At 37.9% G+C, this 72,089-nt stretch overlaps 4 protein-coding genes across 5 annotated transcripts; 2 read left to right on the top strand and 2 right to left on the bottom strand.

Annotated features, from left to right (window-relative positions):
• Positions 1-23,963: 23,963 nt before the first annotated feature.
• Positions 23,964-25,172, top strand: LOC133822387 (arabinogalactan O-methyltransferase 1-like). Its single transcript, XM_062254698.1, has one exon. The coding sequence runs from the start codon at positions 24,050-24,052 to the stop codon at positions 24,932-24,934; it is 885 nt and encodes a 294-aa protein (XP_062110682.1). The 5' UTR covers positions 23,964-24,049; the 3' UTR covers positions 24,935-25,172.
• A 2,441-nt stretch (positions 25,173-27,613) lies between these two features.
• Positions 27,614-29,200, bottom strand: LOC133821023 (uncharacterized). Its single transcript, XM_062253557.1, has 3 exons — positions 28,896-29,200; positions 28,709-28,807; positions 27,614-28,616 (listed from the first exon to the last, which is right to left on the bottom strand). The coding sequence occupies exons 1-3, from the start codon at positions 28,941-28,943 to the stop codon at positions 27,690-27,692; spliced, it is 1,074 nt and encodes a 357-aa protein (XP_062109541.1). The 5' UTR covers positions 28,944-29,200; the 3' UTR covers positions 27,614-27,689.
• Positions 29,201-30,680: 1,480 nt separating this feature from the next.
• Positions 30,681-36,204, bottom strand: LOC133822386 (uncharacterized). Its single transcript, XM_062254697.1, has 5 exons — positions 35,853-36,204; positions 35,616-35,719; positions 35,412-35,525; positions 31,115-31,198; positions 30,681-30,959 (listed from the first exon to the last, which is right to left on the bottom strand). Exons 1-5 carry the CDS (start codon positions 36,103-36,105, stop codon positions 30,903-30,905), a joined length of 612 nt encoding a protein of 203 aa, XP_062110681.1. The 5' UTR covers positions 36,106-36,204; the 3' UTR covers positions 30,681-30,902.
• A 160-nt stretch (positions 36,205-36,364) lies between these two features.
• LOC133822385 (uncharacterized) lies at positions 36,365-66,726 on the top strand. 2 transcript variants are annotated; one of them, XM_062254696.1, is made up of 6 exons: positions 36,365-36,459; positions 36,609-36,785; positions 36,887-36,929; positions 38,001-38,048; positions 46,629-46,676; positions 66,071-66,726. In XM_062254696.1, exons 2-6 carry the CDS (start codon positions 36,660-36,662, stop codon positions 66,079-66,081), a joined length of 276 nt encoding a protein of 91 aa, XP_062110680.1. In that variant the 5' UTR covers positions 36,365-36,459; positions 36,609-36,659; the 3' UTR covers positions 66,082-66,726. The 2 variants fall into 2 exon arrangements, with proteins under 2 accessions (XP_062110680.1, XP_062110679.1); XM_062254695.1 differs by lacking the exons at positions 46,629-46,676; positions 66,071-66,726 and adding an exon at positions 41,836-42,521.
• The last annotated feature ends 5,363 nt before the right edge of the window (positions 66,727-72,089 follow it).

The following is a 72,089-nucleotide window of genomic DNA, read 5'->3' as shown; positions in this document are numbered from 1 at the left end:
AAAAAGCCTTTTTGTAGTAGTGTCAGGTGGCCTATCGATTGGCCTTACCTCCAGCATTGTCGACTGTACACAATGTATTTCATATTTCGGCTCTTTGGAACTATATGTGTCAGACGTGACTCATGTATTGAGTTACGAGGATCTGAAGCTTGAGGCAAATCTCTCCTATGAGGAACAGCTAGTCCAGATACTTGACAGGAAGGACAAGGTCCTGAGAAACAAAACTATACCTTTGGTTAAGGTATTATGGAGGAACAATAAGGTTGAGGAAGAGACCTTGGAGCTAGAATCAGATATGCAAAGTCAGTATCCCGAGTAGTTCAGGTAAAATTTTGAGGACAAAATTTCTGTAAAGAGGGGATAGTTGTAACATCCCAAATTACCTAATAAGGCTTAGGGCCTTAATAGGGGGGCAGGATGGAAAATTATGGAAATTATTTGTTTATGTGTTTTATATGCGTGTAATTATGTGATTATGTGAGTTATATTATTATATGACTTGATATGCATGTTAAGGTGTATTAAATAAGCATGTGGGCCCGTTTCTTATTAGAAGGGCAATTTTTGTAATTTGGCCCGTTATGGGTATATTTGGCATATATGTGATATATGTGTGGGACCACATTATTATGTGGATATATTTGGGTTACTCGGCACGAGGCAATCCTAGGGAGCAAGTTAGCGGGAAAGTCACAATGGGACCAATACTTGACTTGGGGTGAGTCAAGGGGTATTTTGGGTATTTAGTACATTACCAGGATATTAGGTAATGGGAATGATTATTTGATGATTTATTGGGAGTTAGTGAGATCAGGAGGAAATTATGGGAATTTTGACTATTTGGTCCCCGGGGACGTTTTTGGGACCCCAAGCCTTGGGTCTTACTTAAGGTTACTTAAGCTCGAAGTAACCTAACATAAATAGATGTACGCTCAGAACCCTGTTATCCCCTTTTACCGTTCGTTGCATTTTCGAAGGAAACTCGAGTATTAAGACTCGGATTCAAGCAAAGATCGAGTCATAAAGATTCTAGGAAAGATTAGAAGCTTATTATCCAAAGGATTTAGCGAGAAATGACATAATCAGAGGTAATTTAAGCTTTGAATTTTTGAGTTTCTGTTTCCTAAAATTTCTTAAGTTTTGAATTTGGATTTTACGTTTTGAGGAGTTTTTGAATGATTTTAAGCTTGGGTTTTGAGGATTTTGTGCAATTGAGATGACTGGGAACTTTTTTGTTGTTGTTGAGATTTGGGTATGTTTGGATAGGTTTTTGGAAGGATTTAAAACGGGGAAAAACAGAGTTTTTGGATGTGTTCGTGGTTGGGCCTTGACCTTTTTCTTGTGTGTCGTGGCCCAGGCTTGAAGAAGGAGGAGGATTTGGTTGTTGGGGGCACCCTGGGTTATGACACCTTTTAGGCATGCCGCGGCCCACAGTGCAAACAGAGAAGGGGTTAGCCCATGTTCTTGAGTAGGCCATGACTCCGGTTTTTGGGGGTGCGGCCCAAAAAGGGGAAAATGGCCAAAATGGGTTTTTAGTGATGGGAACTTAAACCTAAGGGCTCAGGATCGATCCTACTACCCGGTTTGGTAGGATTCGACGTCCTGGAGGCTAGGACTCGGTCCGGAAGCCTTTATTTACTCATTATTGACGGGATTCTATAATTGGTTGTGACTAGGTTATCGTTAGGGGCTCAGGATCAGGATAATGCTTGAGGGTCGTTCTTATTTTTCATTACACTTGGTCTTGAGGTAAGAAAACTGCACCTATCATGTGACATACATGATTAGGGCTTGGCTCGAATAATGAATATGGTTTTGATTGGGCATTGGCCCTGTAAATGCGCATGATTATGATTATGCCAGTGATTATTGATGAAGAATATTGAGTGCTCTATATATGGATATTTGTTATATGATGAATGCTTGTTTGCATTATATACTTGAGTAAAGCATTGACTTATCAGTCAAGAACGACAATAACGCTGAGTGCTGGTCGTAAATCATTGACTTTTGAGTCAAGGGCGGTAATAGCACATCGAGCGCTGGTCGATATGATTAGATCTAATTAGGAGAGCATTACATGCTCGTTCGACCCAATGGTCGTAGAAAACTAAAGCGCTTGGCTAGCTCTATGGCTAGTTACTCATAACTAGAGGAAAGAACCCATGTTGACCCTATGTTCACATAGCTAGGGAAAAGGGCCCTAGGTTGACTCTATGGTCATCTATTTAAGGAAAATGGCCCCAGGTTGACTCTATGGTCATCTATTCAGGGCAAAGGACCCTATGTTGACTTTATGCTCATCTGATTAGGGCTGCGAGCTCCAGAATGATTCCATAATCATTTATTTGTACCTCTATTCATGCATGAGTAGGTTATCACTGCTGGGCACGCTAGATATACATCTGAATCTGTATATATTATTCATGCACTTGTATTAAGTTTTCTTGCTGGGCCTTGGCTCACGGGTGCTATGTGGTGCAGTTAAAGGGAAAGGAAAGCTGGACCAGCTATGAGTTGGAGAGCTTAGGTGGTGATGTGTGTTGGGTTTTATGCCCTTATAAAACCATGTTGGACATGTAACATGATTTTATATTGTCGATAAAAGTATTTGAAATCATTTAGTTTAACAATTGTGTTGCTCGCTTGTTTTATTACATGATTATTGAAATAATACAAACATTTATAAAATCCTGAACATATGGATAGTTATAAAAAAATGACTAGGTCACAGTGGATTATAGTTGTAATTATATGTTCAAAAGAACGAGTCCTAAGATTAGATCAATGCATTGGATTTTCACTTATTGGGAAATCTACGATATGATCTACTTACACATTCGGGGTGTGATGTCTTGTCCAAGGCATTGACCAAGTAGATAAGATCAGATGTATTTCGTTACATTGGACTAGGAGCGATATTGGTTGATAAATAAGTATCGTTGCTATCGACTCTAATCAATGTCACAACGTTGACCATAGGTTAAGTCGATCTTAATTATGAGTGATAATATTCTGCTAATTATATTATTCAAATCTTTTGACTTGTTCGTTACCAGCTTACCCTACGGTCTAGCCCATACTTACATCTTGGAGATTTAGTAGTGTAATTGAGTGGGAGTATTACTCATAGATATGAAATCTATAACCTCTGTATGAGAAGTGAAAAGATGATTTCCTTAATTGCTTTGTTCAAAAAATGATTGAGATCTCATTTCTATTATTAAGTTCACGGAAATATCATTTATAAGGAACTTCGTGGGAGTTAATGATAAAATACTGATGAGGGGTGAAATGATAATTTGCACCCAGCTCGTTAGTAATTCATCGATAGAGGATTGACTGATTGTAATGGTTATAACAATGAATAACGTATTTATGGTTTGGAAAATACGTTCTATGAATTCAAGAGTTCAATTTTGAGTCTATAGTGGGGTCACGAGGAATTAATAAGGTTGTGAAATTATTCGTAAATAAATTCACAGTAACTTTTTGGAACTTGATTTCATAAATCCATGGTCCCCGCATCACATTTGAGTAAATCATCTAGAATGTCTCAATTAATTGATTTAATTATCAATTAGGATTTTTAAAGTTGACTAGGTCAATTTTGGAAAATTTACAGAGATATGAGATTTGGAGAATAAAAGAGAATCTTTGGGTAAATTTATTAATATTGATAAATTGGTGTCAACATAAATAAATAATATTAAATCAAGTTTCAAATTATAAGTAGTTAATTTAAATAAGGATTAATTAATTAATTGAAAAATAAATAAATAAAGAGATTGGCCCAATGCATACCATTGTTTAGGAATACAAACACTTGTCTCCATTGTTATGCCTAAAGCCATTAGACATGATGACTTGATCAAATTTCTCATATCAAGCTTAGGACCTTGTTTCAATGCATACAAGGATTTTACAAGTCTACATACATTATGTTCATATCTTGGTAGGACAAACCCTTTGGGTAGTTCCATATAGACCTCCTCATTGAGGTCACCATTAAGGAATGTCGTTTTGACATTCATTTGATGAACATACAAGTTATGTATAGAAGCCAAAACAAACAAAATTCTTATAGAAGTTGTTCTTACAACAGGCGCATATGTATTGAAATAATCGATACCCTCTTTTTGCCTAAACACTTTAGCTACTAATCTAGCTTTAAAGGTTTGGATAGTGCCGTCAGTGTGGTATTTTCTCCTAAATACCCACTTACACTCAATTGGCTTAGACCCCATGGGAGGTCTACCAATTCTCAAGTGTTTTTGGAAAGAATGGAATCCATCTCATCATTGATGGCATCTTTCCAAAATGCACTATCTCTTGATTGCATCCTTCTCTATAAGTCTTAGGATCATCCTCAACAAGAAGTACCAATCCTAGACTTTTGGCCTTTCTAACCCTTTGACTTTTTATAAGTTTAATGGGTTGCTCTACATCCCTTTGAGATTTCTCCTCTTGAGAATCATTTTTGGATGTAGATGCTTGAGAATTGTTCTCATATAACAAATTATCCTTTGGAGATGTTGAAGCTTGAGAATTGTTGTCACATAACATGTTCTCAAAGAATTCAACTTCTCTAGATTCAATCACAACATTACATTCTAAGTCTAATAGCCTATAAGTTTTACTATTATTGGCATAACCAACAAAAGCACACTTTATAGCTCTTGAACCTAACTTTATTCTATTAGGTTCATTTTTCTTGCAATATGCAAGACACCCCCACACTTTGAAGTACCCTATGTTGGGTTTTCTTCCTTTCCAAAACTCATATGGAGATTTCTCATTTTTCTTCATCAGTATTTGATTAAGAATGTGACAAGCGGTTAACAATGCTTCACCCCATAAGTTGAAGTTAAACTTAGAAAATACTAACATAGAATTTATCATCTATAGATAAGTCCTATTTTTCCTTTCGGCAACACCGTTGTGTTGTGGTGTATAAGGTGCAGTGCACTCATGAATTATGTCATTTTCTTCACAAAATGTATTGCATTCATTAGAGAAGTACTCTCCTCCTCTATCACTTCTTAGCACCTTAATATTTTTATTTAGTTGATTTTCAACTTCTAATTTATATACTTGAAAAGCATCAAAAGTTTCATCTTTATGCTTTAAAAGAAACACATAGGTTTATCTACTACAATCATCTATAAATGTAAGAAAATACATTTTACCACCTCTAGTTAAAACATCATTTAATTCACAAAGATCACTATGGATTAAATCTAGTAAATTAGATGATCTTTCTACACTAGGAAATGGTTTCTTAATCATTTTTGCCTTAACACATGTTTCACAATTACCATAGTTTTTAATATTGTATGCAATCATACCAAATTTTACTACTCTTTTCATGGTTGAAAAACCTATGTGAGATAGTCTAAGATGCCATAAAAATAAAGAATCATACTCAACAATATATGCAGAATTAGCATTTTTATTGATAGCATTGAAAGTTATATCATTGGTGCACAACTTAACCATACCCTCACAAGAGTACCAATTTCCCAAAAATACATTGGATTTGGTAAGAATAAGATTAACGGACTCAAAAACGGCTTTAATGTCGGACTTGACAAGAAAATCACCACTTACCAAGTTTCTACTCATTTCGGGAACATAAAGTACATTCACTAATGTTACTTTCTTGTTGGAGGTGAAAAATACTTCAATGATACATTTGCCAAGTACCTTGGATTTTCCCTCATTGCCCATTTGAATCTCATGGTTGCCCTTTAACTCTTCTAAGGTTTTGAACAATGATTTGTCATAGGTGACATGGACGGTGGCACATGTATCATACCACCACCCCTTCACCTTGCCTCGGACCACATTCACCTCACTAAGGGTAGCAACTATATTCTCTTATTCACCACATTCGCCTCCGACGTCCTTGTCAGCCACACTTCCGGCTGGGTCAAGGCTTTGATACCATTTGTAACGCCCCACATCACTATGGTTGCTTCCTGGAATGACGATTGTCCCTACAAACCAACTCGAGTCTTTCCAGCGTGCTTTGTCCTCACTCGCACGACCTGAGTGGTATTCACCACACGGGCCAGGAATCTAATGCAACCTCTTTGCAATAGGTCTTTATCCCTCAATGTCGAAAGCATAGGTACTCGAGGTCCATGCACAGTGCCAACAAATACAAAGGGTTCCTCACCCTCGGGCTAAAAGGTTACCATCCTTTTCTTACAATCTATGGTTTCCCTATACCTCTCTTAACCAATCCATACCCATAAATCATGTAAAAGTCGGTCATAACCAACTTTACCAGGTCAATTAACAACTCTCCATCATCTATTATCACTAACAGGATCTAACACGTCTCCTGGATACTACCAACTCCCTCAAACGACGTCACTCTAGATATGTCCTCCAGTTCTCGTTGCTGCTCTAGCGGCCAATCTGTACACCCCGTGGCCTCCTATCAAGATCGAAAGCTAACAAAATATCCGGGGTCTTCCTTTCCAGGTCATTAGGGCCTTCGCACCTTGCCAGATCTTGTAAAAGGAGGTTTCATTCTCCTGGTAACCCCTTTGGCCGCACATTCATGCTAGATATTGTCCTCAGTGACCTCTACAGTTTAGGGCACTTTTTACTACCTGAGTGTATATCGACACTCCAAGTACTGTTGTAATTCTAACATCCCGGGCTATCCTAAACCATAGCCCCTGAAGGAATCTTTCCTTCCTTGTCCTACCGGTAGGCACCAAGACTACAGCGAACTTGGCTAATCTATCAAACCTCAGCACATACTCTGTCACTGTTATATTGCCTTGTAACCATTTACTGAACTCTTTAGCTTTTGCAGTTCTAACTGCCTTATTATGATACTTTTCATTGAAATGTGTTCTAAGCTCTTTCTAATCCAAGGTATTAATGTTCCTAGTCGAGGATACTACCTCCAACCAAATTCGGGCATCCTCCTGAAACATATACGTGGCCCAGGCCACTCTCTTGCTGCTCATCATCCTCATAAAGTCCAGGATGGATGTAACCATACTCATTCACTACTCTCCCTTGAGTGGTTCTGCGCTACCCTCAAAACTGAAGGGTGCTTCTTCCCGAATCGTTCATATAATAAATCCCAACGGTTCTCTATCTCATACCACTGCTATACGACCAGTATTGTAGCAACAGGTGGTGCCACTGACGTAACGTTCCTTGCCAGAACCTGCTGTTGTGCCAACTGGAAAATGCCTCTGCAGCCTAGCTTGCATATCAGCAAGCACCTATTGCTAGTTTTTAGGAGCTGGCAGAGGGGTCTGACCCTAATTATCATTTTTGGCCTATATTCTCTGGCCGACTTGCAGATTTGATTGCCCTGGAAACATACTTCTAAACATGTACCTTGCTACAAAAATCACCTCGACCAATTAGATAGTAATAACTACACCTCTTGCCGCCTTACGGCCCGAGACCGAACAAACAGACGATCACATTTAACAATCATGCTAATAAGCATGTCAATTCATATTCACATCCAAACATGGTGCTAATAAACACTTCCTAACATTTTTAAACAAGTAACGGTGCTAATAAGCATTTTCTAGCACTCATAGACAATTAACAATGCTAATAAGCATATTTGACATTTACAGACAAATAATGACACTAATAGGCCTTTCTTTAACATTTAACATTGCTAATAACCATTTTGTAGCATACATGTATCTATAACAGCGCTAATGAGTGTGTCCTGACCTACATTTCTATATAACAATTCTTATTAGCACCGTTAAATGTTAGAAGGAATGCTTATTAGCATCGTTATTGCTCTTGAGTCTTAGAGATGCTTAATAACATTATGCTATGTATATGCATGCCAAGAACGTGCTTATCAGCGTTGTTAATGCTTGTGAATGTTAAGAATATGCTTATTAGCACTTTGTTTGAACATGATTATGAATCACCATGCTTACTAGCATGATTTGGTACTTTTTAGGGTTTTTGCTCAGGGGCTTGGGGGATGATTTCATCACCCTATTTGGGGGAATTGGAAGTCCCAGGAGCATGAGATTGGGGGTTCGTTTATGGAATCAAATGTTGATAAGCCATTATCTATGGGTTGTGACTAGGTTGTCGATAAGGCTCAGGATGGGATCATACTCGAGGGTTGCTTACATCCAGTGCCTGGACCAAAGGTAAGAAAACTGCACCCAGTATGTGACATGCATAGTTATTGATGAGGCATGTTGAGTGCTCTATATATGGACATTGGTAGCATTGTAAATGCCTGGTAGTATTGCTTACTTGTGAATGGCACTGACTTATTAGTCAGAAACGGCAATGGTATTGATACTGGTCGTGAAGCTCTGACTTATCAGTCATGATCGACAATAGTACTGAGCGTTGGTCGTATGGAATTGACTTATGAGTCAAGAGCGACATTAGCATGTTTAACGTAGGCCGAAATGATTAGATCTAATAAACATGAGCATTAAATGCTTGACCGACCTATTGGTCGAAGAAAACTAAAGCGCTTGGCTAGTCTAAGGCTAGTTACTCAGAGCCAGGGCTAAAAGGCTCAGGTGACTGGAACGTCACATGGCTTAGGGTGCAGGACCCTAGAGAGACTTATTAGCCATATGTTCAGGATGCAGGACCCCAGAGAGACTTATTAGTCATCTGTTTAAGGCGCAGGACCCCAAAATGACTCACTAGTCATCTATTTAGGGCGCTGGTCCCCATAATAATACTTAGATGCACGTTTATGTCCTAATGACTCATTTAGCAAGTTAAGCACTATTTAAAATACACAATGTAATGGTCTTGGATAACCTTGCGATGTTTCCATACTTCCACTATGGAATACACAAAGGTTGTATCGGCCTTACTGATTTCTGATACTCTGTTTTGACCTGCTAACAGGTTAGGAACTTTGCCGCGTATTCAGTCACATCCCTCTCCATCCCAGGCCAGCAATATAAAACTTTCAGATCTTCGTACATCTTCATAATGCCTAGATGAAGAGAATAAGGGGTAGCATATGATTCATCCAGAATCTCCTATTTAATCCTAGTGTCCATCATATCCCAAGTCCGATCCCAAATACCTCAATAAACTCATACCCAGCACTACATAATCCTTAGCTAATCCAACTAAGACATTCCCCTCAATTTTCCTATCTGTGGGTCACTCAATCATTTTTCCTTTGATCCTCTCTGAAATAATAAACTCAAGTGTTATGTTGACCACCTGGCCCACCAATAACTCTACTCTAGTTCTGGTCATATCCTTCAATCAACATGATGAATATGCAATCACCTTTGGTTTCGATCTGTAGGAAGACTCAGAACTCTTCCACAAAGCACATGTAATATCTTGTCCATCCAAGGAAACTCTTGCCCTCTGAGGCATTTCTTGACTTTGGCCAATCTCCAACTGAGAGTATACCACAATACCGTCGACCAAGACAATCACAAATCCAATATAGATAATCCTTGAATACTATATTCATCTAATCCAAACAACTAGGGCATAAGTCAAATTCACAAGACATAACTCAACACTCCTAGTGCCCATATCTGATATAAAAGGTAGTCTTCTGCTTATCCTTCTCCCTGATCTTCAACTGGTAATAACCAGATCGAAGATCCATACTTAATAACTAAACCTTTAGTTCTTGCAGTTCTACTGAAGCCGGACAATATAGTGCCCTAGGCCTAGTTCTGTCCCTGGCACCAACCTAATCAACATTCTATCTCTTTGTGTAAATGTAATCCTGGAAAATCCCCTGAAAACACATCCATAAACTCACAGACTAATCCAGTCTGTCCTGGTCCCACTGTCACGACCTAAGTGGTATCCACCACACTAGCTGAGAGTCTTATGCATCCCCCCCTGCAATAGGTCTCTAGCTCTAAGTACAAATGTCATAAGCATACGGGGTCCATGCACAGTGCCAACAAATACAAGGGTTTCTCACCCTTAAGCCCAAGAGTTACCATCCTTTCCTAGCAATCTATCATTGCCCCATACTTGACTAACCAATCCATATCTAGGATCATATCGAAGCCAGTCATAATCAACTCTATCAAGTCAACTGATGAGTCCATTTTCACCATAACCTAACCCATCTCTTAAAATTACCAATAGAGTATCACATTCTCATCACAACGTAACCATGTAATCTACATACCAAGTCTATATCTCTTTCTAAATGCAACAAAGCAAAGAACAATCTGGCACCAAAACTAATCAGCATAAAACAAAAATTAGAACTAGGAAGCTGACTTGCCACTACTGAGGAACTAGCCTCAGTCTCAGTCTCTGATTCTGACTTCATCAGAGCGAACACTCGAGCTGGAGTCGAGTTGTCTGCCCCCTTTGGCTCATCCTTCCTTAGCTTTGGGCAATCCCTCTTGAAGTGCTCTACCATCCCACATAAGAAACATGCCTATGCTTGGCATTCTCCTAAATGACGTCTCTTGCACCGAATGCATTCTTGGTAGACTTTCCAATCCTCGTCCTTGCCCAATCCAATAAACGAAGGCATCACTGTCTGAGCTCCGCGCTCTCCGACACTCTCCCTCCAAAATATCATTTCCTGTGCTCTCTACAACAAGAGCCTTCCCTACCACCTGAGCGTAGGTAGAGATTTCATGTACTGGGGTGATTCTAATGCCCCGAGCTATCCTGGATTTCTATCCCTGGGTAAATCTTTATTTCCGAGCCACATCCGTGGGTACCATATCAAAAGCAAACTTGGCCAACTCATCGAATCTGTTAACATACTCTATTACTGTTGCATTTCCTTGAACCAGGTTCAGAAGCTTATTGTCTTAGCAGTTTTGACTGCATCACATTAATATCTTTCATCAAACAATTGCCTTTCCATTTCATCGCAGCTGTATCTTGTGTCTGGGACACCACTTCCCACCACGTCTAGGCATCTTCCTGCAACACATATGTCGCACAGATCACCCTATCGTGACCTACCACCCCCATACTGTCGAAGATGGAACTGATCATGCCCATCCATTGCTCAGCTCTGAATGGATCTAGGCCTCCCTCAAAAATTAGAGGGTAATATTCCTGGAATCTTCCACAAAGAAATTCCCACCTATTCTCAACCCTAGGCTGAGCCAATACCGGTGCCACTCCTAGCATAGCAAAGGAAGAGGTGTTCCCTGGCTGAACCTGCTGCTCTTTTAAACACCTGATCTCTTCCTCTTGCCTCTACAATTGTAATGACATATCTGTAAACACCTACTGCAAATTCTGAGGGGCAGACAAAGAACTCAGGCCCTGGCTGTAATTCTTAGCCTTAATATAACTACCACCAAGTCTCATTAACTGCCTTGGGTACATAATATGCAGTCAATAACTTGACCCATTAAACATGATGAGCACATTCAAAAGCCTTCCCCACGGGAACAATCACACAACACCACATTCACAAACCACTGTAGCGCTAAAAATACGCCCACAACATTTATACATCAATCATAACCCCTGCTCTTCCAACATACATACCATGCTCTCAACTCCAGCATACAAATAACACATTCATATAATCCCTAAGCAGGTAATCATACAATCATATCAATTGTCAAGGGCTAAGCCCTAATAGAATTTCATGCTCCCTAATAAGGTATGCAGGTAAAGCATTTGCATTCTATTTAAGCAGTTAAGCACATAACTGTTGGGGTTTTATGCTCTAATTAAAACCCAATTTCTTTGTAATCTCATTTATTACCAATAAAATAATAGAAATATTTTTTTGACTTGGTCAATCACCTTGCTCACATGTTTTCTTTTCAGGATTATTTGTTTATTTTAAACTTCTATTAAATCCCGAGCATATAGCTAATCATATTTATAGTGACGTAATCATAGTGGAATATAAATATGATTATATGTTCAAAATAAGTTAGTCCTAAGATTAGTCAGTGCATAGGATTTACACTGACTTTCCAATCTACGATATGATCTACTTACACATTGTAGTGTTATGTTCTTTCCAGAACATTATCAAAGTAGATTAGATCGGATGTATTTGTTACATCGGACATGACCGATATTGACAAAAGATAGGATAAGTAAACATACTGTTATTATCTATTCTAGTCATATCATATAGTTGACCATAGGTCAATTCAATCTCAATTCTGAGTGGTTAGTATTCTAACTGATTGTATTATTTGAGTTCTTTTTGACTTGTTCGTTACCAGCTTACCCTACGGGCTAGCCCATACTTACATCTTGGGAACTTGGTAGTATAATTGAGTGGGAGTGTTAATCATAGATATAAACATCTATAGCTTCTGATGAAGAAGTGAAACGATGGTTTCCTTTTAGTTTGGTTCAAGGTGTTAAATGATAGAGATCTCATTTCAATAATTAATATTAGTTTACTGAAATATCATTTACAAGGAACTAAGTGTTTTAAGGATAAAATACAATGAGTGGTAAAACGGTATTTTAGTCTCATCTCATTGTAGACCGTCTATAGAGGATTGAGTGACAATTATGGTCGTAACAATGGATAATTAATAGTGTATCTATATTTTTTTATAGAGTGTTCTATGAATTCAAGAGTGCAATTCCAAGTCTTTAGTGGAGTCACGAGGAATTAATAAGTTAGTAAATTTATTTGTTAGATTTATGATAACTTATTGGAGCTTGGTTTTATAGGCACATGGTCTCCACTGTACCTTGAATAAAATCATCTAGATAGTCTCAATTATTTGATTTAATCTTCAATTAGAATTATCAAAGTTGACCAAGTCAATTTTGGATAGTTTCACAAGTTATACAAATTAGAGAAGAAAAGAGAAATTAGGGCAGATTTATTAATTAAGATAAACTGGTATCTAAATTAATAAATAAGTTTAAATTAAGGTTCAAATTATAAATAATTGATTTGAATAATTATTTAATTAATTAAATCAATAGAAAATAATACAGGCCTTGATTTTAAGTTTGATAGGCTTACAATCAAATGAGAAATTTCACGGGTCTAAAGCCCATGATAATTTCGACCTAGGGTTGTTAGTTGAATATTATTTTATTGATTTTTTAATTAAATAAATGACCTAATTGAGTATATAAAAGGAATTCTAAGAGAGAGTTGAAAACATAAGTTCTGATAAGTCAAAAGACAAGTTCAAATTTCTAAAACACAAGTTTCTGATAGGTTTTAGATTCTCTCTAAACATAAGTCCTTTCTAAGCCTCATTATTCTTCTATTCTTCTTCTCTATGTATCTATCTCATGTGTTGAGAATTGCCCACTCTAGTCTAGGTGATTCTAAGGATACTTTGGAAGATTGTGAAGAAAATTGAAGATCGGTTCAGTTTCTTGGTGATACTATGTGACAGAAAGGATACAAGGGTTAGAGAAACTGAAGGAATGACTGTATTATTCTGCTGGGTATAATGTAAGTATTCTTATCATTATTTCTCTTTGAATTCAATTTTAGAAACATGTTCTAGGTTGTCTCATATTAACTTGTTTAATATTAGATCTACATGAAAATAAATAAAGATCTTGTATAAGTTTTCCTAACAATAACCACATAAATAGTTATCATACCCTGAGTGAAGCTTGTCTTTAGTGACGAGTGTACATGCCCAGCTTGTCTATAGGAACCCTTAACCTTGGCTCGCTCTGGGGGAAAGACTGGGTAAAAAGCTATGCAATCTCACATTGCCTCGGGAAGGTCAAGTATGATGATCCTAAGACTATGTAGGTATGGGACTACACAGTTGAAGAAGGCTTAAATGGATTGATGAGTACTACCTATGGCAACAAGATGCATATTCTTTTCGGTAGCCCATCACTTGAGTACTCAAAAGTTAAGCGTGCTTGACCTGGAGTAGTCTCATGATGGGTGACCTCATGGGAAGCTTTCCCAGGAAGCGTGCGAGTAAGGACAAATCACGTTGAAAAGACTCGTGTTGGTTTGTAGGGCTAGTCATCATTACAGGAAGCACCCACAGTGATGTGGGGCATTACAAATGGTATCAGAGCCTTGACCCAGTCGGAAGTGTGGCCGACGGGGACGTCGGACCCCTAAGGGAGGGTTATTGTGACAATTAGAATCTTGTTATCCACTGGGGAAAGACTGGGTAAAAAGCTGTGCAATCCCACACTGCTTGAGCAATGTCAAGTGTGATGATTCTAAGATTGTGTAGGCATGGGATTACACAGTTGAAGATGGCTTAAATGGATTGATGGGTACTACCTGTGCCAACAAGATGCATCTTCTTTTCGGTAGCCCATCACTTGAGAACTCCAAAGTTAAGCGTGCTTGACCTAGAGTAGTCTCATGATGGGTGACCTCCTAGGAAGTTTTCTCAGGAAGCGTGCGAGTGAGGACAAAGCACGATGGAAAGACTCGTGTTGGTTTGTAGGGCCAGCCGTCATTCCAGGAAGCAATCATAGTGACGTGGGGTGTTACAGTGACCCTTTTTCCCACACATAAAACAAAGACCTTTCTCGCCCTTGAACTTGTTTGGATTGGTTCTTGGACCCAAGGATGTCTCATTACCCTTCTTGGATTTCCCTTTGTTTTTGAGAAGTTTTGGTTGTGACATCGTATTTGGTTTGGAAGTCTCTCCATTAGACCCCCTCCATAAGTTTATCTCTACATATCGATTCCTCCTCGATTCAAATATGCTTTTGGATTTCCTCCAAAGAATAATCCTCATTTTTATGAAGGATTCTTTTCCTATAGATCCTCCAAGTTGGTGGTAATTTTGCCACTATAGCACCAACTTGAAAGGTCTCGGAAAGCTCAATCTTCAAAACTTTCAACTTGTTAACAATTATTTGCAATTCATGTATTTGAGGAAGAATAGGTTTATTACCAAAAAACTTGAAATAAATATATTGAGGAATCAAATTTTTTTTGGTACCTTCCTCTTCCGCCTTGAATTTTATCTCAAATGCATCTCGTATTTCTTTTGTTGACTTGGTCTCGATGTAGAGGTCATAAAGCCTATTGGAAAGGGCGTTGAGGATATGACTCTTACAAAGGAGATTGTCCTCCTCCCTCTTCCTTCTTTTCTCCACCACTTCGGGAGTGTCCTGGTTGGATGGTGTTGGGAGAGGTTCAAGGGTGGACTCTAGGATGTAGGAAATCTTGATAGTGGTCAAGAGAAATCTCACCTTGTCTTGCCATCTAGTGAAATTGGATCCATCAAACATATCCAACCTCACTAGGTCTTGATTCATGATTTTGATAGTCTTACTTTCCATTGAAACAATCAAGGAATAAGCTTTTGAATGTTAGGAAAATATATATTGCCTCAATGGAAATGGTAAAAAGACCTTACAACTCTAAGACAAATATACAAATAAATAAGATTGATTAAATAATGTTACAACTCCATGACTGAAAAATGCAAATAGAATAAGAAGAAGTAAAAGAAGAGAATAGAAAATTACAACTCTAAACAAAATATACAAATAAAGAAATAGTGTTTGTAACAAAATAAATGAAAGGATTACAACTCTAAACAAGAAATACAAATAAATATAGAAGAAGAATAAGAAGATGAAAAGCAATAGAATAAGAAGAAAGAACAATAACAAAATACAAAGAACTCTCACTCACCCAACCCAAGTGAAGAGTGTTGGGGATCACCAACTTGAACAAGGTTTGAAACCTTTGTCCAAAAGCTTATTTCCCCCTAACAGTTTTTGATCTAAAATCTCGATTAGCGAGCTAATGACACATTTTAAAATCACATGGTAACAACTCTAGGATAGTAGGGCGTGACACCTACTCAACATGGTTTAATTAGTTGTGAAGATAAAATGGTTTTTTGAAGTCCCTGATTATATAATTTTCATGCCTTCTGAAACTGTTGTTTTGTAATGACCCACTAATCTAGACTCTTGGACCATTATCGAACTATACATACAAAGTCTTACTAAAACATACATTTGCGAAAATACCATAATTTATTATAAACTTGTAGAAACAAATGTTACTTTCATAAAAATAAGTAGGATATGGGTACCCATTGTCTTTAAAACAAAACATGTTTAAAATAAAAGACATTACATCATAATGCGGAAAATACACATAAAAACATAAATAAGACTACATCCTCGAATCGAATAACGCTCGGCCCCTTGACTCCATTCATCATCGATACACATTCTCCAAGCGTCACGAATCTTTCCGCCTCTAAACTTATTTTCCTGCACATAAACAGAAAGGAGTGAGCCTAATGCCCAGTAAGGAAAATCTAACACCAAGTCACATACATAATTTCATAAGAAAACATAAAGACTTAACATAATACATATAACATACACTTATTATAATGGCCATTATTACTTGGGGTCCCATAGACTAAACAAGCATATGCCCATGGGATTAGTGGGGTCCTACTAGCTAAGTAGGTCATATGCCCATAACCCATTTGGGGTCTTGTTAGTCATATGGGTCATATGCCCAAGCCTACAAACATACACATATACATATCATAACACTTTTAATAACATAAAACATATAGATAACATAAGCACATAACATGTTGATTCTAGCCTATTTCCTTACCAAAGTTACCGAGATTATGGACTGAGTTGGGATTGTTGGAACACTCCTAAAACCATAAGAAAGAGTAAGTCTAAAGAAAGGAGATGAAATGAAAGAGATGGAAAGACTAAACCATAGAAAACATACTTACCGACTTATATGCTTAAAAGCTTGGATTCCCTAACCAAAATAAGAATAAGGTTAGGGGACTGAGTAGAAGGTTTTGAGAAAGGAAATAACATAAAAATACAGAAAAGAACTAGAGTCTTGGGTTTACCTCAAAGATTGCAAGACCAATCTAACATCCACCGAAATACTATAGCACTCACTTCCCAAAGTGTTTGATAAGCTTATGATGTTTAAGCTTATAGTTTTTCCCCAAACCAAGTGTTTACACTCTCACACTCACTTAACACTAGCAGCCTCTGAACTTAGAGCAAATGGTGAATAATGGCTGGGTACTAGGTCCTATTTATAGAGTTTGGGAATGAAAATATCGTGATTTTACTTAAATAAAAATAATGGCTTTTTAAGTGAAAATCATTTGAATAATCGTTCAGCAGAGGCTGAAGACTCGTTCAGAAGATGCTGGACTGTTGAAGGAGTTTGAATGGCTGAAAGGAAATGAATTCAAAAGAGTTTGAATCCATGCTGAAGGAGGCGATATATCGCCCCCTGTAGGCGATATATCGCCCCCTGTAGGCGATATATCGCCTGGGCCAGTATGCCCGAGGTGACCGTGCATCGTTTCGTGTTTTCCGTATCTACGTGCTGCGACATATCGCCCCCTATAGCTGCGATATATCGGCACACGCTGAATATTTAAACACGAAATTACACATTTTTAGCTAAGTTTGAATGGAGTAAACAGCCTTGACTAAGCCCTCAACGTACTCAAAGCTGCTGACTGACCCTATAACATTCAAACTTTACTCCTTATTATATTTAATCCTCAAAAATCTTAATCCTTAATTACCATTCAAAACATGTGCTTAAAATCCTATTGGTTGATGTCTAAACCTTATAATATAATAATATAATCCTTAATATCAGTCACTTTAATCAAACCTTAGGTTATACTTAATATTCTTAAACTATAGGTTAAACTTAGAAAATCTATAAGTACTACTATGAGTGTCCAAATAATTCCCGGTCTGAACCAAAAATCCACAGTAACAAAGATAATGCTATAAATACTATCATACTATTATCTATCTTAGCTAAGTAAAGTTCTTGGACTCTACATGTTTTTATGTAAAGGTTGTTTTGTGTGTGTGTATATGAGACACATAGAAGATTCAAAATGGTTTTATATTTTATGGGTATAAGTATAAGGAAGGGAGATAGTGTTTATTTTGTGGATATGACACAAATACAGAGGGGACATGTGTATAAGAAATATTTTGTGGATAACATAGATAGATGAGATCAAAATACATATTTTTTTGTAATGATCTCATACACATGTTAGTTTCATATAAGATGCTAGGTGGAAACATAGTATTTATCCATGACTTTCTATTGATGTAGTTGGCAATATTGTAAGTGGCAATCACTTGAACACTTGAGACTAATTATGAATGAAAAACTTATGCTGTAATTGCTTTATTTTATTATTTACTTGTACCATGAGATAGTTATTATTTGCCTCATTTAGAACAAACTACTGAAAATCACACCCATGATTTTTTCTATCTATTTTCTACCAATGTATAGCTTGTCATTCCCTTTTTTTTTTTTTTTCCATTCACTACCCTTAATTATGTTCACAAAATTGGACTTAACGTTTTTGTTAACGACAACTCAACTTTAGGGAGTAAAGTGAAGCATTTATGAAAAATTGGGAAATTATGTGCACATAAATATAAAATGGGACCTACGTGATACAAATGAGATAAATTGGGACCCTAGCTGCTATATACCCTAAATAAAAATTTGAATTTATGAATTTTATCCATTTTCTGATAACAATTTTTTTTATCCTTACAAGAATGATAGAAAAATGAGCATTGATTGGATCACACTCAAATTATACACAATTTTTACACACAATGATGTGTATTTAATCTCAACCACACAATCAAAAGTGATGTGGTCAACACTTAAAAATATCTATGACTAAATTTGAATACACATCATAGTGTTAGGAAAATATATATTGTCTCAGTGGAAATGGTAAAAAGACCTTACAACTCTAAGCAAAATATACAAATAAACAAGATTGATTAAATAATGTTACAACTATATGACTGAAAAATACAAATAGAATAAGAAGAAGTAGAAGAAGAGAATAGAAAATTACAACTCTAAACAAAAGATACAAATAAAGAAATAGTGTTTGTAACAAAATAAATGAAAGGATTACAACTCTAAACAAGAAATACAAATAAATATAGAAGAAGAATAAGAAGATGAAAAACAATAGAAGAAGAAGAAAGAACAATAACAAAAAACAAAGAACTCTCACTCACACAACCAAAGTGAAGAGTGTTGGGGATCACAAACTTGAACAAAGTTTGAAACATTTGTCCAAAATCTTATTTCCCCCTAACTCAAGCACTAGATCTCTCTCTATTTTGGAAATATCTTTATGGAATTATCAAGTCTCTAGGTGTTTTCTAGCCAAGTGCTTTAACAGATAGAAAAATTGTGTCTTCCAAATGAGCAATAGGCTCCTATTTATAGAGTTTAGAGACACCATTTGAATTTCAAATTCCACAAACCCTCATAGTTGTTACCAATAATTAATTGGATGTTTATGGAATTAAAAAGGAGATTTGGGAGTTATTTGTGCTTTTGGAGCCGTTCAAAAAAGTTGGAAAAATTGAAATTTTTGGTCAGTCAGCCACATTGGCCGCGGCCACTGGCCAATTTCAACATACTTTTTTTTGCCGAAACACATTATTGGGGTTAAAATCATATCTAACAACCATTTCACTTATGGCTTTAAGAAATTCAACTCAAAACTGTGTAACAACAAATCTACACAATAATGGACAATATTTGGAAGTTACAAATTTGTAACACCAAATATGTTACATATTTGGATATTCACATATATCTAAATATTGTAACTCTCTTTTATATGTTACAATATGTGACACTCTTTGCCACATTTATTTAATCTAAAACATTATATTATAAAATAATATAACATTCCCCCACTAGATTAAATAGTAATCTATTGTAACACTAATCTAATCAATCAACATTATATTTTAAAATATAACATATCTCCCACTTGATTAAATAATAACTCTCTCTTATAGAAGCCATTGCATTGGTGCATAAAGTAAAGTGTTTTTCAACTTGAACTTTACTATAGTATAATTATCACAAAATTTGTTGAAAATTTGGTTGCACTAGGCATTGAACCATCTTTCCGTGATAACAAATTGGTGATAACACACACACCTTTGCCATGTTCACTTGAGACCTCTTTGTCTCAATTTTCACCATTAATGGACATGTGCACTTTCCATTCATGGAATTTCTTGAGAATACTCTAAATTCTCATGAAAGGCGGCACCACCCCTAAGTCCATATAGGTAGAACTCTTACAATATTTTGTTATAAAAATACTTGTCTTCACAAGACTGAATTCTATTAAAAAACCTCTCGGTTTTAACCCTCAATTTGGTAACTCACAAGTACTCAACATCTCAGATGAGACTGTTTTGAGTACAACTAATATCCACTTGATTGACTTGTTGTTACCTATTGAACCTAACACTAGTTAAATAACTAGTAGTGTACCTCTTTAGGGAGTTTAAGTCCCATCACTCGAGATGATGTAGCCACTAAATCTCTCGTTAGTGGCTTAGTAAAAGGATCCGCCAAGTTTTCACTTGCTCTCACATAGGATATTGAGATGACTCATCTTTGAATCAATTCTCTTACATATCCATGTCTTAGACTAATGTGTCTAGAATTCCCATTATACACTCCGTTGTATGCTCTAGCCAATGTTGCTTGGCTATCACAATGTATAGATATAGTGGATGCATTCTCCTTGATTTGGGGTATCTCCATCAAAAGATCCCTTAACTTCGGCCTCTTTGCCGGTAGAAGCTAGAACTATGAACTCTGCTTCCATAGTGGAATGAGATATACAAATTTGTTTCTTGGAACCCCAAGAAATTGCACTCCACCAAGTGTAAATACCCAACTGTTGGTAGTCAAGTTGTCCCCAAGATTGGATATCCAACTTGCATATGTATATCCTTCTAAGATTGAAGGAAATTTGGAGTGGTGAAGGCTTAGTCCTTTGGTTTTCTTGAGATAACTTAGGACTTTCCCAATAGCCTTCCAGTGATCCACACTTGGATTACTTGTAATCCTACTAAGTTTACTTACCGCAAATGCTATATCAGGTCTAGTACATTGGGCAGCATACATAAGACTCCCTATAGCACTAGCATACTCCAATTGAGCCACCACTCTTCCTTCATTCTTCTCTAATTTTACACTATGATCGAATAGAGTATTGGCATCTTTAACCTTGAGATGATTAAATTTGTTCAATACTTTCTCAACATAGTGGGCTTGCCCTAACGCAAAACCCCCACTAGGTTTCTTCACTTTGATACCAAGTATGATGTCAACTTCTCCAAGATCTTTCATCTTGAAGGTTGATGATAGAAACTTCTTCGTTTCTTCTACCCCTTTCATGCTATCACTTGGAATAAGCATGTTATCCACATATAAGCAAAAAATGATCACATATCCCTTACAAGTTTTGGAATACAAACACTTGTCTCCATTGTTATGCCTAAACCCATTAGACATGATGGTTTGATCAAATTTCTCATGCCATTACTTAGGAGCTTGTTTCAATCCATACAAGGCTTTTACAAGTCTACATACTTTATGTTCATATCTTGGTAGGACAAACCCTTTGGGTAGTTCCATATAGACATTCTCATTGAGGTCACTATTAAGGAATGTCGTTTTGACATTCATTTGATGAACATACAAGTTATGTATAGAAGGCAAAACGAACAAAATTCTTATAGAAGTTGTTCTTACAAGAGGCGCATATGTATTGAAATAATCGATACCCTCTTTTTGCTTAAACGATTTAGCTACTAATCTAGCTTTAAAGATTTGGATAGTGCCGTTAGTGTAGTGTTTTCTCCTAAATACCCACTTACACTCAATTGACTTAGACCCTGTGGGAGGTCTACCAATTCCCAAGTGTTGTTGGAAAAAATAGAATCCTTGTGATACACTCAATTATAACTCTCTTTTATATGTTACAATATGTGATACTCTTTGTTATATTTATTTAATCTAAAATATTATATTATAAAATAATATAAAACATAGTGTGTAAAAGTATGTAAAATTTAAGTGTGTATGTAACATTACTCTAGAAAAATATTAATTACATTAAAATATATTTTTATGATCTAAAAATAGATAAGCCAAACAAACAATAACAAAATAAACTTGAATTTTTACTATTTTTTTTTATCAAGAAAAAAGAATTTTATTGATCAACACACAACCATTACAGATAGCAAACCAGAGCTAAAAAAGCTCACACTCAAAACAGATTAGACATAAACTGAATCATTTGATTAGCTCTAGAAGCCATAGACTTAGATCTAAGCTTAAAGCCAAGAATTCTAGCTGAAACAAATGATTTAATCAAGCTGATTACAGAAGGAATCATAAGACAACTACTGTCAAAATGGCATCTATTCCGAGTATACCAAATGTAATAAATTGAAGCTGCAAGAACAGCTAGAGTGATCCGGTCCTTGAAACTATTTCTGTCTGCCTCCAGCCAATTGCACCAGTCTGAGAAGTTAGAGGGCCAACAGAGACCTTGCAACCACTCAAAGATAGACTGCACTACTCTCCTAGAAAATACACACTCAAAGAATAAATGAGAGTGACTTTCAGGAACTAGGTCACAAATCGGGCACATCAGAGAAGGAAGAGGAATATGACAGTAGAGTAACATATCCCTTGTGGCCAACTTTTGATGAACAACTTGCCAAAGAATGAACTTATGATTAGGCACTGAAATAGAATACCAAACTGCTTTCATGATAGGTTTTGGGCTGCTAGTTAGAAACAGATGATAAAGTCTAGACAGAACCAATTTCCCATTTGCTGAAACAGAAACCAGCAAAGAAAAAGAGAGAGATTTTTCTTATTACACTCTCCAAAAGTAAAAGTAATAATTATGTGAAAATATATCAAAATAAGGTCAAGCCTTGGTTAAATGTACATTCGCCACATAGTAAAATGTCAAGCTAGCTATAAAGTTATTTATATCTATTTGAAAGTTACTCTTGATATCATTTGAACTAAACCACGCAACCTCCATAGTGGTGAGAAATCCTTATATTAGTTTGTAACAACTTGCACCTTACAAAAAAAGGCCAATTTCTTTCGAAAAATTCACCTTGAAAATCATCATTATAGAATAAATATAAATATTAAAAGGAGAGACATTAATACATGTCATTTACTCATTTATTGACTATTGTACACAACTTTTATCATGATATCTGCCTACACATTCAACATGTTAAGAAAAAAAGGTCAAGTACACACTTCAGAGAAATCCCCCAAAAAAAAAATTGTCGCTTCAACAGAAAACATCAAAAGGCCCCTCCTTTAAAAAAGTTTTCTTTAAAGATTAATTTATTATTTAAAATTAAAATCTGTAACAGCAAATGAGGTTCGATTGATTGAAGTGGGTTAAAAGCAGTCCACGTGGCGATTCATTAGATTGCCGCGTATCACTATTTATCGAGTTATTTATTTATGATAATGTCAAAGCTTATATAGTAGACTTTGTACCTAAAATTAGACAATTTTGCCTTGAAGCATGCATGCCATCCATTTAAAAAAAAAAAAAAAACCATTTTTTTTGCATTTCAAATTTCTAGATCTACTAATCAATTGTAGTAATTTTTTTTAGAAGAAACAAATAGTACTTACGTACTGCATATATTATAATCATTGATCAACTCACTCGTAGGGTGTGAGCACATGAAATTTTTTTCACATTTTTGTGAAAAAAGTAATTCTAGCCTAACAATTTTTGGAAGATATTTTCCAATAATATCTTTTTAAATGGGATATTTTTTCTTTAAAAAATATTTTTCTCCAATGTCATGCAAATTTATTTAAATTGGAATCTTTTATCTGTAGTTGGTAACATTTTTTGTTCGATTATCATAAAAGACCAACGTGTCAATCAATAGCGGTGAGTTTATGATTTGATTATATAAAATCCAAATTAACATTCCTTTAATTATATTTATTATCATCTCTCTAATTTAATTTTTAAATGATGTGACCAATTAAAACGAATCGTTTCATGTTATTAACCTAAAGGCATTGCCGTCCAATGAAACCCTCTAGTTATCTTCTGATCTCTCTCTTCTCTACTTCCCCTCTCTATATATAATCAAACAAAGACAAAAACCATACTTCAGAAGATACTTTTCATTCTGTTTTTTTTTTCCTTTAATTTTTTAAAATTTTTTTGTTAATTTTTTTCTTCAAATGGTTATGATGACGAAGAATCGGAATATTCTATCGGAAAAGCCATGGTTTTTCGGCTTAAGCCTGTCTTGTTTAATCGCCGGAGCGCTGCTAATCACAACGTTCTTGAAAGCGGACGAGGGATCGCGGCTTTGCTCTCTAACGGGGACTCGAATCAAGTCGGTGGTGGCGGAGAAGGAGAACGAATATGTTCCGACGGATATTCAGCTTCAGGCCATTATCCACTACGCCACGTCGAAGATTGTGCCCCAACAATCCATCGGAGAAATCACCGTCTCCTTCGACGTCCTCCAGTCACGGGGACCAAGTAACTTCCTGGTTTTTGGGCTGGGCCACGATTCGCTCATGTGGGCTTCGCTCAATCCACGTGGCAACACTCTATTCCTCGAAGAGGACCCTAAGTGGGTCCAGACCGTTCTCAAGAAAGCCCCTCAACTCCGGGCCCACTACGTCAAATACCGTACCCAGCTCCGGGAAGCCGACGATCTCCTCGCCACGTATAAGTCCGAGCCGAAGTGCTCGCCGTCCAAGGCAGCGCCGCTCAAAGGGAACGAACGGTGTCGTTTGGCGTTGGATAATTTGCCGGCTGAGGTTTACGAGAGGGAATGGGATCTGATCATGATCGACGCGCCGCGTGGCTATTTTCCTGAGGCTCCCGGTCGTATGGCCGCGATTTTTTCGGCGGCGGTTATGGCTAGGAACAGGAAAGGATCCGGTGTGACGCACGTGTTCCTGCACGATGTTGATCGGAAGGTGGAGAAGACTTTCGCCGAGGAGTTCCTCTGCCGGAAATATCGTGTCAAGGCCGTCGGAAGGCTCTGGCACTTTGAGATTCCGGCCGTTAACGCGAGCCAAGCTGAGGATACCGGTGCTCGTTTTTGCTAAAGTGCGCCGATTGAGGATACGGAAATTGCGTGAGTTTATTTTGTTTATTTTTATTTTTTTAAATTTCAATTCTTATTTTCACGATTTTATTAAATTACTCTAATGTGCGCCTTGGGCGTAAAGAGCAAAGACAGTACGTATTTTTAATTGCGGAAGTTAAACTTTTACAATGTATATGGTAGAAAGAATAATAGAAATATAGAAGCTAAGACTTTAGCTTCATTGATTAGTATTTTAATATCCAATGATTATTTTTTATTGTTATTTGATGACTTTAGTTAATGGCATTGGTTTAATTAAATAATTAAAATTTAATTAATGTTGCTGAAAGAGTTACTATTAGTATTTGAAGATAAGTATTTTCTTTTGTGGATGTGGAAAAAGGGACTTAATAGTGGAAAAATGATTGTGGAAACATAGCCAATGCTATTGACTAGAATAGAAAAAATTGTCAAAAGTATTGGAACTTTTGATGAATTAACCTAAAAAAGATGAGTCTATTTCCTATAGAGATTTATGAGCCAATTCATGGATCCCATCGCATCTATTACGTATTTAAATGAGTCTTTTTAGTCATTGAATATGAACTAATCTTATACCTTATCTACAGTCTATATTAGATATATAAGTGTATATACATACATTGGATATGACGTAGACACATATCCACTCTAAAATTTTAATTAATTTAAATGGGTTGAGAACTTTATTTAAGTCATTCTACAGTAACAATTTATAAATGGCTCAGTAGATTTTCTGACTCGCGTTTTATTATATTAATATTAATAGATGTACGAAATTACTTAGAAACAATTAAAAAAAAATTATAATTTGAAAGTGCAATACTGTATAAAATTGTTAAAATAACTATTATTTTAACAAATTAAAAAGTATTTAAGTTTAAATCTTTCTTATAAAATTCAATATGTAAAATAATTATAAATTCTTTTTAGTTTTTGTATTTATTTTTTTGATAAGTTGTTTTCTGAATACGAATATTAATATACACAAATAATATTGATAGCAGAGAAAAATGAAAATTTGTACTTCAAATTATCCCGCCGACCTTTTCTACCGTATTTAGACTTTTAACATATTTTTAATTCAAACTACTAGACAAGTAAAAATGGAGTGTGAACTTTATTGGGTCCGAAAACGTTGACCAACCAAGGGCTCGGAGACACATCGACCAGTACATTAATAAATTAAAAGACGCTAACGGCGGACAAATTATTATATGGCAGAAAAGAAATTTTAACCTTTTTATTTAGTGCAAATTAAAAGTAGTGTAGGGAAAGGGATACTTGAAAGTTGGAGGAGAAGAGATTCTTTGATTTTTGGGAATTGGAAATTTGGGACCAATAGCTGTGCAATTGGACAAACGTGTCGTAATATAAACATATATTTTAGGTCTTATTATTTGGAGCTGTACACGTTTGGCAGATCAATAAGAGCTCTATTATAAGATAGAATTTCCCAATAAGATAATGTTTTCAGACAACGATCTAGCCATTGGATTCAGAAATGAGAAGTTGCCTTGTCATTTCATGGAGTCGGCTAATAACAATTCTTGCGTTATATGGCAATAATAATAAACATACTTGAAAACTAAGTTCCAACAATGAAATATGAATGACTTTTTATTTAAGGCTACACAATTTGATTAGGATTGAATTTTTAATGTTATTTTGGTGATAATTTCAAATTTGGAATATAAGTGATGTGACTATGATTGATAATTTAGAGAAAGAAAAGTTTGGTGACATAATTAACATTCAGTACGCGTTAATTCAATTTTTTTGGTATTGATATTGATCCAGTCACAGACTTGTCAGTCATGGGCTTCACTATTGCTTTTAATTTGTAATAGTTTGAAATATGCCATAAAAACAATCAACGTTAACAATTACAACTCTTAAATATGGATTTCGTTTAGAAAAAAAGGGTCCCCACTTTTTTGGATTTCAAAATCGATTTGTGACATAAAACCAAAGCAAGAACTTAATGCAAGTGTCAGACAACAATGGCTCAAAATGGCAGGTGGAATTGGGGTCAGAAGTCCTCTCATGGCTTTAAAGAAGGATTGAATTGTCTACTCTACTGGACTTAAGAACAAATACAACTTCAGTCTGCTGTATCAGGTTTCTTTCAAATTGAGTTACAATATGGCCATGATTAAAGAAGTAAGGCACTTTCTGAAGTTTTCAACAATGGTATCAATAGTTTAACTTTTATTTAGAACAAGAGCCAAACCAAATTTGTACAAACTACAAAATATGTCATTAGGCCACATGCAGTGTTTGACATTTTATTTTTAATAATTATTTTGCACAATAATCTCTTTTTATGATTACTTGCAAAATAAAATTCTAAACACATTTAATATTCTAATTAACACACTTTACAATCTGTCAAAAATACTCAACATTCTATCAAGAATGCTATTTTATAAATAATTATAAAAAAAATACTATTTTGTAAAGTAACATTAAAAAATTATATATTTTCACCAATTACTCAATAGGAATATGCACTACAAAGTTTTTTATGAAAACAAATATTTTTTTATGTTATTTGGCGAAATGATATTTTTTTATGATTCTCTGCAAAATAACTTGTTTAGATATGGTGTGGAGTACTTTCAACAAAGTGTAGGGTGTGTATGAATAATATTTAACAAAAAATTATATAAAAAAGAGACTATTATGTAAAACAAAAAAGTTTATTTCGCCAAGCACCCTTGAATACGTAAAACTTAACCAGAAGTTGGCAAAGTGTCAAATGATTTCCTTCTAACCAAGAGGCAGGTGATGATAGAAGGTTGAGAATGAGCATTATTACTATTAGTGAGGCTGCACAGCACGAAATCAGGCTGGTGAAGAGAAAGGCCAATTCGATCCTCTCCAAAGACCAAATCAGTGACATCAAGAAGAACATGCCATGAGTTTCTGTGAGCCTCTGAGATCCAATGCATGGAATATCTTGTTCCATTCACTCTGGCTGGATATGAGAAGAGTCCTTTGGGACTATGTTTACACTTCCTCCTAAAGTATTGACTTAACTGAGAGCCTTTGATCCTTAGATCCAACCATGTTTCTGGTGCCAAAATTACCTTAGACTCTTTCTGAATAGCAAATTCTTTAATGAAATCTACTTGTTCGTTTATTATAGACATGTAGAAGTTTCCTCTAAAGAAAGGGTAGCTCTCTCCTATCATGGTCGTGGCATCCTTGTAGTTTGCTGTGAAGAGAACTAAGTAGTCTTCTTCAGCTACACCGCAGTGTTTCAAGGCTCGGTTCCTGGCCTGAACTTCTGGTATCGAAATGAAGTTCCCTTCGAATGAAGATTTCTTTGTGAGGATATCAAGGAGTCTTGATGGCCCCAATTGGGTTTTGTTTAGATTAGAAAAAATACTACTATTGAATGAGAAAGAGGAGAACTCTTTTGTCATGACACCTTTAAGCGAACTATGTTTTTCATGGGAAGTTTCTTCATTGATGGAAAGGTCAATTTTTTGGTCTCCCACTTCTACTAGACCATTGCTGTATTGAGGGTATTTTGCAGATACATAATGCTGAACATATTCCATTTCTCTTGGTGTTATTGGACCAGACCACATCACTCCATGGAGAGTGGAAATTGCTTCAGCTACCAAGTGAGCTGGTATTAAACTATGTGCCGTCTGTTATTCAATAAAAACTTGTTGAAAAAAGAAAAATAACTCAAACTCAATCTATGGAAAGAAATCGCGTCAAATAATTTAACACCACTAACCTTGAAAACCATGCTGCTTGCTCTGCCATCTTGAGTAGGCGATGATGAGTTTGGTAAAGAAGCCAAAGAAGATTCCTCCAGTGATTCATCTCCTACCTCCTAAAATAAAATAGCCAAATGTTTGAACTTTTTATTATCAGAATTGAAAAAAACCAAGTTAAAATTCTCGTAAGAGCAAACTGAATACCTTAAGTTTTTGATTCATGATACCCTTTTCGTCTATGTTTTTCCCCATGGTTGCCTCCTTTCTTGTGCCAAAAAACAGATAAAGGGTACAAGAAAGAGAACAAGGTTTTGTCACATTGAATTATCGATGCTTAGAAATGTATATGCAAGTAAATTAAACTATTGTGGACAAAGAGAGAAACGACATTCTTTGACGACAGCTTATGTCCCCACATGCACACACCATTTGTATATATTTAAACAATTTGATTAGCTCGAGTAAAATTATATTATTGTTACAGAAGTTTTGTTTGATATACTTGTAATTTGATGTTCCCACTAGTAAAGCGTATAACTCTCTCTCTCTCCCTCTCCCTCCAACACATTTTATTTTGATATATAACCTTAAAACAGGCTACAAAATCTGCTACAGAATGAAATAGGGACAAGTACTAAAGATATCATCGCATATTTCACATGGTGTAATCTTATATATTATCTTGTCAATGTAGTCGCATAGTCTTGTTCTAATTTCAAAACCCCAGGAAAAGAAAAATGTTATTGAGTTGCTCCAAATGAAAATTTGTTATGAACAGTGTCCACTGAATAATATAAGAAAAAACATAGAAATGAAAACGATCGTGAAAGTTGGGAACAATGACATACCAACAAACACAAATATTTTAGTGACCATTTTTGCTGTGGCTGATCTGGTACCCAAGAAAACTAGAGTGAGTGGGAATCTTTTGATTGAGAATGACTGGTGATGAAGTCAGGCATTGACTCAAGTCTCAAAGAAAACTTATACAATAAAATGAAAGCAAACAAATTTGTTGTATCATGCACAATAAATTAAAGTTTAACATCCGAATCCAATAATGCGATAATGGTTGGCATAACGACCAGAAGCCAAATAGTAGTAAGGGGACTGACGTACTAATAGTAATTGAAAAAGCTTTCACATACAAACCAAAAACTACAAGGCACTTGTTTTTTTAATTCTTTGGTGGCGGGTCAGATTAGGTTTTCTGATCAATATAACGCTTAAATGAAATTGAAATACATAAAACTAAATCCAAAAATAAATAATAAAAATTGTTCTCAAAGAAGACAAAATCCAAACCTCATTTTAAGACTGGAAATTTTATGCTATTTTTTCTAGGTCACATGTAGAAAATAAGATTGGATTGAAAGTTATAACAAAAAAAAAAAAAAAAAAACATATAAGAATGAATGAGTTAATATTTTGATAACAATAAAATAGGATAAAACAATTTAGATACAAAAATTAAAAAAAAAATTCTTAAATACATAAAGATAAAAGGTTGGAAATAATAATAAAATTATCCCATTTCACTAGAATTAAATCATCCCAAAAGTTTATTTAGGTTATTAGATTAATTATTTCAGTATCTTCTTCAATTTAATAACAAAACTACACGATAAAAATTTTCCAATTCAACCTTGCATGGAAGTTGGCTATGCACTTACTAACACGGTTCTCATATTAGTACGGTAACCAACAACTAGAGCCTATGATAGGTATTTACAGGGTATTTATGTTTGTGTGAGTAGAGTTAGAGAAGATTTAGATTAATAGAATGTAAAATTTAAATATTTAAAGGGATTAATACTATCCACAAATAAAGCTAAAAAAATAAGACTCACTTAGAAACACAATCTCAAGTCATTAAAAATAAATTTACTGGTTTATATTTGACATTCTCATTCATACCAAACCAAAACTCCATACCAAACACCCCCTTAAAGTCTTCACAATACGTAATTGGGAATCAGTACAGATTAATTAAGTAAAGCCTAGTTTCAGATAATATAATTATAGCCGTATACACCTTGAACATGTACATGGATTTTGAACCCCAAATTCTCAAGCTTACTTTGCCATCATATGAATTGACAAAAAAAGCACCAGAACAGACTACTTCAACAAATATCATCTAAACGAATTAAGATGGCAACTACAGAGCCCTGGAAAATTGCGTTCTGTACAGATGTATGAGCAACCAAACTACAAGAAGTATTTCATCCGATCATCTCTCCTCATGGCGTTGTATACAGCTTGAACCTGGAAATCATAACAAAATCTCATATCAAATAAACACATGGGTCAATATAAGAAAATATAAAACAATTCCTTTTTATTTTTTTCTTCATTAAACACCAAATTGAACTAAGAAAATATATATATAAGGGCGTGTGTGTGTGAAAGAGAGAAGAGACCTGTTCACTAGAAACGACTTGAACAGGTCCTATATTGACAGATACATATTTTCCTCTTGATGATAACTTCTGTTTCACACGGCCCTGTTAGAAATACAAAGGAATAAATGAAATTAGATTCATTTTTCTTTTTGTTCTGTTTATTTTCCCCCTGTATTATGAATCATTAGATACGATAAATAATATAGCAGACAAGCAGCTAAGTACAGCATACTACAACTATTGCAATACTATAAGTTTTGAAGGTAAACCATTTTTATCATGCAGAACTACGTCAAAGGAGTTTTAGAATAGCCAGGAAGAAGAGGGAGAAGATTTTATCCAGGGGAGGGGAAAAGAGGAGGTGGGGGGTTATTTGTTAATTTTGACAGATTTTTCTAGCAAAAAATATGAATTTTGGGGAGATAATTGTTAATTTATAAAAAATACGTACATAAAGAAAAGAAAAAAAACGAGGGGATACTTCCCATTAAACTCTTCCACTGGCTGCTAGATCATGTATGAATGAACTAACGTTGACAGGTTGACATTGAGTAAAAGGTTCTATGTAAAACATTTTGAGGTAAATTTCAGTCCTACAACAAGACCATAATCCCACCAGATTCCAAAATCTCATCTACAACCCTAATACAGGGTTGCTCACAGTGGATAGATAGGCTATCAAACACAACTAGTGCCCAGTGAAATCCATAGATGATATTATCAACAACTCACTTGGTTCCTACCATGAGCTCTACCTTATGCAACTACTTGCACCACTAAGAGAAATAACACCGCATAATTGCAAAACACTTCCATCCAGCCCATCTCAACTTCTACCACAGATGTTGATCGACAAGTATCGTGATCTCTAACATAATCAACGTCGCAGAATCTAATTATCTTAAGTCAGTCATTCTTTTTATATAAGAGAGGTGTTGCATATATCAACTGCATACGAGATATCTAGTCAAGTAAATGTTAGGTATATTAGACTAGTAGCTCGAGTATTCTCTCATAAATATGGGCTAGATTATGAGGAGATCATCAGCCCAATTGCAAAGATTACAATGGTACGATCCTACTGGCACTTGTAGCAAGTAAAACTGGAGACTGATAGATGGATGTGAAGAATGCCTTTTTACATGAAGAACTAGATAGAGAAATATACATGGTCCAACCAAAGGGGTTTAAGGATAAAATTCATCCCAACTATGTTTGTACTAAAAAAGACGCTCTATGGATTAAAGCAAGCTCCAAGAGCATGGTACAACAAGATTGTTAAGTTCTTAGTGGAGAGTGGATATGTCATGGTACAACAAGATCGCAATTGTATCAGTATATGTCGATGACCTAACATAAATTTTTCAACAAAAAAAAAAAGTTATCAACCCGCTTTCAAATGAAGGAGAATGGTTAATTAAAACACTTCCTAAGAAGGTTTATTTCTCAGTCAACAAAAGTATGCCAAAGGTTTGGAATGCTTGTAAATCCATCTCAATGCCTATGGAAGTCAATGCCAAGCTATGTGCTCATGAAGGCAAGGACTTGGAAGATAGAACATTGAACTGACAACTGGTTGGTAGTCTAATTTACCTAACATTGATTCGACCAAATATCTTGTATGCAATCGGTATATGCAACACCCAATAAAACCTCGTTTGGAAGTAGTGCTATGAATTCTGAGGTACGTCAAAGATACCATTGTCTATAATCTCTTATACAAGAAAAGTGAAGAGTTTAAGATAGTTGAATACTGCGATATTGATTATGCTAGAGATCACGATACTCATCAATCAACAAGTGAATATGCGTTCAAGCTTGGATCTAGAGTTGTATCTTGATGCAGCAAAAGACAGCCAGCAATATAATTGTCAACCACAAAATCAGAGTATAGAGCAACAACAGTAGTGGCTCAGGAGAGTACTTGAATAATGCAACTAATGATCTACACCAATAAATAGATTATGTGGTGCCACTTTACTATTATAATTAGTTTACTATTCGTATAGTGGAAAATCCACTTTTCCATGCTCAAACAAAGCATGTGGAGGTGCATTACCATTTTTTGATAGAAAAAAGTACTACAAAAGGAACTAGAGAAGCACCAAGTGAAGAGTAAAGATCAAGTAACAAACTTGTTCACTAAAGGGCTCAACATTCCGAGATTTTAGAAGCTAAAAGAACAACTAAACATGAGACAAAGGAAGAATCAATCAGTGTTGAGGGGTAGTATCAAAAGTCACCACTGATTCTACATCTCTATAATTTTCTAGACTTGAAGAAATTAAGCTATAATTATTTAGAAATATGCAGTGTTAGTTAGCAAAAAGTCAAACATGCTAGAAGTTTCTAGCTTTACAAAGTTGGCAATAAAAAACAATTAACTAGAATGTTCTAGTTGTAGCATAGTCGGTAGAATAACCGAGAGTAGTATAAATGTAGGACTAGGTCCTTGGTGAGGTATGCGAGCAAAAAGCCAAGTGTAGTGTTAGTAAAATAAAAAGTGTGAGTGCTTAGTGTGTATTGTGGTCAATTAAAGTATTCAAGTGTTGGAGTAATTACTTTTGTAAAAATATCGTGGTGTTCAATATGATTTACTTGTGGATCTGGGACAAAAGTTGTTTAGGAGAATGATGTAATTTCTGCTAGGGGAGAAAGGAGTAGAGTCATCTTTGTTTGTAAAGTTTTAAGATTTGTTCTTGGAAAGAACCAGGCTCTCTAATTCTTGGGTACAATTCCTCCCAATATTCAAACCTACTAGACAGATATGACACATAGATGCGCACTATAGCTCAAACTTGGGCATGCACTTTTTTTCGGTTTATCAGTGTTCGTCAGCTTGGGGTGAGAAAACATAAGGTAAGATAAGTACATATTCTAAGAATGAAAAGTTGAAAGTACAGAACATATTCCTAAAGTCCAATTGGCAGCAATTAAAAATAATCTGAAACTATAATTTTAAAGTTCATAGTCTATAATCGTCTACCTCGAAATCATTACTAATTGTCACAGCTCTCACCTTCCATTCACCTCTCCATCCTACCAAACACGCTATCAGTAATTAAACGTCTAATTCTTCTCCATTGTTTAACCAGAATCAAATACATCCAGTAGATGATACTGCAGTAGTGGCAACAGATTTTTACGACTGGGACATATCAAAGTGAAAGCTACACAAATAATGCTCGTGGCCCAATTCAACAAAATAGAAAACATGATCAACGGATTAGTGATGTAAAATCTTTTATTGGCTAATTTTTATTCAGTAAAGTTATTAAAGAAAATCAGTAGCATATCTCCTTATTGATTTATGGTTTAAATATCAAATTGATTCAGCTGATTCTTTAGTGTGAAAATATCTTTTAAATATGAATATTTTTTATCTTATTTATCACAAATAATGAATATTTGGTAAAAATATGTATTGCAATTATCTTGAGATTCTCAAGAATTATGTTTATTCTGGAATAAAGAAGGTGTCGAAAATGAACATGGTTAAAAAAAATGACCATATTTGTTATAAAACTAATTATGTTGCTGACTCACCAGTTTCCTTTTCTGTCGACACAGAATTCATCTGGCTGGTTGATTTCCAAAATCAAAGGAATTTGCAAATTGATTTCAAAGATATTAGAAAATGATGGCCTTAGACGATTTCCTTGCCTATAAATATATTGCCAAGGCCTTTGGAATTTTTATATCTTTCATTTTGAATATTTGTAAACATTACATTATTTTGAAAAGTGTCTTTATTTGTAGAGATTAAGTTTGTTCACCTTAATCTTTGTGAGAGTACTTAGTCTACTTGTGAATATGTATCTAGTCTATTGTAAACAAGTAGTGTCTATTGTGAACGTGTTCATAAGGATATTCAGGAGAGGATTCTATTTAAGTCTTACTTCAGGAGGAAGTGAACACTTTAAAGGGAGTTCAAGAAAATCAACGTTTCATCAAAACCAACTTCGTAGATAAGAGTACAACAAGATTGCGGCAATAGTTTAAAAGGGAGTCTTACATTGTTTAAATCAATGCTTTTGCATATTTCTTTACTAATTGGTTTATTCTCTGGGGCATGGTGCCGTAGATATAGATTATCTAAAATGATTTCTTAAGCACGTAAAAATTCTCGTTTGTTGATTTTTTTACCTATTTTTCTGTTTCTGTTTAAACAGTTGCATAAATATTGTAAACAAAACTGAAATTTTTCTAAACAACTTAATCAATATAACTTAATTAATATGTTTATTTTAAATCACTTTGTTAACATTAAAATACGGAATTTCAAGTGAGAACTGCACCAGCAACGAAAGCATACCTCCGGAATAGGTTGTTGAATAACGGATTCAACGGCGACTACCATAGCTTGCACAAAGTCATCACCTCCTGTTCCAATCGCTGTAAACCCTCTGACAGTTGGGTACGAGTTTACCTGTTCAAGTAAAAAATAAACAACCAATCTAGCAAAAGTTCAGAAGAAAATGAAAACAGAATTCTCATTTGGAAGCAACAGTTTCCATACCTTCTGATCCAAAGCGAGCCATTCACGAGTAGAATCGTCAGTCACCGTACCTCCAATAATCACATTCGTCGTTTGCCCAACTCTACCTTCCGTCTTAGACACCTCTGAGTCCAATAATACAAATCAAACACAACCCTTTTCTCACTATCACTATACATGAACAGCGGAAGATTGAACTACAAAATTTAATGGGAAAAGTCATATGAGCATTTAGACAAAAGGGTAGGAGACAAAAACCTGAAATTGCTTTGAGAACAGCTTCCTGAGGGGGTCCCTGTTCGTCCTGAGACGAAGAAGACTCGGGGGTTTCGTTATGGCAGCAGTTGAGGTGAAAATCTCGAGCTCCAGTGGTCCCGAGTTTCCTGGTAAGCCTTGAAGGAGGAGTAGACCCACGAATCCTGAAAGAGCAAAAGGAGGTCCGACTGAGATGAAGGGGTCGCCACGGCTCCGTTAACAGAACGGAACGAAACACAATATTTCTGCACGCCATTTCTTAATCGAATGATTCTTTCCTTTTCTTTCTTCTTTTCCGGCGCTTCACTTGACTTCTTCGTTTTTTTTCCCAGCTTAAAAATTAGATTTTTAGAGAGAAGATTTAAAAAAAAAAAAAAATTATCTGATAAGTTGAGACCCGCAAATATATAGACAAAATTACCCTTCTAATACAGCGCTGCACAAGCTTTCCAAGCGAGGTCTTAATGGTCTTTTCAGTAAACTGATAGGTTCGTAAATGGACTCTATTGGCAGAACTTTTCTTCTTTTCCATTTCTATCGATCTCTCCTCTAATTTTCCGGCGGCCCACCCTCCACCGCCGCCGTATTCTTCGTTTCGCCGCTTCCATTTGTAAGTTTTTTTTTTCGAAATGTCAAATGTGCTAGTGTTTGCACTTTGTTTAACAATATTTTTGGCCGTAAAGTCTCCTCCTTTGAAGCATATACTGTTCTTCTTTCTACAATTAATTTATTCAAATAATTTTTATTTGAAATATGCAGTGAATCTAATGACTGAAAGTCTGTGAATGAGACAGTAGACAACGCCCAAAAATGGTACTTGAGAAACCCCAATTCGACCCAAAGGGACCTCCTTCTGCTCCTCTTCATCAGATTGATGCAGACGACGACAATGCGAAACAACTCAAAGAGTGTTCTTCTCTCTACTTGGCATTGCAGGTGATAAAATTTATCCCTCAAACCCTAAATTGTGTATTTCTATTTTACATCCTAGAGCCCTGAACCTTGACTTTTTTTTCTTCCCCATTGATGCTTTACAGGATTGTGTAAACACTAATAGGAATTGGAAATCTTGCCAATCAGGTTTATTTATGTGTGATAAATTGCATTTTTATTTGTTTAATTTAGTTATGATTGTGTTTGTTAAAATTTTTGTTTTTGAATATTTTAAATAAAAAAGTTGAAATATTATTTAATTTTTATTTTTTTATTTTTAAAATATAAAATTATGTTTATTAACTATTTTTGTTTTTTATTTTTAAAAACAAAAAATAAAAAACGCTTTTGACAACTTTTATTTTTATTTTTTGTTTAACAACATGACGTGTTAATTTGAAGAAGATAAGAAAAAAAAAGTTGAAAACTGTTTTAAAAAAAATTGAAATTGAAAAAATTCTATTTTTAAAATTTAATGAATTTTAATTAATATTTTAAAAAATAATAAATAAAAATAGAATTACCAAACACATTTTATGTTTAATTGTCAAAATTTTAATTAAATAAATAAAAAATTATTTTTTTAAGTGTTATCAAACAGCAACTATATATGTTAGAATACTAATATAATCTCAAAAGTTATTCCTTAATCACAATCGTTAATTACAGTGCCTAATACTGTCGATAACCATAATGAGATGGTTAACACTTGTTAATTACATTAGAGACATATGGGGGATAAGTTGAAAATTAGTCAGTTTAATGAGTTCTTAACTAAAATTACCTTCTAAATATTTTTAGTTTAGTTCTATCTATTTTTATCACAGACAATTCCAAAAATAGCATTGACTACATGGTACTCTTCTAAAAACAGTATCCACCAATTATAGGGATATAATAGGTGTATTGATTGAAATAGTGAGTATTATACTAAAACTTAAAAATTGTAGATAAAAAAGAAATGACTTACTTAAAAGTAATTTCTATGATATATGGTGGCACCCCAATAACTATAAGTTGACCCATTAAGCTTTAGTTCACCACTACTATGTTTACTAGGCTCATTAGGCCCAAAAGCCAAATAAGATCCCTTAGGATATTAATGGTGAATATGAAGAACATAAATGTGTTTAAGTGGTATTAGGGAAATTGATAGAAGGGGTTGCTCTCCATTGGCTTTTTAAAAACTATTGCACTTGATCTTGTGTGTTTTGACAGATTTTGAAAGTGTGGAAATGACTCAAGATGGGATGAACAATACGGGAGGTATATTCTCATTATTGACTAATTAATGCCCTAAATAGAATATGTTCTTGGATTGATTGTGAGCATCTATTGATTGTGTAGAACTTGTTTTGTGCATTTATAATGCTCATATTGTGTTAATATTTCAACAAATGGTATCACAACAAAGTCATTTGATTTTAGGGCTCTTTTTTTTTTGCATAAACTTCATGTTTTTTCAAATCTGATTTTTGCACTATAATTTCGAAAATTATTGTTGGGTTGTGTAGAAAATTAGTTTGTTAATTGTTAATGGGATCGGACCATTTTTTGACAAAAATTTGGGGAAGATTTCCGTGTTATTTGGTTGTGTATACCCAATCTTTTTCAAAGCTTTCATGGGCGAAAAATGGATATGAGTTTTTTCGAATTTGAGTGTTTATTGACTCAAATGGAGGCCGAAAATTGATAAAAAAAAAAGGAGACATGGATGAAAACCCCTCAAAACAGGGACGAAAATGATGGCCGGAGGTCGTCGTTCCAGTCGGGTCAACAATCAGGTCGTGTAGACCCGGAATCTCAACCTGCGTAGCCCAGACGAAGCTCAGGGAAGGCAGGAGAAACGACACATCGTTTTTGGCCTCTGTCAGGCAAAAACGACATGTCGTTTTAAGAGGAAAGAGAGTTGTCGTTTTTGGCAAATGACATTTCGTTTTTTAAAAATGGCATGTTGTATGGGCATAGATAAAAATAAAATGAAATAAAATAATTCACACTTGATTTTAGGCGCGTGGGAGGTCCATTTTGGGCCAACTTTTCACTATCTTTGTAACACCCTAAACTCCAGGGACTGTTACAGTGCGCATTTTAAACAGTGCTAAACTCGCTAATCGAGTCATTTAGCCATAATCGTGTAACTAAGTATGATTAGCTGTTTAAGGATTAAATTTTTTGGTTAAGATATAACGTTTTACTAAAACGTTTACTGCATATATTGAGATCTCAAAAAATATAATTTAAAGGTTCATTATAAGAAAATATTTACAACCAACCGATCTAACCGGCAAAACAGGGTTTAACCCTAGATCCTCTTTCACCCCTCGGCCATGGCGGTCGAGGAGTTGCATATGTACACATTGTCACATAAGCTTTCCAACTCAAGGATGATCCCGCTTTCTTTTGCCTTTACCTGCACCATATAGCACCTGTGAGCCGAAGCCCAGCAAGAAAACTTAATATGCTCATGAACAGTAATAACATGTCATCAAATCATAATGTGCACGCCTAGCAATAATAGCCTTAATCACGCATGCAAGCATGTGCAAATAAATATTTATGGAGTCTTGCGCTCTGAGTAGATGACTAGTAAGTCAATCTCGAAGTGGGTGACTAATGAGTCACACCCTGCATAGGTGACTAATGAGTCATACCCTACTAATGAGTCACACTCTGTATAGAAGACTAATGAGTCATACCCTGTATAGGTGACTAATAAGTCACACTCTGTATAGAAGACTAATGAGTCTATCTCTGTGTAGATGCCTAATGAGTCCATCTCTGTGTAGGTGACTAATGAGTCACACTCTGTATAGAAGACTAATGAGTCCATCTCTGTGTGGATGACTAATGAGCCATACTTTGTATAGGTGACTAATGAGTCACACTCTGAGATCCCATACCCTCCTAGCCATGTGACGTGTAGGTCACCTTAGTCTTTCTGATTTTGGCTCTAAATAACTAGCCTTTAGACTAGACAAGTGCTTTTAGTTTTCATCGAACTTGAGGTCGGTCCAACATTAATGCTCATTTAAGTCATTCAATCCAAATATCAATTAGATCTAATTTTTATCGGCTTGCGTTAAACACGCTAAGAGCGTTCTTGACTTATGAGTCAATACCATGTGACTAGTGCTCAGTACTACTGCTAAACTTGACTAAAGAGTCACAGCTTCACAGTTAATACTGACACCATTGTCAATTTTGACTAATGAGTCAGTGCCACGCATAAGTAAGCAATGCTACTAGGCATATATCCTATGTCAAATATCCAAATGTAGGGCATTCAATATGCTTACTTAACAATTGCTAGCATAATTATGACTAATGATAACCTAGTCATAACCATAAATGGTGATCCAATGAGTTCAATTCTAAAACCAATCACGGAACCAAGACTTAGCCTCCGGGACATCGAATCCCACGAAACTAGGTAGTAGGAACAATCCCGAGGCATAAGGTTTGAGTTCCCATGCTCAAAACATTATTTTGGCCAAAAATGGCATCAAGCGCCGCGACCCCCCTAACAAGTGCCGCGGCCCTCCGGCCAAACAGAAACCTCCACCTGCTTCATCGAGCCTGGGCCGCGGCGCCCAAGAACAGGGTCGCGGCCCAACCACGAACCAGCCATTTTCCCCTGATTTTACCATTTTAAAACTTTCCAAAAACCTATCCAAACATCTCCAAACTCAAAAATCAAAGTTCCTAAACATTCCCATGATCCAAAGCCAACAAAACCCAAGTCTCAAATCAATCGAAAACTCATCAAAACACAAAGTCTAATTCAAGCTTAAAAACTTTAAAAACTTAGAACTTAAAATTTGAATTACCTCCGATTGAGTTGTTTCCCAACTAAATCCTCCGGCTAATAAGCTTCTAATATTTCTTAGAATCGCTATGCCTCGATCCTCGCTTGAATCCGAGTCCTAGAATTCAAGTTTCCTTCAAAAAATGCGATCGGGAGACGAAAATGGAACTTTGAGGGAGAGAGAACTTACTGAACGTTCTTTTTATTTCTTAACAGGTTACTTCAAGCTTAAGTAGCCTCAAACAAATCCTAACGCTCGGGGTCTCGAAAACGTTCCCGGGGGCAAAATAGTCAAAACTTTCATAATTTCCCCTGATCTTACTAACTCCCAATTTATCGTCAAATACTTATTCTCATTACCCAATAACCTGGTAATGTGCTAATTACCCCTTGACTCACTCTGAGTCAAGAATAAATCCTGTTGTGACTTTCTCACTAGCTTACCTCCTAGGATCGTTTCGTGCTGAGTAACCATAGCATAACCAAATAATAATAAAGCACAACACACCTATCACATATATGCCAAAATATGAAAACCATCAAATTAATCAAAAATGGGTTCACATGCATATTTAATACACCTAAATATGCATATTATCATTTAATAACATAATAAATCATTTATGACCCTCCCGTCCTCCTAATCAAGGTTCTAAACCTTATTAGGAAATTTGGAGCATTACAATCTTACTTCCTTTTTAATACCTTACCATTTGTATATGTTTATGCACAAGATTAATTCATGGATTTCATTTCATAAGTGTATTTGTATTTAATCTTTTGTGACATAAACATGATTTTTGTTGACAATGGAGAATGCTTATTTTCTTGTCTGTCGCAAGACTAAGCATACTAAATTATTTGGTGATGAGGAACATTTAAATATCTATTTATTTAAATTTTTGTTTTCTCCGTCAAAATTATATTCAGATCCATATGAGTAATTAATTATCGTATCGATAATAATTGCTTGGTAATGATGCTTAATATTGGTGAAGAAAATCCATTAAAATTATGAACCACAATTTGTCTATTCTCTTGATAGAAAATTAATGTATTTGGTTATAATGTTTAATAGATTGTTCTTACATGTGAATGAGTTCTATCTTTTGTTTGTTTAAGAACTCCAACATACATAATGATCATTTGTTGTTTAGCGATCATTAATTTATGAGAAAAGAGCACAAATGACATGATTTTGTTATAACATGCATTTAATAGTTATTGCTTTTATTTCTTATTCAGCCCCAAGCTATCCTAGAGCCCTCGCTGTCTTGGCACTGAATGAAACCAACCACAAGCAATGGGTTGAATCTATCACGATGAACTTGACTTTCATGAAAGTGGACTTGGCCTTGAGAATTGATGCACCATCTAAGCCTACAGATGATGCTACTGAGAAGGACAAGAAATTCTATGAGGACTGGGAACACTCCAATCGTTGTTGCTTGATGCTCATGAGATATCACATGAATGAATCCATTCGTGATAGTATTCCTAAGTCTGAAAATGCAAAGGATTTTCTTGCTGTCATTAAGGAAAAGTACCAGAGATTCTCAAAGAATGAAAAGAATGAACACTTGAACATTCTCCATCACACCATTTATGATGGTTCAAGTGACATCAGGGTTCATATTGACAAGCTCATGGGCTATTATCACAAACTCAAGGCCATGGGTATGGACCTTGGTGAGGATTACATCGTATGGTTGGTGATGGAGACCATTCCATCTCAGTTTGATGCGATCAGATCAAGCTACAATGCTCAGAAAAAACAATGGACTGTTGGGGAGATGTCTTCTATTCTTGCCAAGGAAGAGGAGGACATGGGAAAAAAGTAGGGGTAGAAGCATCTCTATGGTGGAAAATCCTAACAATCCAAACAATCATTGCAAGAGGAAGTTCACTTCCAATAACTCTAATAACCAAAAGCCTCCCAAGAAAAAGACATTTAGTCCTAAAGGGAATGGACAGTCAGGTTCATCCTCTACTGGTCATAGGAATGGGTTTTTCAAAGGGAAGCGCAACTTTTGCCAGAATTTTGGGCACAAGAAAGCTGATTGTCGAAAGCTCAAAGCTCATATAGAAAAGAAAGGTAATTGTCTTGTGATTGTTTGTTTAGAGTCCAATGTTATTATGTGCCCCCAAATTCTTGGTGGTTAGATACTAGAGACACAATTCATGTTACAAATTCCTTGCAGGCAGTGACAAGCCAAAGAAGACCGAGTAGTTTGGAGCAAGATGTGTACATGGGAGACAATACAAAAGTCCAAGTTGAATTTTTTGGGATAGTTAGATTACAGTTGAATACAAGACATTTTTTGGAGTTACAAGATGTTGCTTACATACCCTCTATTAGGAGGAATTTGATTTTTGTATCTATTTTGGATAAACTAGGCTATAGTCTTTATTTTGGAACTGAAAAACTTACTTTGTATCGTGACTCTCTTTTGGTTGGAAATGGAACTTTGCGTGAAAATTTATATAAACTTGTTTTGCATGATGTTGCTCCTATTGCTTCTACTTCTTTTCTAAATGTGGTTGTTGGTTCTAAACTTGCAAGATTAGATTTGAAATCTTCTATGTTGTGGCACAAACGTTTAGGCCATATCTCTAGAGGCAGAATGGAATGTTAGTCAAAGATGGGGTATTTCAAGATCTGAATTTTTCAGATTTCACTACCTATGTTGATTGTAAGAAAAGTTATATGCCAAGGTTAGAAAGAGTAAAACAGATATGTGCAAATGATTGTTGGAGTTGATTCACATTGATATATGTGGACCATTTATTCCACCTGCCATGGGTGGTTATAAATACTTGATCACCTTTATTGATGACTTTTCTCGGTATGGCCATGTAGAACTCATTCGTGAAAAATCTGAATCTTTGGATGCGTTTAAGATTTTTAAGACGAATGTTGAGCTTCAAAATGGGAAGAAGATCAAGGCAGTTAATTTTGATAGAGGTGGAGGGTATTATGGGCGTTATAATGAAAATGGAAGGAACCTCGGGCCTTTCCCTAGGTATTTACAAGAATGTGGCATTGATCTAAGATATACAATGCCAAGGACACCCCAACAGAATGAAATTGCTGAAAGGAGAAATCACACTCTTCTTGACATGGTGCAATGTATGTTGAGCCATTCTAGTTTGCCAGAGTTTTTATGGGGCGAGACATTAATGACAACAGCTTATATCTTGAATCAAGTACCTAGCAAGTCTGTCCCAAAGATGCCTTATGAGATATGGTCAAGTAAAAAACCAAGCTTGCGTCATTTTCATGTTTGGGGGTGCAAAGCAGAAGTGAGGCCCTACAATCCACAATCTAAGAAACTTGATCCGAAAATCATTAGTGGTTATTTTGTAGGCTACACCATTGGATCAAGGGATTCTAGATTTTATTACCAATCTCATACCACTAGAGTCACAGAATCCGATAGAGCTGTCTATTTTGAAGATGAATTTGGTTCAAGTCAAGGGTCAAGAGAAATTGTTTTCAGGGAAGAACGCATTTTTATCCCTGTGCCTGTCGCTTCCGCTCTTATTGATGACCCTATGATTGAATGAACCTCATAATCAAGAGCAAGGTGAAAATCTTGATGTTGAGGATGATGAAGTTATGGTGAAAAGATCACAGAGAATACGCAGGTCTGCTATTCCTGATGACTACCTTGTCTATTTGCAGGAACATGAGTTTGATGTGGGAGACACTTCTGAGCTAGTCACTTATCAAGAAGCCATGAGTAGTCTTAAATTTGTGTTGTGGATGGATGCAATGAAAGAAGAATTAAGTTCTATATCACAAAATGAAGTTTGGGAGTTGGTTGAACTACCCAAATGTTGCAGACCCATTGGATGCAAATGAGTGCATAAGATCAAACGTGACTCGAATGGACAAGTGGAAAGGTATAAGGCTAGGCTTGTGGCTAAAGGCTATAGTCATAGAGAATGTATTGATTTCAAAGAAACATTTTCATCAATATCTACTAAAAATTCGTTGCGAATCATTATGGCTGCAGTGACTCATTTTGGTCCAGAACTCAATCAAATGGATGTGAGGACCGTCTTCTTGAATGGAGATTTGTTTGAAGATTTTTATATGACTCAACCTGTTAGTTTTGAAATATCTGGCAAAGAACACATGGTTTGCAAGCTCAAGAAGTCTATCTATGGGTTTAAACAAGCATCAAGGCAGTGGTATCTAAAGTTTGATATGATTGTCATCGAAAATGGCTTCAAGGAGAATGTGGTAGATCAATGTATATACATGAAGGTCAGTGGGAGCAACTTTATTTTTCTAGAATTGTATGTTGACGACATCCTACTTGCATCTAATAATTCTGACCTATTGTCTGAGACAAAACAGCTGTTGTTTAGTCATTTTGATATGAATGATCTCGGTGATGCCTCCTATGTGCTTGGGATTCAAATTCTTCAGGATAGGGGTAATGGTATTCTTCGTTTATCTCAGAAGACTTACATTGATAGGATCTTGAAAAGATTCAATATGCATACTTGTTCTCCTGGGAAGGCACCAATAGTGAAGGGTGACAAGTTCTCTAAGGCTCAATGTCCATAAAATGATAAAGAGAGAGATGAAATGAAAGTCGTTCCTTATGCATCACTGGTTGGTAGCTTGATGTATTCTTAAGTATGCACACGCCCTGATATTGCTTTTGTTGTCGGTGTGTTGAGTAAATACTTGAGTGATCTTGGACTTAGCCATTGGAAAGAAGCTAAGAAAGTCATGAGGTATCTTCAGGATACTAAGAATCATATGTTGACTTACCGGTGAGCTGACACTCTTAAAATAGTTGGCTTCAGTGATGCTGATTATGCAGGATGCGTGGATGATAAAAAGTCCACTTCAGCTACATTTATATGATGGCTGGAAGAGTTGTTTCATGGAAAAGTGTCAAGCAGACACTCACAGCTTCCTCTACGATGGAGGCAGAGTATATGGCGTGTTATGAGGCTACTTGTCAAGCAATATGGCTGCAGAATTTCATTTCAGCATTGAATGTTGTAGACTCTATTTCGAGGCCGCTGAAATTGTATTGTGACAACTCTGCAGTAGTAGTTTTCTCTAAGAACACTAGGAGTACTTCTTGGTCAAAGTATATTGATATAAAGTATTATTTTGTTAAAGAGAAAGTTGATGAGTCCCTCATTTCTATTGAGTATACGCCTACCACTAGCATGTTGGCAGACCCACTAACGAAAGACTTACCTATATGTGTGTTTTTAGAGCACATTGCTCGAATGAGATTGTTGAGAGCTTAGCTTGTTGAGCTCAGTGGGAGTTTTGTTATTTATGTATTGAACATGGTAGTATTTTGTATGGATTGTTTATAGCTTGTGTTTTGTTTGAACATGCAGTATGATATTTGAAGCCACTTCTCATTGTTGTTATATATGTATATATATATATGTTTATATATATATCATTGTTTATCGAAGTGACAGGTACAAAAGGAGACAAATGCGCATAGTCTCAATTTGTTGTACCTCATGCATGTTTGTTTTGATAATTAATGGTTGTTATTGTATTTAAATATTTTCAAGGCCAAGTCATATGTAATATATGTATCCTATCGATATGATGTTATGTATGATTTATTTGACTGCTTTATGAGATACAACAACATTATGGTGGTTTGATTATACTGTCCAAATGAGAGAATGTTAGAATTTTATGTGGACTAATATAATCTCAAACATTATTACATAATCACAACCGTTAATTGTAGTGCCTAATATTGTTGATAATCATAATTGGGTGGTTAACACTTGTTAATTACATTAGAGACATATGGTGGCACTCTAATAACTATAAGTTGGCCCATTAAGCTTTAGCTCACCATTATTATGTTCACTAGGCCCGTTAGGCCCAAGAACCCAATAATATCTCTTAGGATATTAATGGTGAATATGAAGAACATAAGTTTGTGTAAGTGGTATTAGAGAAATTGATAGAAGGGGTTGCTCTCTATTGACTTTCTAAAAACTATTGCACTTGATCTTGTGTATTTTGGCAGATTTTGAAAGTGTGGAAATGACTCAAGATGGAATGAATAATATGGGAGGTATGTTCTCAATATTTTCTAATTAATGCCCTAAATAGAATGTGTTCTTGGATTAATTGTGAGCATTTATTGATTGTGTAGAACCTGTTTTGTGCATTTATGATGCTCATATTGTGTTAACATTTCAACAATATCTTTTTTGTTTTTTGAAATGAATTTAGTTATATCTTTGATATATATATATATATATGTATATAAATATAATTGGTTAACAGAAGTTCAAGCTTTGAAATCATGCAATGAGAGGAAGAAGGACAAAGGCAAGTGAAGGGAGAGAGTCTGAGTATAAATTTTGTTTAATTTCTCCCAAATCAGTCATTCTTTGCTCAAAGATATACGTTAGGAGTAATTGGTTCGTTTGAGATCATTCTTTTAACAAATTTGTACGCCCTAATTTTCCACAGGCTATTAGCGAGCTGAGATATGGCATAATTATATCAGCCACATGGATACCACGTGGCCGGAGCTGCTGTTGTCAGGTTCTACCTCTTTAGCTCGAGGTAACCATAAGTTTATCAAGATTATTTAAGGGCCGAATCAGAGATATGAGGACCGCGGGTCGAGAAGGCAGCCAGCCCAAGGCACGAGCTGGAGTTGGAAGTTGTGACCCCTTGTAAAGTCAACCACGCAATGTAAACGTGCATATATCAGACATCACGTGTCTGATATATCCCTGAATTCTCGGACACGCAGCATGAACATGCGTGTTCAGGAACCCACGACTGGGTTGGGTCGTGCGGCCCATTATCCCCTTACCTATTGATTAGACCACACTTCATTTGTCAGGTTTTAGGAATTAATCATGAATGTCACAAAAGTGACATGATGGGTAAGAAGGTCACGGGATGACCCCCCTTACCAACTCCCAGATGCCCTCTCCTATAAATATGGAGACCGTGGGAGTTGCAAATGGTTGGATTCTATTGTGTAACGAAATACCCTGTAAAGAATACCAAAAATATAGCAATAATATTGTCTGGTGGAGTAGAATGATTTTAACATTTGAACCACCTAAAAAACGTAATCGTATCTTCAGTTCATATTAAGATCATTCATCTGTTTCGGTTCATCACTCAGCACTAATCCATTTCTCTTATTTTCTTAATTACCTGTTGGCGAAGAACCGCGTCAACAGTTTGGTGCTTTCATTGAGAGCTTGTTAGATTGGTGCTATCGCAAATATCCAACCATGGTGATCACTCGATCAAGACATGGTAACGAGGCGGACCAGCATGATGGGCAGAAGGCCCATCATGCCGCCATCTCCGGTGAGCAAAACCTTGAAGTTCAGCAGCGGCCGGGCAAGCAGCCAATAGGCCAGGATGACACTGGAAGTTCGGCACCCCGGCCACCTAATTCAAACCCGGACTTTTACACGGCAGTAGAGATGGAGAATGCTCAGCTGAGGAGTCAGCTGGCGAAAGCTAATCAGCAGATTAAGGAGGTGTTGGCCCGACTACCCCCTCTTACAATCGACGCTAACGTCGGAAAAAGGCAAGGCGAGACTCATAAGTCCCGCCGGGGTAATCGGTCCAGGCCTAGCCGCTCGGCCAGACATCCGACATCTAACTCTACTCCCTCATCGCACCGCCGAGAGGCAACCTTCGAAGAACTACCCAGGGCCGAGCAACAGTATAGCCGCTCGGTCCGTACTTCAACTCCCAGCTCACTGCCAGCCTCGAGCGCACCAAGGAGGGCTCGAGGGAATTCTAGAAGGAGATCCGGGGAGGGCTAACAGCGACAACCCGTCCCGGCCAGCCGTCCTGCGCCCCGCTCAGATCGCCAGGCGCAAGGCCCGCAAGTTGGCAGGGCCGAAAGGCCCCTACCTAACCTGATCCGCCCTGACGGAACCAGGATTGCATCCCCGGCCAGACATCCTCCTTCACCGATAAGATATCAGTCTCCTCCTCGACCCATCCGAGATATTCCAGCTTATGGGAACAGCAGGAGAAACCCACCTTCCGCAGGACCTTCCCATCGTGGCAGGACGCCCAGAGAAGTCCCGGATCCTCAGCCCCAAAGGCGGGCTCCGAGCTTTTCTAACGGAAGCTACTGTACCGGAAGTCGCTGAAGTGACCTTTTTGGTGGAGACCTGCACCAACACCTAACTCGGCGCAAAGTCCTCAAGCCACCTCGAGGGGCGACCTACGAGATCGCCTTAACTCTCATAGGGGGGGACCCGGTAGGAGGTGGCAGCCATGCTCGCTCAAGGGGAGACCTATCCGAGGTATGTGACGGCGGGAATGTCCCAAATAACCTATCTCAAGATAGGAGGGGCAATAACCCACCAAACGTATACAATGGATCCGGAGCTGTTGAAAGCCCCGGAATAACCTAGGAGATCAGGACAAAACCCTTGAGCGCCTGGTTCAGATGGAGGAGCTAATGAGGACGCTCCTGTCGAAGAAAGAAAAAGACGAATATGATTCGGGGGACGAGCTTGAGCTCTTCGCCCCCAGCATAGCAGCAACGGCATACCCGCCCGGTTTCCGTATGCCGCACCTGTCCAAATTCAACGGAGACGGAGATCCGTCAGATCATCTGGGTATGTTCAACACCCTGATGATGGCCCACAACATTGGCCCCGAGCTGAGGTGTTTAATATTTCCCTCCACACTGACTGGGCCGACCAGACAGTGGTTCAAACAAAGCAAGAAACAGTCAATCAGCTCCTGGAAAACTTTCTCTGCTGACTTCAAGAGAGCATTCCGAGCCTCCCAGGCTGCCCGCGTCAAGGCCGACTCCCTGGCTAACATGAGGCAACAACCCGAAGAGTCTCTGAAGGCTTACCTTAGCAGGTTCGCAAACGTCGCTGCTCGGGCCAGAGACGTAGATGACAGCTCCAAACTCATGGCTTTAAGGACGGGAATCCTCGTCGGAGGGGGACTTTGGAATGAGATACAAAGGAAGGGAGTCAGCTCAGTAAATGAATTTCTAAATAGGGCCCAGGGGTGGATTAACTTGGAGGAGGCCCAAGCCTCAGCTGTAGGAACCAGCCAGGTCCCTGAGCAGCCAGCTGGAGTGGGAACAGATGTCGTGACAGCGACCTAGAACGTTACACAGAATAACCAGTTTGGTGGAGGCAAGAGAAAGGCGAACGGCGAGGGCAACCAGCACGACCCCAAGAAGAATAAGTCCGTGGAAAAATTTAAGCCGGCCTACGCGACTTATACGGAGCTCACCCACTCTAGGGAGAACATCTTCCTAGCAAACTCTGCTCGCCTCCCCTGGAAGAAGCCGGAGTCGTTAAAGCACCAGAAGGGGAAGCGAGACCCCTCTAAGTTTTGTCGTTTCCACAACGACGTAGGCCACAATACTGATGATTGTAGACACCTGAAGGATGAGATCGAGACTTTCATCAGAGCCAGCCCCTTGGCTCAGTACGCACGGAACAGAGTTCCCGCAGCCCGTCCGACTCCGGAAGTCCCGATCACTCAGCCCGGGTCTCGGGTAGATCAGGACGTCCCTCCTCCAGTGACAGGAGTGGAGATCTCCACAATCTCTGGAGGTCCTCATTTGGCTGGCACAAGCAGAGGTGCCCAAAAGAGGTACGTCAACGAACTTAAGGCTCATAACGGAGTAGAGTTCGTCCTCGAGCAACATCTGCCAAAGCAGCAGCGATTGGAAAGGCAACCAATCATTTTTACTGAAGAAGATGCCAGCCACGTTCAGTTCCCTCATAACGACCCTCTGGTCGTAGTAGTGCAGCTCGCTAATCAGAGGGTTAGGAGAGTGCTGATCGATAATGGGAGCTCGGTAAACCTTCTATTCCGGTCCACACTGGAGAAGATGGGTTTGACTGTCGCCGAGTTGAAGGCGACCTCCATGATGCTTTATGGTTTCTCTGGAGAAGGATCTGCGGCTATAGGGACGATCGAGCTGGTGATCACCTTAGGAGAGGGACCTCGGACAGTCTCAAAACTCCTTGAATTCGTGGTCATCGACTGTCCCGCCGCATACAATGCCATTTTGGGTCGACCTACACTTATGGCTTTTGAAGCCATCACCTCCGTCCGCCACCTCGCGCTGAAATTCCCTTCTTCCACAGGGATATGCACGGTCCGTGGGGATCAGCTTGCTGCCAGGGAATGCTACAGCATTTCCATGAAGGGAAAATTGAAACCCGGGCAGTTAACAATGGCCATCCAAGGTGGAGAAGAGGAATCTCAGGAACCTTTGCCTAATCCTGAGATTGAGAATCTTCAGAGCGCCGAAGGGGAAAGTATCGTCCTAAGTGAGGATATTGACCCCCGAATAGGCGAGGATAAGTCCGAGCTCCAAGCTATTGAAGAGCTCGAGGAAGTAAATATCGATCCACAGAATCCCTCATGGATGGTTAAGCTCGGGAAAAACCTCTGTGGCAAGAGGAAGGCGGAGCTAATCAAATTTCTGCAGGAGAACCTGGATGTGTTCGCATGGTCACATGAGGACATGGTGGGAATCAGTCCAAATGTCATCATGCACACCCTTCATTTGGATAAGAGCGTTCCTGCAAAGTCCCAGAAACAGAGGCGCCTGGGAACAACTCGGGCTAAAGCCCTAGAAGAAGAAGTAGCCCGGCTCAAGAAATGCTGCTTTATCCATGAAGCCAAGTTCTTGGTTTGGGTCGCTAATCCCGTGTTGGTCCCGAAGCCAAATGGGAAATGGCGGACCTGCATTGACTTCTCTAATCTGAACAAAGCCTGCCCCAAGGACCGTTTCCCCTTGCCGAGGATCGACCAATTGGTAGATGCCACGGCGGGGCACGAGCTCATGTCCTTTATGGACGCATACTCAGGCTATAATCAGATCACCATGAATCCGGCGGACCAGGAGCACACCAGCTTCATAACCCCAACTAACGTCTATTGTTACAAGGTCATGTCGTTCGGATTGAAGAACGCCGGTGCTACATACCAGAGATTGGTGAATAGAATGTTTGCCAACCAGATCGGGAAGAACATGGAAGTGTACGTTGATGACATGCTGGTCAAGTCAAAGACTGTCGATAACCATGTTTCCGACCTGGAGGAATGCTTGAAGATACTGAGGGAGTACGACATAAGGCTTAACCCACAGAAGTGCACATTTGGGGTCGCGTCTGGAAAATTCCTGGGTTTCATCGTCAATATCCGAGGAATCGAGGCAAACCCTGATAAGATCAGGTCATTGCTCGAGCTTCCCTCACTTAGGTCGCGTAAGGACGTCCAAAGCCTGACAGGAAGGGTGGCATCCCTTAATCGGTTTATTTCAAAATCCACCAATAAGTGCCTGCCATTCTACAACCTACTTCGAGGGAATAGGAAGTTCGAATGGACAAAGGAGTGCGAGGGTACTTTCCTCGACCTGAAGGCACATCTGACCGAGCCGCCTGTATTGTCCAAACCAAAGGCAGGAGAGCCTCTTTTCCTTTACCTAGCTGTCACAGAAGATGCAGCCGTATTGGTCCGTGAAGAAGACCGGGTTCAAAAGCTAGTATACTACATCAGCAAGAGACTTCTCGGAGCCGAGTCCCGATACCCGGTGATGGAAAAGATGGCATTCTGTCTTATCACGACCTCCCGAAAGCTCAGGCCGTATTTCTAATCCCACTATACACGTCATGACCGATCAACCTTTAAGGCAGGTTTTGCAAAAACCTGAGGCATCGGGACGCCTGTTGAAGTGGGCTATCGAGCTCAGCCAGTTCGAGATTTTGTACACCCCACGAACTGTTATAAAAAGTCAGGCCCTGGCCAATTTTGTGGCAGAGTGCACAGGATTCAGGGAGGACCCTGTGGAATGGTCACCTCAGGTCACCTCGACCTAGGCGTCATGGAAGATCTTCGTGGATGGCTCATCTAATGAGAACGGCTCCGGGGCTGGAATCATTTTGATATCCCCAGAAGGGCATAGATTCCACTCGGCGCTGAGATTCAGATTCAAGGCCTACAACAACGAGGTCAAATACGAGGCTTTGCTGGCCGGGCTAAGGATAGCCCAAGGCCAGCTCCGTTCAATGCTTCAGCGATTCCCAGCTCGTGGTAAACAAAGTGCTAGGTGAATATCAGGCACGGGGGGCCAAGATGGCTGCTTATCTGGCCAAGGTAAAAGTCGAACTATCCGCATTTGAACGAGGCTCAATCGAGCAGATACCTTGAGAGCAGACGCTAATGCAGACGCCCTCGCCAAGCTTGCTACCTCCGGGGAGACGGAGGCTTTGGGGTTAGTACCGGTAGAGTTCCTGGAGAAACCAAGTATAGAAGAGGTCGGGGCGGAGGTCGAGATGATCGATGCCAGACCGACCTGGATGACCCTCATCCTCGAGTATCTCACCGAGGGAAAGTTACCTGAGGGGCGTAATCACACACGGCGGGTACTGTACCAGGCTCCAAGGTATGCGATATTAGATGGGGTGCTGTACCGACGTGGGCATTCCCTGCCCCTCCTATGATGTGTTCTGCCAAGCGAAGCAAATGCCATCTTGCAGGAAGTGGACGAGGGTTTTTGCAGGGTCACACTGGGGGGCAAAGTTTGGCCCTAAAAGTCTTAAGGCAAGGGTATTACTGGCCCACTCTATCAAAGGACTCGATCTCATACGTCAAGAAATGCGACAAATGCCAGCGAATCGCCACAGTTGCCCGAGCTCCCCCAATCGAGCTGAAGATGATCTCATCCCCGTGGCCATTCGCGGTTTGGGGAATCGACCTGGTGGACGCCTTCCCTATTGGAAAGGGCGGGGTCCGCTACGCTGTGGTGGCTATCGACTACTTCATAAAGTGGGCTGAGGCAGAACCTTTGGCAACAATCACTTCCAAGAAAGTCCTCGACTTCGTGATCAAGAGCATTATCTGCTGGTTCGGGCTTCCAAAGAAAATCGTATTCAACAATGGGACTCAGTTCGACAGCAACCTCTTCACCGAATTTTGTGAAAGGTACGGCATGGTGAACAGCTTCTCCTCCGTGGCCCATCCCCAGGCAAATGGCCAGGTCCAGGGGGTCTGGCCAGAACAGCTCCCCCAGGTACTATGGGCATACCGGACCTCGCATCGGACTCCTACGGGTCATACTCCCTTCTCCCTGACTTTTAGGAGTGAGGCAGTCCTCCCTGTCGAGATCAAGGTATCTTCGCATAGAGTCCAGGCGTATGACCAGGACCGCAACCACAAACTAATTTGCACGTCCCTCGACCTGATTGATGAAAGACGAGAAGATTCACAGCTCCAGTTCGCGCATTACCAGCAAAAAATCACTCGTTATTTCAACTCCAAGGTCAAAAAACGCGCCTTTAGCATTGGCGTCTTGGTCCTCAGGAGAGTCTTCTTAGCCGGTAAGGATCCCAAAGATGGAGTATTAGGACCGAGCTGGGAAGGGCCATATCAAATCACCGAGGTCATAAAGGAAGGAACTTACAAATTAGCTCGGCTCAATGGAGGAGCAGTCCCACGAACTTGGAACACCATCCATTTGAAGAAATATTATCAGTAACACCCTTGTAAGGCTTAAAGGCCACTTTTTTTTTGTTAAGCAATGAGAATTAAATCTTTGTTTATTATTATGTATGTTTGTGAGTGTAATACCAAGTAACCACGAAATACCATTTCCTAATTACTTGGAGGGGCATATGGTACCTGGATAATATAACCAGGTCGCCTTAAAGGCTTAGAAGTTGATTCAAATCGATTGATCGATGTTTTTCTTAAAAAACACGAGATATTGATAAAGGATTAACGCGAACTAAGTCTTATCCTGGATATAACCAGGTCATCTCAAAACTTAGAAGTTGATTCAAATTGATTGATCGGTGTTTTTCTTAAAAAGCACAAGATATTAGTCAATAATTAACACGAACTAAGTTTTCAAATTAACGTCCTGGACATAACCAGGTCCTAAAACTTATAAGTTGATTCAAATTGATTGATCGGTGTTTTTCTTAAAAAGCACAAGATATTAGTCAAGAATTAACACGAACTAAGTTTTCAAATTAATGCCCTAGATATAACCAGGTCCTAAAACTTAGAAGTTAATTCAAATTGATTGATCGATGTTTTTCTTAAAAAGCACGAGATATTGATAAAAATTAACGCCAACTAAGTTTTCAAACTAACGTCCTGGACATAACCAGGTCCTAAAACTTAGAAGTTAATTCAAGTTGATTGATCGTTTTTTTTCTTAAAGAGCACGAGATATTATATCAAGAATTAACGCGAACTAAGTTTTCAAGGCAATGTCCGGGGAGCAACCAGGACTTATCTTAGAAGTTGGGTCAAGATTGGTTAACATGTTTTTCCTAGAAAAGCATAAAAGTATCAATCATAGCACCAACAAAAAGAAAAACGAACTAAGACTATTACCGAAGTGCATAGAGGCAAAAGGATATAAACCAATTAAAAGCAAAAATTAATAAAGCCAATTGTCTCGAGGTGGAAAAACCTCATACAAAGTTACAAGACAAAAAATACATGTGTTCAAAAAATAATAAGAAGGCCCTAGGCTCCACCGGGCTGCTCCGATGAGGTCACCACCTCGCCCTCCTGCTCGGTAGCTGTGGAGGTCTCCCCGGTCTCAGAGGGCGCCTCCTGCTGAAGGCGAGCTTTAAACCCCTCCCAGAAGAGCTCCCAAGCATCCGCCCCTAGAAAGGAGAAGTCGTCATCCGGGTTGAAGACCCAGCAGTGGTATAGCATATCCTCCATGGCAGAGCTGGAAGCTGCCTTCTCCGTTGCCAAGGCGGCCTTAGCCTCCTCGGCCTCGATTTTCGCAGAGTCTAGCGCGGCCCGAGCAGCCCTGACCTCCTCGAGTTCGGCCGTTACAGCGGCTAGGGCGGCCTTGGTAGCCTCGACCTCTTGCAGCTTGGGGCGGGATGCGTCCAACTCAGCCCGCACGACCGCCAAGGCATCCTTGGCCTCCTGTTCCTGCTTTTGGGCAGTCTTCAGGGCGGCCAAGGTAGTCTGTTGGGCGGCCAAAACAGCCTGATGCTCGCCCCTCATGTCCTTGAGGCGAGCCTTGGACCTGGATATGCTCCGGTGAAGAGCCAAGGCACCCTACAAAACAAAGAGGCAACTGCCTTAGAAAAAAAAAGAGAACGTGCGATGCATGGTAACCAAAGAATACAAAATGCAAAGCCAGCTTACCGTTAGAGCCATTCCCAATGAAGACTCCATCACGCTCTCCGGGCTCCTTGTTTCGATCGCCCGTAGGTCCCTTTCGGCGGCGTGGTAGTAGTGGTCGACGGTGTAGGACCTCCCATTCCTGTTTCAAGAATAGATATCTCAACCCCGCCAACAAACGGTAGGAGTTGGGGGGAGCTGGAAAGGAGCCAACTTCACTTAGTTGAGGAAGTCAGCAAAGTATTGGTCCAGCGGGAGGAAGGCCCCAGCCTTGAAGTGCTCATCACTCCAAGCTGCGTATTCCTCGTCGAGCGGCGCGCAGCTCCGCTCACCTTCTAGGGGAGGTCGGGCGATCAGGGCGCCCCTCCCCAGCTCGATATTGTGGGAAAGGAATATTTTATTCACTTTCCCCTGGTCGGTGATCTTCGAGACGATCCTCTCGACCTCAAAGAAAGCGTCGGGTGCCACCTGGAGCTCCCGCTCCACGGCCTTCCCGAAAACGGGGATCGGGGAGTCTGTCACCACCTCCTTTCCTTTGGATTGTTGGGAGGACGAGCTGCCTGCGGTCTTCTTAGGGGCGTTCTTCTTGGGTCCCATCTGGTCGCCTAGCGAACAAAAGAAGAAATTTTAGAAGGGGCGACCTAAGCATAAGAAAGAATCTGAAGAGGTGCTTCCTTTGCACGGGCTGAGGTAATCTCAGCCCATGGAGAGTGAGACCACGCGGTTCTATGAAGACGCGCCTGTGCTCCCAACGGATCCCCGATTACTCAGAATTCATGTGTCAAGAGGTTCAAGATAAAAGTTTTCCTTGGAAGGAAAGTTTCAGTAGGCAAGAAGTGCGAAACCGCCTGTGAAGCGTGTCCCCTAAGCTACCTGGTTTTGCACCCAAAAGGCTGGATATTTTAAACAAGCATACCAAAAATCCTACCCAGAAGATTTCCCCAGAAAGCGTACCCTATGAGCCATGCTCCTAAATGGTTTTCTTATACAATCGATGCCCTAAAAGAAAAACCTACACCCTTCATACCCACAAAAAACCAACAGAATGTTGCATGCAGCTACAGGAACTATTTACCTAGGCTACAGTGAAAAGAAAATTTAAAGCATGCACAGTCAGAAAACTTACGGAGTGTTTTGCTGTGGAGGGGATGAAGGGATCGTCTGGGTTGGAGCCTCGTCGGAATAGCTGGTACCAAAGCCTCAAAGGAACCCTTCCACCTGAACTTCTGGAATGCTGGGAACGGTAACCGGAAGAAAAATAGGGTTTTTTTTTTAGGATGAGAAGAGAGAAGAAGATGGGAAATTTAGAAAATTTTCAAATAAACGGGTGGCCCATGCGTAAGGTGGCCACCCCTTTTTATATACGTGAAAGACCATGGGAGGAGGGCCGTTGGATTTCCCTGATGTGGGATCCAAGGCTCTCTACTCGAAAGGCGAAACGACGGCCGAGTATAGGCTAGGCCATTTAATGCGGTTCTCGGAAGACGTACCGTCACCAACCACGATGCTCCACGTATTCGGCGCCTGCGTAATGGGTGGAATATGAAGAGTCCATGAAGAAGCCTAAAAGCCCCCACTGTGGCCCCAGATGACGTCATGTGCCACGAGCAGAGGCTTGGGGGGCAAATGTACACCCTAATTTTTCACAAGCTATTAGCGAGCTGAGTTATGGCATAATTATATCAGCCACATGGATACCACGTGGCCGGAGCTGCTGTTGTCAGGTCCTACCTCTTTAGCTCGAGGTAGCCATAAGTTTATCAAGATTATTTAAGGGCCAAATCAGAGATATGAGGACCGCGGGTCGAGAAGGCATCCAGCCCAAGGCACGAGCTGGAGTTGGAAGCTGTGACCCCTTGTAAAGTCAACCACGCAATGTAAACGTGCATATATCAGACATCACGTGTTTGATATATCCCTGAATTCTCGGACACGCAGCATGAACGTGCGTGTTCAGGCACCCACGACTGGGTTGGGCCGTGCGGCCCATTATCCCTTTACCTATTGATTAGACCACACTTCATCTGTCAGGTTTTAAGAATTAATCATGAATGTCACAGAAGTGACATGATGGGTAAGAAGGTCACGGGATGACCCCCCTTACCAACTCCCAAGTGCCCTCTCCTATAAATATGGAGACCCTGGGAGTTGCAAATGGTTGGATTCTATTGTGTAACGAAATACCCTGTAAAGAATACCATAAATATAGCAATAATATTGGATGGTGGAGTAGAAGGATTTTAACCTTTGAACCACCTAAAAAACGTAGTCGTTTCTTCAATTCATATTAAGATCATTCATCTGTTTCGGTTCATCACTCAACACTAATCCTTTTCTCTTATTTTCTTAATTACCTGTTGGCGAAGAACCGCGTCAACAAAATTATGCTGCATGTTTAAGTCATGATCATTTCCTTTATGATCAAATAAGTTCTAAAGGAGAAAATAATGGAACAAGTCAAACTTGCATTTGAGAATGTTTAATGGAATTTAATCTATGTTTTGGGTTGAAATAACATCTGTTTTGGTCAAAAACAAAAATTGAGTTTTTCCTTCCCTTTTCAAAGCTTTTTGAATGTACTTAATGGCTGAAATGGGTATGTGTTCTTTGAGTTTTGAGAGATTTTTAAGCTCAAATCGGTGTTAGAGATCAATAGATCTTAAATAATTGAAGAAACCCCCAAATTGCGCCAAAAATTTGCTGTCGGAGGCTGGGAAAAAGCGGGTTGGACTCGCGGAAAACAGGTTGCCCCGTGCGCCCAGACCATAACACAACAAGGTCAGGGAAGAGCAAAACAAGACATCGATTTTTGCCTCTGTCAGGCCAAAAATGGCGCGTCGTTTATAGGAGATGGGGGCGTGTCGTCTGGGAAAAACGACACGTCGTTTTGTTACTAGAAAATTAAAGGAAAAAAAGAACAGAAAATAAAAGTGGTGTGTGGAGGCGCGCGAAATTTCGTTTAGGATTTTTGTCCCTCAAACTATGACTTAATCATTATTGTGCTTCCTGATTTGTTCGGGCAATTAAATATTTCTCCCGAATTATTCACAGTATTGTAAAGTGGGACTTCCGTCCAAATTTTTCCAATGTGGCTAACGTTATGCAGATGTAGCTCTTTGCTTACTGATGTGCCTTGGCCACGTCAATGCCACATGTGTAATTTAAAAATATTAAAAATCTCTTTTTATATTCAAAATTAATAAATTTAAATTAAACCATTACGATAATAATAATTTAAATTAAATCAAATCTAACAAAATTAACTTTTTTTATAAACTATGATTTATTTTAAATTTATTAATTTTAATTTAAAAAAATAGATTTTTAATATTTTTAAATTAGTTTCTTAAAAAAATACACATATGACGCTGATATGACCAAGTCACATCAATAAGCAAAGAGCCACGTCAGCATGTCAATGCATGCTTCGGAGGGCAAAAATCCTAAATAGTTTTTTTTTCCCATGTTTTACTCTAAATTTTAATACTATCAATTTTATATTTATGCATAAGATTTATGTTAATGTATGCTTTGTGTTATGATTTATTTGCTTTTAATCTTGTTGAGGTATAAGTGTGATTATTTGTTGACACTAGTGAATGTTTTTTTTTTCTCTGTAGCAAGACTAACCATGTGAAATTGTTTAATAATGAGGAATATTTATATGTTTAATAATTTAATTATTTTTGTGATATTTCCTTTAAAATAATACTAAGATCCATGCTAGCATTTTATTATCTTATCAATAATTTATTGCTTGGTACAATGTTTCTAGCAGTGAAGAAAATTTATTAAAATGTTGTGAGTATTATTTTTTATCTTTATGGTAGTAGATTAATGTATTTGGTTGTAATATTTAATACATTATTCTTGTTAACCATTGTAATTAGGAGACTGTTATTAGTTAACTAATTATGTTAATTAGTTAGTTGGTTGTACCTTTTTTCTTGCTTTTCCCGCTTCTGTTTTCTTTTCACGCTCTTGTATTCCTATCTCTATAAATAGAAGCCCAGCTGGTGTCTTTGATCACGTTTTTGATCAACATCGTTACTTTCTTTCTTTTCTCAAATCTTAACTTGGTATCATAGCCATTCGATTTACAACCCTGTTTGCCCTAATTTTTTTTTAGCTCTCTTTGGCTCTCCCATGGCGATCTCACCATCATCAGAAGAATCTTTCGCTCCATCCTCTACATACTCCGGTCTTACAATTCCACATCAAGAATTCTTGGCTCTCTCTCATGCCTTGTATCACTCCTTTTCTGTCAAATTGGACATGACCAACTTCCTTCTCTAGCGCGCACAAATGGAGAATATCATATATGCAAACGGCATAGATGACTTTCTTGAAGGCACCAATCAAGCTCCAGCGCAGATGGTCTCCGACTCCACTGCTCTCAACCCCAAGTTTGTCCAATGGCGCAATAAAGATCGATTGATTCTTTCTTGGATCTACTCCTCTCTATCCCCTGAGATCATGGCCCAAATCATTGGGCACACAACGAGCCACGTTGCATGGATTGCCTTGCAACAAATTTACTCATCCTCCTCCAATGCACCCATTATGCAACTCCGCTTACATCTTCAGATTATAAAGAATGGATCAATGACGATGATGGACTACATTCTCAAAGTGAAGAACCTCACGGATCAACTTGCAGCGATTTCAAAGAAAATCTCTGATCGTGATCAATTTCTTTACCTCTTAGTTGGTCTCAGTTCTGATTATAACTCATTTGTTGTTTCTGTCACTTCCAAAAGCAAGGGCATATCGTTTGAACAAGCCTCCAGTCTTCTTCTTGCTCAAGAGTCCAGACCCGAACAACAAAATTCCATTGATGAATCAACTACGATTGTGGCTAATGCTGCCTATACACAACAATCAAATTCAAGAAACCAGCTCTGGACTCGTCCCCCACCTGGTCGAGGAAATGCCTCACTTAATTTTTCTACTCGTCGTGGCTCTTCTGCAGGTTGAGGCTCCTCCAACAATTCTCGCATTATATGCCAACTCTACTTGAAGCCAGGTCACAATGCCTTCTAGTGCTATTGCAGGTTCGATCCCAATCTACCTGCTCCCTATGTTGTCCCACCTTCGGCTCCTTCAATGCGAGCCATGGTTGCCAGCTCAAGCACTGTTGCAGATGAATCCTGGTTGCTGGATTCAGGGGCTTCCCATCACCTTACCCCAAACACAAACCATCTTAACACCTTCAACCTTTTCTCCAGATCCGATATGGTAATTGTAGGTAATGGTCAAAACTCTTTATTTCCTCTACTGGTAATTCTATTATTCATACATCTCAACATAACTTCAAACTCAATAAAGTCTTTCATGTTCCAAATCTCTCTGCCAATTTACTTTCAATTTCTAAGTTCTTTCTTGACAATAATGTCTTTATTGAATTCCATTCTCATGGCTTCTTCATAAAGGACCTTCAATCAAAGAGAATTCTGCACCAAGGTGCCCTTGATCGTGGCTTTTACACTCTCAACACATTCAAGCCACTTCGAGATTCCTCTCATTTTGTCCAAAATGCAGCTCATTCAACAACCCTCCCATCAACTTTTTCATCTTCTGTTCAGTTTCAATCTTTTCTTTCTACTAAAGCTATCATTTGGCATGCTAGATTAGGACATGTTCATTCTCAAATTGTAAATCAAGTGTTACACAAATGTAATCTCAAGTTTTCATATAATAACGATGCAATTTGTTCTTCTTGTCAATTGGCTAAAAGCCATTGCTTGCCTTTTTCATTGTCCCAATCTCATGCCTCTTCTCCCCGTCAACTAATTCGTATTGATCTATGGGGTGTCTCCCCTATTTCGGCAGTAGATGGATCCAAATATTTCATTCTTTTTCTTGATGATTTTTCACGTTTAACATGGATATATCCCTTACACTCCAAAGATCAAGCTTCACTTGCTTTCAAAAAGTTTAAATTACTAGTTGAAAATTAAAGAGCTGCAATATGATAATAGAGGGGAATTCAAATCTTTCTTACCCTTCCTTGAGGCCAATGGCATCAACCATCGTTGTAACGACCCAAAATCGCTAGTAAGGCTTAAGGGCCTTGATTAGTGTGCCAAGAGGGCATTAATGGAATAATTGTGATTTAAATGAGTAATTATATGTTTAGTAATGTTTATATAACAATTGATGATATTATGTGTTAATGTGATATGAAATAAATATGTGATATATGTGAGAACCACATTATTATGTGGACAGGTTTGCAGAGCACGACTCAAGACGAATCTAGGGTCAGATAGCGGGAAAAGTCATAACGGGACTTAAGATGACTTTGGATAAGTCGGGGGTATTTTTAGATAACGGGTAGCGATTTGGACTATCGGGTCATGAAAATAAATATATGGAGATATATTTGAGGTTAGGATGTCTAGGCGGGAATATTGGAGGATTTTACCATTTTGGCCTTGGGGACGGTTCCGGCACCCCGAGCCTCGGGATTAACTTAATGAGTGAGATAGACATAAGGAAGCCTTTAGAAAATACAAACCGACTAAAACTTTTACCTTAGCTCTCTCTCACTCTCAAGGAAAACAAAGGGAAGGAAAAACACAGAGAACTTAAGGGGAACAAGCTGGAATCTCTGAGATTTGTGGTGAGGATTTGGAGGTTTAGCTCAGGAGTAAATCAAGAACTAAAGCAGGGATTAAGGCAGAATTAAGGAGGAAACTTGGAGATTTAGCTTGGATTTGGCTTGGTGAGGTGATTCAACAGAAGAGGTGATAAAGGCTTAGGCTCGGGAACGGATCGTGCTTGAGAGGCGTTGCTCGTAATCCAATAACTGTACAGACTAAAGGTAAGAGAACTGCACCTGGTTGAATATATGTGACGGGACTAAGGACTCCCGATTGTAAATGCTTGAAAAGATGGTATTATGTCATGCAAGCCATTTAGTGAACCAACAGCCTAAGGGTGCCAAGGGTTTCACTAGCGCACAGGGCGCTGCTCGGCCACTGGTAGCCGAGGACAGCTTATTATGCACTGAGCTCAGTTTAAGCGGGCCGGAGTCAGTGGGTTAAATAGAGGGTGCGGCCTAAGTCGTCGGCCCTAAATATTATGTGATATGAGAGTTATATGTGATAGAATGTATCTTGAATCGGATTATATGCGCTGAATATCTGTTGGGGATTATCTGACGGGAATACATGCATAATGAATTAATTGTCTGTTTTCATTGATTGAGTTGCTTAAAATGTTTTCTTGCTGGGCCTTGGCTCACGGGTGCTACGTGGTGCAGGTAAAGGCAAGGACAGATTAGACCAACCTTGATTGGAGAGCTCAACGAGCGGAATGTACATAGCCAGGTGCTCGGCCGCCACAGTTGAGGTCTGGGCAAGGACATAAAACCTGAAGACTGTCTGTTTTGCCTTAGTATGGCTAGTGAATACTCATGTATTTTTGGGAGTCTGTAAACCTATTTTAACTCTACTTTCTTATGGGATCCCGTGTTTATTACAGTTTAAATATATGAAATGAGTCATTTGAGACCAAAACCTTTTTAACCCTACCACTTACATGTTTAGTGACTCATTTTTTTTAAATGTTGACTTGATTAATGAGTCTCGCACCTTTATAAGTACACAGTGTAACGGTCTTGGCTATCCAAGGCGTTACAATCCTCTTTCTTGTCCTTACACCTCTGCCCAAAATGGTAGAGCAGAGCGTAAACATAGACATGTCGTTGAGACTGATCTAGCTCTTCTTGCTCATGCTAAACTCCCATTCAAATACTGGTTGTTTGCCTTTCGTACAATCGTATATATTATCAATTGTTTACCCACTCAAGTTCTCAAGAACTTATCTCCATATCAAGTTTTGTATTCCAAGTTTCTAGATTATTAAATTTTTTGAACATTTGGTTCTTTTGTGCTTTCCTTGTCTCCGTCCTTACAATAAACACAAACTCCAATTTCATTCAACACCTTGTATCTTTCTTGGTTACAACACTCAACTTAAAGGTTACCCATGTCTTGAACTATCATCTCATAGACTCTATACTAGTTGCCATGTTGTGTTTGATGAGTCTACTTTCCCCTCTGTCTCAACTCCCTCTCCCTCACAACCTGCTTCCGCCTCTTCTCAATCCACCCCTGCCCTTTTACCCTTCCTTTTCAATCTTCCAAACACTTCACCACCCATAACCTCTTCCCCAAACACCAGCTATGCCTACTAATGCCTCCTCCAGTGTTGCTCTTGTAGCCGACCCTCACCACTGCCATATGATGGAATTGATGCATTTTATGCATCAGCAGCAGCAGGCTTACTGGCGTTATGCCCAAGTGCGTGATTGATCCATCAAAACCATACTTGAGCGGAATTTCACCAAGTCTTTCACATTCTTGCCTCAATTCTCGGATAGCATCATAGCACCATGGAGAGGAGTTAGCACTGCAGACATTGAGGAGACTAGCGATGCATCCGTCGATGGTGGCGATCAGTGATAGGAGGGAGTTTTCTTTTTCTTTTGCTTTTATTTAGTTTTTATTTGGACTGTTCCTTGTTGCTGTAATTTGTTGTTGTTTTTCTTCTTCTTCTTCGTTGTGTTGTGTTGGGTAGCAATGAGGAAATTGCTCTCTCTTAAGTTTGGGGGGGGGGGGGGGGGTGTTGTTTTTAATTGCTATTGTGTCGTCTTACTTTCTTGCAATTTCTTGTCTTAAGTTTTAGATGTTGCTTAGGGTTGTTTTGTGTCGAGTCTAGAGTCTAGGTTGTATTGGAATCAATTTTTGTAATGGTTTTGTTTAAGTGTGGGGTGGCTCGATGATAAAATTTCTAAAAACGAAATTGCAATATTCGTTAACTCTTGTGTATTAGTGAGCCCTTAGTACTTAAATTTTTTTGTGCTAATTCAACCATAGTGAGATTGTGCCCTAATCGAGTGTGCATAGTTTGACCATGAGTCCCTCACCCTAGATTAAACTAAGTATTCATGAAGGTTTAAGTTTTTAGAATTGGCTTGATAATTCCCTTGAGGCGAAATCCTAGGAGACTTAGTGATTTAGAGAGGATTTAGACAATTTTCTTGGACCGTTTGAGCTTTTCATGCCTTACCGTGTAATTACTATCCCTAGTGACCCAACTTTGAGTTTATTGGCCTATTTTGTTCATATAACCTCAACTTGATAGCTAATCCCATTTTGAATATCTCATTTTTGTTTCTCACCAAACCTTAAGCTTAGTTTGTCTTGGATATTATGTAAGATAAGTTTGGGGGGAAGTGAAGAAAGAGTATCTTGGTTCTTGGGGTGTTCATAATTGGTTAATTAATACACTTATATGCTCAAATTTGTTAATTGTGTTTAGGTCTTATTATCTTCAATGTTTTTATTTTAAGTATATTACTTTTTAGTTGTCTTGTTTTCATATTATTCAAATAAAAAAACAAACAAACAAACTAAAAAGAGAAGAATATATATATATAGAAAAGAAAAAAAATCAGAAAAAATAGAAAATTCAAAAAAGAAAAGAAAAGAAATATGTGTTTATATTTAATAGTGCCAATAGATAAGTTGCTTGTAACCATATTTGAGCATATAAGTGTAGTATTCATAGAAAGAGGGAATTTGGTACTATTGAGTGAGTTGGGGGAATTGAGTTCACTTGTAATGGGTAGAGGATATGAATTCATTAGATCCAAGGCAAGCTAGGTTTTAAGGTTTTAGCCTACAAATTCCATCTTAATCCATACATTTAGCCTAGCCTACATTACAACCATGTAAAAACCAATTGATCTAAATCACTTTGCCAACTACATTAGTGGAGAGGGGTTATTGAGTTCAACATATGAAAGCATAGATTAAACCTCAGGATTGTTGCTTAGTTCAATCTATGGAAGAGGGGTTGATTGAGAAGAACTAATTGTGCACTAATTGGGAATACATTGAAAACTTGGTTGGGTTAGCATCTTAACACTTGAGAAATTTGGCTTGCACATACACTTGAGTTATCAATTGAATCTTTGATTTGAGAGCTTTATCCCCACTTTAATATGGAAATTTTCAAATTGATTCCGAGCATCTTGTTTTGTTGTGTCTTTTGTGTTTTTTGTGTGTTGTATATTGTTAGGTAGTAGAGTCATCACTCGGGACGAGCAATGAAATAAGTTTGGGGGTGTGATAACCCTAGGAATTAGAGTTATTGTTATGCTTTTAAACTTATATTTTTATCAAGAAAAAGTGGTTTAGGGTGTTTTGTAGTTTCTTTATTTTTGTGTTGTCAAATATTAAATATAATAAGTTAATATTAAATATTAGTATAATGATGGAAAAATATATCTTAAATTGTTAAATTTTGTTTTTGAAGGTGGTTGGTAGGGTTTTGGATATTTGGAAAGAAATTAAAGCTTGAAATGGTCTCAACAGGAGGGAATGCTGCAGCATTGCAACATCATCGCGTCTGCCCAGTCAACTGCTTCAAGGGTCCATGGGAAGTAATTGGTCAACTCAGCTTTTTGGATTTATGCAATTTGGGCTGAGCATTAACTAAAAGGCTTTTGGGCCATTCAAAGCTTGTGGATCTATTGGGCTTAGAAAGGCCCACGTGGGGCAAAAAGGACAAAGAAATAAAACCTATCATCATATTTTTCCTTAGGAGGAAAAAAGACTACACGCTCAGAAAAAAAAAAAAAAAAAAGTAGCAGCCGCTTGGTTTTATTAGGGAATATATACATATATATTTGGAGAGCTTGAAAGGGGGGAGAAGAAGACAAGAGCAAAGGGAAGGACCTAGAAGAAAAAGACAACTTGGAGGCTTCCTCCCATTGGCTTGCCTCTCTCTCTTTACTCTTAGTATTTTTAATTTTTCTTGTTAAATTTCTGAATATGAACTCCATTTATTGGGTTGTTTTTGAGTTTGTAACAATGAGCTAAACTCTAATTAGCTAGGATAATTTGAACCCTAATATGTGACTTGTGATATTTTGATTTTGATGCTAATGCACTTGTGGTTTATTCATTCAATTATTTCTCATGATTAATACTTGCTAATGATTGATCACAATTAGTAAGTAGTTGAGTTAATATTCAAAACTGAAAAGTTTGAATTTAATTGACACACAAATTGAATGGTGTATGCTTGTATTCATTCATTTCAACATTGTAGTGATATAAACATATATTATTATCATGCATAGTCTTATGAAATTGATGCTTGAATTAAATCTTTGAAACTGAATTTGCATAGACATATGTGGTTTAACTAAAAGATTATAATCATAGTTCTTTGATGAAAGCCTATGAAAATTAATTAGAATTATGGACTACTCAAATACCAGTTGCTACGGCATCAATCCAGCATCACTGTCAGAGTTGCATATTCATCGGGATAATTATTCTAGTTGCCATCATACCATTTGTTACTCCTTGATACAATTTTCCTGAGTTGTTTCTTTTATTTTTTTGCATTTAATTAGTATTTAATTATTTAGTTCTTAGACCACAATCTTTTTAATTAATTTTAGTGCTTTTAAATCATTTTGTTAGAACTTAGTTTCACAATAAAAAAACTAAAAAAAAAAAATAGTCCTTGTGGAGACGATATCTGGTACTTGATACTGTATTACTTGTTGTTGACAGTGTACACTTGCACTTAGCTTTATTTTATGGAACAAAACTTGAGGCAAGCTAGAAGATTAACTTGAGGATTTAAGGCTTGAGAGTTTAGGATTGTATTACAGCAACTGAAAGTGTTAATTATGGGATTAAGGTAAGGATTTTCAGTTTAAATTTCAAAGTTTTTACTCTATTTTTAGGTGGTTTGAAAGCTTGATATTTTAATCTTAGGATTGGGTATTTGATGGTGTTTTAGGTGTTGAGAGGCTTAGGTTTTATAGCTAGATTGGTGATAATGTGATTTTGATGTTTGGTTTTAATATTGGGATTTGTTTGATGAGTTTTGGCTGAGTTTGAATTGAGGAATATGCATGGGAGTTGGGGTCGCGACCGAATTCATGCAAGTCATGACTTGAGTGAACCCCAAAGCCTTCACTGGTGTAACACCCTACTTCCTTAAAGTCATTAAGTGAGTTAAAAACATGTCATTAGCTCGCTAATCGAGGTTTTAGGTTAAAAGTGTAGCTAAACTATAATAAAAGTTGTTTAAAGACATTTAATATAAAAATGTGGTCGTTCATTAAAAATGTAAAGAGTTATACATTTGGGATCCCAAAATACTGTTTAGAAAATACTTTACATCACAAAATATATTTTAGGTCGACTTAGGCGACAAATCTACCAATACATTACATTTTCCCAAAATAACCCTAGCCGTGGCCGCCAGGTAGGCCGAACATGTACCCGTCGCTCCACGCTCTCCGTACTCATGGTTGGTCGACCTTTCCTTTGCCCTTACTTACACCATAGAGCATCCGTGAGCCAAAGCCCAACAAGAAAACTCAACACAAAACATATATCATATGCCTAGCAATCCACAGTATATAACAAAATAGTCAACATGCTAAACACATAGCGGCCAACGCCGTCCCAGGCGCTTTACCAGGCCCTATGTTTGCGATCTTTACCGAGAGGATGACTCCAGCATCCTAGGAGGGTCTCGCCCTAATAGCCTGCACTTAGCGCGCTCAACGCCGATCCCGGCCCCTTGCCGTATTAAACTTTCTGCCATTCTTGGCCTTCATCGTTCCTAGCCTTCGTCGTTCACTCATAGATATGCATCACATAACACAATATAACAAATAATTAAACACATACTGAACATAAATAATAGGTTATGCCCTACAATTCAATCAATAGGGCCACGCCTTGCAATACATACATTAGGGTCATGCCCTGATCTACGGGTACAACAGTTTTCTTACATGTGTCCCGAGCTGTCTAAGCACCGCAATCCCGAGCACAGTTCTCTAACTCGAGCCTCATTGAAAACCTAATCACAACATATTCATAAAAACCATCCGTCAAGTTCTAATCCAATAAATAACTTCAAAATATAAATCTAGCCTCCGGGACCTCGGATTCTACCAAACCGGGTAGTGGGATCCTTCCAGAGCTAAAAACATTCAAACAACCAATATCTTGCATTTGAGTCGCAGCCCAGCCCCTTAAGGGCCGCAGCGCGCTCAAGTATGAGGCGAAATGCCTCTCTACTGAGGGACACAGGCAGCGGCTCGCAACACCTTGCGTCGCGGCCTGCCTAGGCTAATAGGGGCTTTCTAGCCTCTTCGACACACACGGGCCGCGGTGCCTAAAGAATAGGGCTGCAACCCAGGCCCCCAAACCCAAAAATCCCAGCTATTTTCTGCGTTTTCTTTGAGCCTAAACCCCAATTTTCATACCCCAACACCAATTCAACCCATAAGCAAGCCTAAACTTCCCTTTCACACAACCTAGGCTCCATGAAAAATCTTATAAACTATTTACTCAACAAACATCCAAATCATACTTAGAATCCATTTTCATGCAAGCTTTAAGGTTCTAACAAAATTCAATAGAGTTTAACAGATTTAATGGCTGAAATTCCTTACCTTGCTGATATCTTTATCCTTGAGCTAATCCCAACCACTGCCAGCTTCCAATTCCTCAAAGAACTAAGCCTAAAATCCTCCAATTGATCCAAGCCTTCAAACACTAAGGAAGAGAAAGAGAGAAACGAAGGAGAGAGAGACTTAAGAGTTTCTGCCTTGTTCTTCACTTAGTTCTAGTATTTTCCAAAGCCACTAAGTGTATATCCAACCTTTACCAAAAGTCTAAAATGCCCTTAAGCTTATCTTAACGCTCAAGTGCCACCAAGGGCAATTTCGTCATTTTCCATGTCCTGCTAATTCCTCGAGTGTTCCTATTGTAACGACCCAACTATTCTAGACCTTGGACCATTAATAACTACTATACTAATCATAAGAAAACGTACATATGAAAACATTATAACTTTATTATATAAAGAAAAGGTTTGAATACATAAATACTTTACTTAGGATATGGGATCCCATTGTTTTGAAAATAAAGCAAAACATGACTTAAATAAATGGGTTACAAAATCAAGTGTCGAAAATAATACATAAAAATCATAATTTAAAGACTTAAAGACTTCATCCTCTAATCGAACGCTCAGTCCATCGATTCCATCCAGCCTCAATACACATTCCCAAGCTGCCAAGAACCTTTCCCGCCACCATAGCTAATTTCCTGCACATATAAACATAAAGGAATGAGCCTAATGCCCCGCAAGGAAAAACTAACAACATAAATCATATACATAAAATTATATCATAACATATGCTATATCATAAACATATACTATATCATAAACATATGTCATATACTACTACAATGCTACAATGGCCATCATACTACTTGGGGATTGTTAACTAATCAAGTCATATGCCCATTAGATTTGTGGGGCTTGCTAGCTAAGCAAGTCATATGCCCATAAATTTATCGGGGCTTGTTAGCTATACAAGGCATATGCCTAAGTCTATCAACATACATAATATAACATTTCATAACACAACATATCATAAGATAACATATAACATATAAAATCATATCCTATTTTCCTTACCAATATACCGGGATATGAGAACAGTATCGAGACTTTGGAACACTCCTAAAAACCATAATTGAAAGGTGAGTACACTAAAGAAAAAGGATGAAAAGAATGAACTACACCATCGAAATGATACTTACCAACAACAATCTTACGTTCAAGATCTTAGATTCCTAACCAAGAATAAAGAATACGAGTTAGGATTTTGAGTAGAAAAACTATAAGAATAACACAGAAATGAACTAGAAGAAGGAATACCTCGAATGCTTCTATAACTGAACTACACCTCGAACCAAAATATACTATGAACCTTACTTCCCGAGTGTTTATTAAGCTTATAAGGATAAAGCTTATAACCCCAACCCAAGTGTTTATCACTCTAAAATAACCTTGCAGCTTGCAGACTCTGAACTTAACTTGATGAATGAATAAATGGCTGGGTACTAGGTCCTATTTATAGAGTTCAAGAATGAAAAGATCTTTATTTAGCTTGAATAAAATAATGGCTTTTTAATTGAAAAATCTTTGAATAATCGTTCAACAGAGGCTGAAGACTCGGTCAAAAAGATTCTGGTCTTATCAAGAGGTTAAAGAATAAATTAAGCTCGGTTTTAAAAACGTTCAAAAATCTGGCACTACAGCCGATAGATTGGGTTTATCTAAACCTTATATTATAATAAATATCACCTTCATAATCAGTCATATTAATTAAACCTTAGGTTATAATTAATATTCTTAAACTATAGGTTAAACTTATAAAATCGACAAGTGTTACTACGAGTGTCCAACTAAATCCCGGTCTGAACCAAAATCCACAGTCATAAAAATACTACAACTATTACTATTGCTACTACTATCTAACTAGCTAAGTAAAGTTCTTGGACTCTACACCTATCAATCCCTATTTAATCCTGACATGTCCAAATAATTACTAAATTACTACCCGTTACTCAGTAATTCCCGAACACATATAACATTCCCAAAATACCCCTAGGCTCCTCCCGAGCTCAGTATTTGACCCCGTTGTGACTTTCTAGCTAAACTGCTCCCTAGGATCGTCTCAGATTGTGCATCAAAAATATATCACCACTCACTCGTGGTATCAATCAAAATATACACAAATATTACATTTATGCCCTCAACAGGCTAAAATTACAAATGTGCCCATAATAGCGAAATAGGGCCCACATGCATACTTAATTCACCTAAACATGCATTTCTAATCACATAATCACTAAATTCATATATTAACATAATTAAATTAATTATTTCCCTCCCGACACATTAATCAAGGCTCTAAGACTTATTAGCAAATTTGGGACGCTACAACTAGACTCTGTGTAATAACCCAAATTTCCTAATAAGGTTTAGGACCTTGATTAGGAGGTCGGGAGGGCCATAATTGATTTATTATGTTATTAAATGATTATATGTATGATTATGTGAATTATATTATTATCTGATGATAAATGCATGCATATGGGTCCATTTTTCATTATAAGGGCATTTTGGTAATTTGGATCGTTGAGGGCACATTTGTATATTTTCATGCATGTTGGTGAATTATGAGTAAGACCACATCATAATGTGGATTTTTTTGAGCCATTCGGCATAAGACGATCTTTTTATGCAAGTTATCGGTTTGGTCATAACGGGGTTAATTTCGGGGCTCAGGGTGAGTCTTGGGGTAATTTGAGGATTAGTACATTGCCGGGAATTAAAGGGTAATGGGATATGATTTATTAGCGTTTGAGGAACCAAGCTATAGAGTTGAGCCTTGATGGTCTAGGGTTATGTTCTACCATTGAAGAGGATTCAATTC

This window comes from Humulus lupulus, chromosome 3 (assembly GCF_963169125.1).
Source record: "Humulus lupulus chromosome 3, drHumLupu1.1, whole genome shotgun sequence".
Taxonomy (NCBI): Eukaryota; Viridiplantae; Streptophyta; class Magnoliopsida; order Rosales; family Cannabaceae; genus Humulus; species Humulus lupulus.
This window is presented reverse-complemented; position numbering and strand designations above follow the sequence as displayed.

Excerpts from the sequence above, each read along its gene's own strand:
- LOC133822387 (XM_062254698.1), top strand. The coding sequence starts at position 24,050 with ATGGTTATGATGACGAAGAATCGGAATATTCTATCGGAAAAGCCATGG.
- LOC133821023 (XM_062253557.1), bottom strand. The coding sequence starts at position 28,943 with ATGGGGAAAAACATAGACGAAAAGGGTATCATGAATCAAAAACTTAAG. Across the intron at positions 28,808-28,895 it reads TCATGAATCAAAAACTTAAG|GAGGTAGGAGATGAATCACT; the intron begins GTATTCAGTTTG and ends ATTTTATTTTAG. Across the intron at positions 28,617-28,708 it reads CAAGCAGCATGGTTTTCAAG|ACGGCACATAGTTTAATACC; the intron begins GTTAGTGGTGTT and ends ATTGAATAACAG.
- LOC133822386 (XM_062254697.1), bottom strand. The coding sequence starts at position 36,105 with ATGGCGTGCAGAAATATTGTGTTTCGTTCCGTTCTGTTAACGGAGCCG. Across the intron at positions 35,526-35,615 it reads GGCTCGCTTTGGATCAGAAG|GTAAACTCGTACCCAACTGT; the intron begins GTATGGAAACTG and ends TTACTTGAACAG. Across the intron at positions 30,960-31,114 it reads AAGTCGTTTCTAGTGAACAG|GTTCAAGCTGTATACAACGC; the intron begins GTCTCTTCTCTC and ends TATGATTTCCAG.
- LOC133822385 (XM_062254695.1), top strand. The coding sequence starts at position 36,660 with ATGGTACTTGAGAAACCCCAATTCGACCCAAAGGGACCTCCTTCTGCT. Across the intron at positions 36,786-36,886 it reads CTCTCTACTTGGCATTGCAG|GATTGTGTAAACACTAATAG; the intron begins GTGATAAAATTT and ends GATGCTTTACAG. Across the intron at positions 38,049-41,835 it reads TGGGATGAACAATACGGGAG|CCCCAAGCTATCCTAGAGCC; the intron begins GTATATTCTCAT and ends TTTCTTATTCAG.